This window comes from Gobio gobio (assembly GCF_949357685.1).
Source record: "Gobio gobio genome assembly, chromosome: 17".
Classification (NCBI taxonomy): Eukaryota; Metazoa; Chordata; class Actinopteri; order Cypriniformes; family Gobionidae; genus Gobio; species Gobio gobio.
Window position 1 is genome coordinate 18,478,688 of NC_137110.1, and position 69,130 is coordinate 18,547,817.

General features: G+C 40.0%; 3 protein-coding genes across 4 annotated transcripts; all 3 read left to right on the forward strand.

Annotated features, from left to right (window-relative positions):
- The first annotated feature begins 477 nt into the window (after nucleotides 1–477).
- On the forward strand, nucleotides 478–5,374 carry LOC307140455 (uncharacterized protein). The gene is made up of 7 exons (XM_079840013.1): nucleotides 478–662; nucleotides 2,968–3,167; nucleotides 3,251–3,359; nucleotides 3,606–3,877; nucleotides 4,020–4,228; nucleotides 4,361–4,520; nucleotides 4,728–5,374. Exons 2-7 carry the CDS (start codon nucleotides 2,981–2,983, stop codon nucleotides 4,865–4,867), a joined length of 1,077 nt encoding a protein of 358 aa, XP_079696139.1. The 5' UTR covers nucleotides 478–662; nucleotides 2,968–2,980; the 3' UTR covers nucleotides 4,868–5,374.
- A 12,231-nt stretch (nucleotides 5,375–17,605) lies between these two features.
- On the forward strand, nucleotides 17,606–36,969 carry rgs8 (regulator of G protein signaling 8). Its single transcript, XM_079841567.1, has 6 exons — nucleotides 17,606–17,896; nucleotides 27,150–27,220; nucleotides 28,638–28,742; nucleotides 28,837–28,898; nucleotides 33,670–33,836; nucleotides 36,088–36,969. Exons 3-6 carry the CDS (start codon nucleotides 28,642–28,644, stop codon nucleotides 36,280–36,282), a joined length of 525 nt encoding a protein of 174 aa, XP_079697693.1. The 5' UTR covers nucleotides 17,606–17,896; nucleotides 27,150–27,220; nucleotides 28,638–28,641; the 3' UTR covers nucleotides 36,283–36,969.
- Nucleotides 36,970–47,634: 10,665 nt separating this feature from the next.
- Nucleotides 47,635–50,996, forward strand: rgs16 (regulator of G protein signaling 16). 2 transcript variants are annotated; one of them, XR_013818348.1, is made up of 6 exons: nucleotides 47,638–47,752; nucleotides 47,927–48,007; nucleotides 48,126–48,187; nucleotides 48,455–48,621; nucleotides 48,948–49,608; nucleotides 49,820–50,196. XR_013818348.1 is itself a non-coding variant. In XM_079841565.1 (5 exons), exons 1-5 carry the CDS (start codon nucleotides 47,679–47,681, stop codon nucleotides 49,188–49,190), a joined length of 627 nt encoding a protein of 208 aa, XP_079697691.1. In that variant the 5' UTR covers nucleotides 47,635–47,678; the 3' UTR covers nucleotides 49,191–50,996. The 2 variants fall into 2 exon arrangements, 1 of the variants encoding a protein (XP_079697691.1); XM_079841565.1 differs by having other exon boundaries at nucleotides 47,635–47,752; nucleotides 48,948–50,996.
- Nucleotides 50,997–69,130: the final 18,134 nt, after the last annotated feature.

A 69,130-nucleotide genomic window follows, 5' to 3' on the forward strand; every position in this document is an offset into this window, starting at 1 on the left:
GCTGTACAAGTGCAGTTCATTATTAGTATACAGTAGAATTTTGACTCTGTGAATAAGGTTTTAAAATAGTAAGTCATAATGTTAAACAGTAACATTGTAATTTTCATTGTGTGTTGTACAGACTGTTTTAAATGGGTTCCAAACACTTATCCATTTTCATTTAGTTATAGTTTTACGTTGGTGTCAATTGGTTGGTTTATTGGCCTCTGTTAACAGTCCTGAAAATATCTGTAGAACAGATCCTGGTTTACGTATAAAAAGATGCAAATGTAGGTATAAAGAAAACAAAAGTACACATTTTGGGCAATTTACAGCACATCAGTTGATCTGCACAAAGACAAAAGAGTAATGTCAGTGTTTTATAATGAACATGTGAATAGGAATGATATTTTCTGAGGTGTTAATGGGCTATTGCAAGCCATGAACTGCTGGTACTGATCTTTCTTTCTTCTGGCTCTTGAAGTGTAAAAAGTGTAAGTCTGTAATGTATGTAAAGATGTAATTTAGTTGATTTCTGGTGTTTTCTGATCTCTATAAATGTATCTATGCAGTATATTGATTGTAACAAAATTAAACTTTGTTTGTGTGCTTTTTGCTTTTTTTGACAGACCACAACAAGATCAGTGAAGTTGCCAAGCTCAGCACAGAAGAGGCCATCCTGTGTAAGTCATGTCTGAAAACTATGAGTTTTATACTGTAAATTCTAACATTCAAAAAAAGGCGAGGGCAAGTGTTGCTCAGATTCTAAAGTCTTTGCAAACTCCTAACTCTAAGGCTAGTGATGACACTCCTCATAATCAACAGATGTACACTAGTAAAAATGAATCCTGAAGATAATGACTTTGACAATATTGATGTGGTGGTGTCAGAAGACTCTGTTAATTTAGATGATTATGATGCAGTGATGTCGGAAGACTCTGTAAGTGATTCTGAGAATAGTGATGACTATTTTGAGGAAAGTCCTGATGAAGCTTTTAGAAACGCTCTAACTGACTGGGCTATAGACTTCAGAATCACAATGGTTGCATTAACAGCTCTTCTGTCAGTCTTGCGTAGTATGCATCCCAGCCTTCCAAAAGATGCTCGAACACTGCTTAAGACTAACACAATATATAGGATAGAACAAGTAGCAGGAGGCTCTTTCTATTATTTTGGTATTCTTAATGCATTGTCTGGAATGCTTGAAAAAATATTGCCCCAGTTACCAAACAGACACACACTGAGATTGCAGTTGAATTTTGATGGCATTCCGTTGCACAAGAGTTCAAATATGCAACTGTGGCCTATTTTAGGCTTATTACAAGGCATAGCCAAAAAGCCTTTTCTAATAGCAATATTTGGTGGCATTTCAAAACCAAAAATACTGGCAGAGTATTTAAAAAGCTTAATTGACGAAGTTAAGGTCCTGCAGTCAGGCTTTATTTTCAGAGGAAAGGAACTACTCCTAAAAATTAGTTCTGTAGTTTGTGATGCACCTGCTCGTGCATATGTTAAGGGAGTTAAATCTCATACAGGTTATTCGTCATGTGGTAAATGTGTACAGTCTGGTGTGTACATACAAAAGCGCATGACTTTCCCTGAGACTAATGCTGCCCTAAGAACGAATGAAACGTTCAGAAGCATGTGTGATGAAGACCACCACATAACTAGATCTCCATTTACTGAACTTGATATAAACATGGTATCATGTTTCCCTCATGATTATATGCATTTAGTCTGTCTTGGTGTGATGCGAAGGTTATTAGATCTATGGACAAGTGGTCCTCTCAAGACTCGTTTGCCATCACAGAAAGTAGTCAAATTATCTCAGAACTTACTCTCCATTAAAAATTATGTCCCATCAGAATTTGCTCGTAAACCAAGGTCGAATGAAGAAAAAAACAGGTGGAAGGCAACTGAACTAAGACAGTTTTTACTCTACACAGGATCAGTAGTTCTTCATGATGTTGTATGCACTCCTGTTTACAATAACTTTATGCTTCTCTCAGTTGCGATTTCAATTCTTATTGATCCAACCCTGTGTTCTGTAATGTGTGAATATGCAAAGGTATTACTAGTGGCTTTTGTGGAGCACTTTGTGAAGCTGTATGGCAAGGAATATGTGGTGTATAATGTGCATGGCCTTGTTCACTTAGCTGATGATGTGAAATGCCATGGTCCACTTGACCACATTTCTGCATTTCCATTCGAGAATTATTTAGGGCAGTTAAAAAGATTGGTCCGACGTCCATGTCATCCTGTTGCCCAGATTGTACGCAGGATATCTGAAATATCTAGTGGTGGTTCTAAGATCGACCCTTCCAAAAGTTATGTGCGAAAAGAGCATTGTGATGGTCCTATTTTGCAGTTTGTTAATGGAGAAGTGAGACAGTATAAAGAAATATATTTCCCTGATTTTTGTCTAAAAATTTCAAAAGGCGATAACTGTGTCAGAATTGGTTCCAATATTGGGTTGGTACAGAACATCTATATTCAGAACAATGATGCTTACATCGTATATGCTGAGTTTGAGTCTGTTCGTAGATTTTATGACTACCCAATTGATTCTTGCAGGCTTGGAGCTTATCTCGTATCTGATCTTTCTAAAGAATTTAGATGTGCCAAAATTGATGAGACGCTTAAAAAATATGTCATACTTCCTTTTCAAACCAAGTTTGCCTGTCTACCTTTACTGCATTTAAATTGACAACAACAGCAGTTCAACTGTGTGTTGGTCTTAGGTTTTTTAATGTAGCATAGATATATTTAAACATAATTCACCAAAATCTCACATTCAGGTACAGGCTTGTGGAGTGTAACATAACAGTATTTTTGAAAATAGAAGGATTATTGTGCAATAATAAGCGGAATGACAGCTCAACTTGACTTGATTATTATTGTGTAAATTATTGTGTAATGTGAATAAAAATTGTGTAAAAATGTGTAAAATGCAACAAATTGCTCTTTTTTTTGTTTTGTTTTTTGAAGATTTTTTGGGAAAATGTTCCATATTGTGGAGTTCATCGAGTCATCTGAAGTGGAAGTTGTGCCATCTTCATGGGTGCAGAATGGTACCTGTGCTTGGCCGACTTACAAATCTGTGGCTAAGATCCAGAAGGCTGTAACACTCCATGAATCTCCTAATCGTACTTGGTCTGCCTTCAGGGTGCGAATTATTCACACCACAGGTACTAAAATATTAAGAAAACTGTGACAATATTTCATGATTGTTACATTTTTGGGGAGGTTAACCACCATGTATGTTTTATAGACACGTATCAGGAAGCTCGGCTCAAACTTCCGCAAGCAACTCTGATGTCTGATTTGCAGACAGAAGATGATGATGATGATCGTCCAGCATACACAAAAAGAAAGAACAGGTTTGTTTGTATTTTAAGCATGTTTTTTTACCACAGGTGTTTTTCATATAAACGGTGTAGTTAACCCCAAAATGAAAAGTCTGTTAGCGACAACAGAATGAGGGAATAGATGATTGCAGAACTTTCATTTTGGGTTAACTGTCTTATATGTAAATTGTACATATATTGCATTGATACATTATAATCTGCAAGTTTTGCTACGGCACTATTTTAACGTTGTTGTTTTTTCCTCATGTACACGATCAGGGGAAATAAAAGAAACCACTCTAGTGAGGATGATGACGATAATTACTTTGCAAGCAAGAGACTGGAAAAAACTGTCAGAATAGGGGACCGTTCAGAAGTTTTTGCAGCACCTCAAATACCGTCACCACCACGGACTATGGCAGAACCTCTGAGAACTCCATCCAGACACACAGATGGTATTGCAAGTCCTACCACCTCTAGGAATAATTTACGTCTATGTACCAGTGCAGCTGGAGATGGAGACAGAACATGTTGCAGTTCATCATGTGTTTGTAAGTATGAACTTCATTTTAAAGGCCTAATTCAACAAGGGATTTAAGATTTAACTGACTACCTACCAAAACACTATACAAAAAATATACAAAAAACAAGCTTCAAGTGCATGTACGCTTATTTATGTTTTTTTTTTTGCAGCCCTGCTGACTGAAGTTTTAAAAGCACAAGAGGTCATCAAGCAACAACTTGCCATCATTCTGAAGAATCAGCAGAAACAGAACAGTGCTCAGTCGCAGAGTGATGAACTTCCAGACATCACCACATTCAACCTTCCTTTGTCAGATTTACCTGATCTGGAAAGGCTTGAAAATCAAATAAAGGATCAGCCAGAACAAATGAAGAAGTTGGTAAGATGAAGTCCTTGAATTTTTCACACAATGTGTCTTGTCTTGTATGTATTATAATCACATTGATACTCCGTTACTGTTGTATATTTATTTTGCCTGTAATACCGTTTCATTTTTTTTTTTTCTTCAAAGGTAACCTATTTAGGAACAATTGGTGGGTTTTCCACTAAAGAAGCTGTGTGGCGTATCCTGGGAAAGCTTTTGGCGAACTCCTTTGCTAAAAGAATTAACTGGAGTGGTGCAAACCAAAAAGTGGCATTTCGTGCATTGGCCCTCAGGACTATTGTAGTCAGTAAGTTGATTTGATATACATTCCAGTACATATAGGCTGCTATACATCTGTCGTGTACGATTACTTTCATATAATTGTTAATGTATTGTTAGTGTATTTTTTGCTTGTTTTTTTGTTGTTGTTTTTTTTACCAATATCTGTTCTTTGTTGCGCAAAATTGTGTAACTGTATAACTAACTATTTGTGAATATTGTTTGCCATTTACAGATGCAGTGAGGACAAATGCCCATACCAAGAGCTCCACTGATAAAGAGGTGGAAAGGTATATAACAAGATGGCTACAACTTGCTCCTGACAGAGATGGAGGAAGGAAGGAAAGAGCGAAGGCTAACGTGTTTAATGTGTAAATTACTTTGATCAATTCTTTTCTTTTTTTATATTTGTAATGACAGGTATAAAAATAGGTGTTTAAGTATTTCTTTCTTTTTTCTTTTTCTTTTTTTTTTTGCACTATTTTATTTATATGCGTGTTTTTTTAATTAGTATTATTGTGGGGGTTTTTTTTTAGATTACATTTTCTTGACAAATAGGTGTTTAAAGATAGTTCTTGATACCATTTTAGTTTACCATTACCATATAACACATATACCTTTTTTTTATTTTTTCAATATAATCTAGTTTAAGTATTTATTTATTTACAATAGGTGTTTTAAGATGTTTCTTCATACTTGTATAATTTTAAATATATATATCCATTTTTTATTTTTTTATTTAAAATGTGTGCCTTTTTACAAAACTTTTGTATTCAAGTTTCTTTGAACTTATACTTGTGCACTTTAATATTTTTTTTTGGTTGTGTTTAAAGTTGTTTCTTGATAAATGTGCAATTTTCTAAATAAATATAGTTTCTTCATATTTCTGTCCTTTGTTTTTATATCATTTGCAACAATATTCGGATTAAAAATATGTTTTAAGTTATGTTTTCATTTTCTTCAAAAGTTTTATTATAGCCTAAATGTTTTGTATCACATTATCCATTTGCTGTCATATCAACACAAAAGTGGTATAAAGGTTATTCAATTAACATTAATAAAGGTAGACATTTCATAATAACATGGCAAGAATTAATCGGGCCAGCTTTGGCGGGCAGTACGCATTAGTGACGGCCCGATTCCGGCTTGATTGCGGCAGCGTCGGCAAGTTAACGGCTGCCGCATCTGGCCCGATTGATTCGGGCCGGAATCGGGCAGTGAGTAAACATGCATACGGCCCGAGTGCGGCAGACGGAAGCGGGCCGACGGGTAAGTCTCCGGCAGTCGAGAATCAAACCGGAACTGGCCCGAGTGTATTTTGCTATCTGGGATATATATATATATATATATATATATATATATATATATATATATATATATATATATATATATATATATATATATATATATATATATATATATATATATATATATAATCAACATGATGATGTATTTATTTATATATTTAGCTTCATTGCAAGGCAAGTTTATTTATATACCAAATTTCATATATGGTAATTGCTTGATATAAAGTGAGAAAGAAAATACAAGCTATTAAAAAAGTAAGAACTAGAAATAAAATGATTTAAATTAGAATTGATTACCAGGAGATTAAAAAGTTAAATAAATGTGATTGGGGTGTTGTCATTTATTCTGGATGGCAAGGGAAGTGATTGCATGTATTTTGCAGTATTAAACACGTATTTACATCGATTTTATCAGGCTCCGAAAATTCCTCAAAAAGAACACAAAGAATGGCCTTCTCGGCTGCCATAGTTACAACTCTTGCGTCAACAGAACAGGGTGTTCAACGCAGCACCGTTACCGTTTAAAAAACGTTTTGCAACGTTTTGTCGGGGCTGAACGCAGCCCTGGATTAATTATTCTGAAAATGTAGCTTTGCCATCACAGGAATAATACATTTAAAAAAGTATTCAAATAGAAAACAGTTCTTTCATTACTTTGTAATAATATTACTTTGTAATAATATAGCAATATATATATTTTTTTTTACTGTATTAAATAAAGGCAGACTTCTTAGCTTCATTATCACAGTTTGAAAACAGCTGTGCTGCTTAATATTTCAGTGGAAACCACATTCATTATTTGATGAATACAAAATTCATAAGAACAGTATTAATGTGAAAGAGAATTTTTGTAACAATGTAAATGTCTTTACTGTCACTTTTGAATGTAATGCATTCTTGAATAAAAGTATTGACTCCTTACTGACCCAAAGATAATGTATATTAACAAAAAAATGTTGTATAATGCTTAACTAATCATTATACCCTGAGGGACCCGGAAGAGCATTTGCTTGTTGTGTAATCTCATGATAATGTAATTTAGTGTATTTAAAAAATAGAATTTAATTTTGATAATGGTGATATAAGTGTTGTACTGTACTGTAAGTCAGTGCCCACTGACCGGAAAATATGACGTTTAACTAGGTAATGTAGTACATATTGTGTAATGTCTGAGCTGCATGTATGGGTTTAATCCTGATATAGTGGGTCAGCTAGCAACTAAGCACATCTTTACTGCTTACTTCTTTTTGTTGATTGATTTGAATAATCCTTGTATAATTAGAGAACTTGTTCGTTGATTTGAGGAGATGGGGGAGGGTTCCTGCAGCAATAAATATGTAATCTCAGGCCCTGTGTATTTGAAGGAGTAGTTCACTTTAAAATGAGAATTACCCCATGATTTACTCACCCTCAAGCCATCCTATGTGTATATGTCTTTCTTCTTTCTGATGAACACAATCAGAGTTATATTAATAAATATCCTGCCGCTTCCAAGCTTTATAATGGCAGTGACAGGGTCCATTGAGTTTGAAGCTCAAAAAAGTGCATCCATCCCTCATAAACATACTCCGCACAGCTCCGGGGGGTTTAATAAAGGCCTTCTGAAGAAAATCGATGAGGTTTTGTAGGAAAAATATTCATATTTAAAGCTTTATAAAGTAAAATATCTAGCTTCCGGCGAACCGCCTTCCGTATTCAACTTACGAAATTTCAATTTCTAACATACCTGCAGAGCTTATCAAACAGCTGCTTCACTTCGTCCTTGAGAACCCACACTGTGGCTCTCCACATCATGCATCTAGTGGGACCATTTCATCAAATAAAACATTATTTATTAATATAGATATTATTTCAAATGGAACATCCTCAACCCCATGGAGAATGACAGGATGTAGTTCTAGGTCTGTATTTGCTCTCAAGTTCTTTCAAAACAGTACGAGATAGGTCTTTCTCTAACACAGTAAATATTTGCGATCAGAAATCTTGTTGAGTGGTAGGTGGGGGGGGGGCAGAGGACAAACGCACACACGCTCTATAGATTTTCATGTGAAACAAAACGATACCAAATCATAAGGCGAGCTGAGGGAGGACAGAAGCAAGGCTTTATCCAAATCTTTTTCTTTTTTTCCCAGCTAATTTTCTATAAAATGCATTCCAAACATTATTATCGCCATTTCTTTGTGCCTGTCGTCTTCTATGTTTGCAGTGTTGGGGAAGCTACTGAAGCTGGTCTCTAATTGGTTCTTAAAGATCCTCCTCCGGACGCAGGTCGTTGCGTCCCTGGCGAATCAGAATACAGTCACAGTCACCCCGACTCCGCCAAAACCTTATTAGGATGATCACTTTCGTAGAGATGGCAGCAGTTAAACCAAATTCTTTCACAAGGTGTTCGTTGGAAGAAAAAAAAATATAAAGGATCCCGAACCGGACCAACACGATTTACAAATCCAGCAGCAGGCCAGTGACAGGACGCAGCTGCACTCGGAGTTTCACACGCTTGTTATGAGAAACGTAGGTGGCTGGCTGGATGTGTTGTTAGCAATGCCCTTTATTGCTTTCCCTGTCTTTTATTTCTAAGTGTCGGTACTGAAGTTTTGTGGACAACAACGGGGGTTAGAGACCTCAAATATCTAACAGAAAAATGCAAACGTCATGACACTACTGAGATGACTGACTTTAATCAGAGAGTCATTGAGAAATTTGCTGGCCAGAAAGAAAGGAGAGCAAAATGTATGTTCAAGTAGTCAACATGCTAGTCTGTTGTTGCTGTTTTCTTTTGTTTTGTTTTCCCTTTCCTCATTCAATTATACGTGCATGAATGTGTAAAAAGATAAAAGTGAAGACACTGTTTTCTCTTTAATGCTTGAATTTAGTCAACATGCATCTTGATACTACCCCCCCCCCCCCCTAGAAATAATTATCACCAGCCGCCACTGCATGCTGCCAGTAGATTCTTGGACTCAGATAGACATCCGTTTGTCCGGCGTCCCTCGTGCATGAAATCGCATGAAACATATTGAAGAACATATAAAATAGTTAACCGATCAAAGCCAGTTTTTATTAACCCTTAATCGTCCCTTGGGGTCCAGCTGACCCCACTGGACTTTTCCTCCATTTTTTAAAAATGTTCCCTTCTTCTCAGGGCCATGAGACTCTGTGACTTTTCCTAAATAATCTATCTAAACATGCACAAAAAATCTGGGCTTGATTTGGTTGTTCTAAAGGTGTGTAAAAAAAATTACCGTTTAAGTCCCTCAGGGTCAGATTGTCCCCACATTGAAAATGAATGGGAAAGTGTAAAAAATACATTTTTTTCATTTTTTTTGTCAAAACAAATTAACTAAATCCAGTATAAATCTGAAAATTTCCACATTTATATACAAGGTCTGGTCCTAGAGCATAAACACAAAGTAGAACGAACTTTCTATCTCATACACACACACGTACACACACACACAAACACACACATGTGTGTGACTGCAACAGAGAGTTCCCTTTCGAGGGAACTCGCACTGCATCGAGACGACACTTTGGGGATGCTCCCTTAGCATCAGCGAATCTGAAACCAGAATGCCAACTAGGCCAATCCGATTGGCGTGCGTGATGACGTAACCGTGACGGCATACCCGGAAGTATAAAAGGGGAGCTGGAACGTAATGTCGGCAGTTAATGCTCTTCAGCATAGCGCTCTGTGTCAAAACTGTCTATTTATTGTTGTACGTCAGTGAAAGTGTGTGAGAAAGTATGGAGTGTGAAAAAGTGAGAGAGTTTAAGCAGTGTGTGCATCCTTGCCCTCGCTACATGTCGGGCTCGGATACACACCTGCTGTGTGTGCACTGCCTGGGCGTTCAGCATGCTCGAGCGGCTCTTGAGGGAGCCGCTTGTGAGCATTGTGAGAAGCTGACGCTCAGGGTGCTCCGCTCTCGGCTGGCCGTGTTTGATGAGGCCGGCCAGCCTCGTGAGCCCCATGGTTCTGGACCCGCGGTCGCTGAGGCGGCTCGGTGTCGCAGATCATGGGGTTCACAGCGGGACTTGTCAGAGGGTTTCGGGACTGCTGCGGCACTTTCCCGATCCTCCTCTGACAGTTCCGAGGATCTTCCTCCCTGTGTGGAAGCCCGCTCTGCGGCTTCTTCCCCCGGGGTGGGAGGTCCGGTGCTCGTTCTCTCCGGTTCCGAGGAGCCGGAGGAAATGGGCACCGAGGCGGGGGATGAAGCAGAAATTGTTTCATTGCTTCATCCACCCGCCCAAGAGGAGCTGGTCGAGGTGTTGACCCGGGCGGTGGCGAAATTAAACATCAATTGGCCACAAGAGGCTCTGGAAATCCAGCCACCCAGTAGGCTGGATGACCGGTTCCTCTCGCACCGGGTCCAAACACCTCGCCGGGGCCTGCCTTTTTTCCCGGATCTACACACCGAGGTGTGGAGATCTTGGAAAAAGCCCTATTCCTCGCGTGTGTCAAATCCTCCGGTATTGGATTATACCAATGTTCTGGGGGCACGCGAGGCGGGCTATGGGGCGATGCCTCGGGTGGAGGAAGCTCTCGCGAGCTACCTTTCACCCGACTCTGCATCGTCCCTTAAGGCTCCGGTTTTGCCCACCAAACCCTGTCGGGACACCTGATCTTTGGTGGGCAAAGCTTATATGGCGGCTGGTCGGGCTGGTTTTTCCCTGCACACTCTCTCTATTCTGCAGGCCTACCAGGCCGATCTCCTTCAAGAGCTTGATGAGGGCGAGGGTCCCTCTCCGGAGGATATACTGGAGCTAAGGAAGGCTGCAGATTTGTCTCTCCGCGTCACCAAGGAGACGGCCCGCGCTATCGGCCGCTCCATGGCTTCTATGGTGACTGTGAAGAGACATCTCTGGCTGAATCTGTCGGGGATAAAGGAGAAGGATAGATCTTTCCTCCTGGACTCCCCGATCTCGCCTTCTGGTCTGTTTGGAGACGCGGTTAACACCAGGAGGCGAAGAGACAGTCAGCAGCCTTCCACCAGTACCTCCCTCGCCGCTCAAAGCCTGGGAAGGCTGGCCCTAGTGGGCAGCCTCAGCCGTCATCCAGTTCCTCGCATCGAAAGGTGCAAAAAGAGAGCGCTGCATCTAGAGCCCCTCCCCCGGGAGCCTGGCAACAGAGGCGACGCTCTCAGCAGCAGTCTTCCGCTCCTAAGGGCGATCTACGGAACGTCCTTCAGGCGCGGAAGGCTGCTGGGAAGAAGTCCTAGCTGCGGCAGGGCTTCTAAGAGCGGTCCCCCCCGCATAGGAACAACCGAGGTTGTTTCCTCTCAACTCAACTCAACTCAACTCAACTCAACTCAACTCAACTCAACTCAGCTTTATTTATATAGCACCATTAAAAACAACAATTGTTGACCAAGGTGCTGTACATTATATCGAATATTAGTAAAATATAGCACCATGTAGGCTAAAACATACATTAGGACACAAAACAGACCAGACACAGCACAAATCATCTACAATTAAAAGCCAGAGAAAAAAAATAAGTTTTGAGTTTTGCTTTAAACTCGTGCAATGTAGAGGCAGTTCTAATAGAGACAGGTAAACTATTCCAAAGTTTTGGTGCAGCAATGGCAAAGGCACGGTCTCCTCTCAGTTTCAGCCTAGACCGGGGAACATTTAACAGTCTCTGGTTGGTTAACCTAAGAGACCTTCCAGAATTTTGGATCGATAGTAAATCTGACATATATACCGGAGCTGATCCATTCAATGATTTAAAAACCAGCAGTAAAACTTTAAAATCAATTCTATAACGAATGGGGAGCCAATGCAGGGATCTCAGAACTGGAGTAATGTGCTCACGTTTACGAACACCGGTGAGAAGCCGGGCAGCTGTATTTTGTACCATCTGCAGACGGTTCAAAGATGCTTGATTGATACCCATATAGAGGGAATTACAGCAGTCCAGCCTTGTGGAAATAAAAGCATGAATCACCCGTTCAAAATCCTTGAACGAGAGAAATTATTTTACTTTAGACAGTACTCGAAGATGAAAAAAACTGGTTTTGACAATGTTATTAACCTGTTTGTCAAATTTAAGAGCACTATCAAAAAACACGCCCAGATTTTTTACTAGTGGTTTCACACATGAAGACAAATAACTAAAATTAGCACTAGGGGAGCTGGCAGCTTCTGAGGATTTAAAAACTATAATCTCTGTTTTTCCTTCGTTGAGGTGAAGAAAATTCAGGGACATCCAGGCCTTTACTTCCGCTAGACAAGCCAACAGGGTATCCAAACCAACGTTATTTGTTCTCAGGGGCAGATAGATTTGCATATCGTCTGCGTAGCAATGAAAGGAGATGCCATATTTCCTAAAAATCGCCCCCAGGGGGAGCATATACAAAGAGAATAAAACCGGAGCAAGAATAGAACCTTGAGGGACACCACACATGAGAGGAGACGCATTGGAAGTAGATTCACCAATCCTAACAGAGAATCTTCTACCAATCAAATACGATTGAAACCATTTAAGGGCATTTCCCCGAATGCCCACCCAGTGCTCCAAACGTGAGATGAGAACAGAGTGGTCAATTGTGTCAAACGCCGCACTCAAATCTAACAGCACTAACACTGTGGACCTGCCAGAGTCCAGAGTCAGTAACACATCATTTAAAACTTTTACCAGAGCGGTTTCTGTGGAGTGGTATTTCCTGAAACCTGATTGGAACACCTCAAAAATCTGGTGTTCATTCAGAAAGCTCTGTAGTTGGTGAAACACTATTTTCTCTAAAATTTTAGACATAAAAGTGAGATTTGAGACTGGCCTAAAATTTGACACAACTGTCGGATCTAAATTAGTTTTTTTGAGAAGTGGACGAACAATGGCATGCTTCATGTCATCTGGTACCATAGCTGTTTCAAGGCAGCCGTTCATAATCTTTAGAACAGTAGGTCCAATCACCTCAAAAATCTGTTTAAAAAACCGGCGGCGGCGGCGGCCTCGGCGGCGCACTCTGGGGAAATCGATGTGGTAATACCGCCATCTATGACGCTTCGGGCCACATCGATTTCCCGGGAACGCATGCTGCACCAGCCGCCTCTTTAAAGACCTGCGGCTGGGCAGCTCGTGCGTCCGCACACGGAGAACGGGAACCGTGTAACACCCGACGCCAGCCTCGAGATTTCTACATGGGTCCTGCGTACTGTAGAAAAGGGTTATAGACTGCAGTTCGGTCATCCTCCTCCAAGATTCAGGGGGTTGTACTGGACTACAGTGGTACCCGAGCGGGTTTGGGTAATGGAACTAGAAGTAAAAACCTTGTTAGCGAAGGAAGCCATAGAGCGTGTTCCTCCGCTGGAAAGGGAGTCCGGGTTCTACAGCCGGTACTTTATAGTTCCCAAAAAGGATGGAGGGTTGCGTCCGATTATAGATCTGAGGTTTTTGAATCTGTCTCTGAGGAGCTTCATATTCAAAATGCTCACCATTCCCATGATCGTGAGTCAGATCCAGTCTGAGGACTGGTTCGTCACGATAGATCTAAAGGACGCATACTTCCATATCTCCATCCTCCCTTGTCAGAGGAAGTATCTGAGGTTCGCTTTCGGGGGCGAAGTGTACCAATATCGAGTGCTTCCCTTCGGCCTAGCCCTCTCCCCACGCACGTTTACAAAGTGCATGGATGCAGCTCTGGCTCCAATGAGACTTCAGGGCATCCGTGTGCTGAATTATATCGACGACTGGCTCATACTGGCCCAGTCGCACGATATGGCGGTCCGGCATCAAGATGTTGTTCTGGCCCACATAAGGTGCTTGGGGCTGAGACTCAACACGAAAAAGAGCGTGTTGACGCCGTCCCAGAGGACAACGTTCCTCGGGGTCGTATGGGACTCGACGGGGCCCGTGGGAGGGCTGTCATTCCTCCTGGCACATAAATTGCCTGGAGATGATGGCGGTCTACAAAGCTCTCAGGAGCTTTTTCCCGGACCTCCGCAGCCAACATGTCCTGGTACGGACAGATAATATGTCTGTCGTAGCGTACATCAACCGCCAGGGGGGTTTGAGGTTGCGCCCTCTTTGCAGACTGGCGCATCAAATCCTCCTGTGGTCCCAAGGGAAACTGTTGTCCATCAGGGCAATGTATGTCCCGGGGGTCCAAAATCAGGGAGCAGACATCCTGTCGAGGCAGGGGCTGAGGCCCGGGGAGTGGAGACTCCACCCAGAGGTGGTGGAGGCCATATGCAAGAGGTTCGGCCCAGTGGAAGTGGATTTGTTTGCGTCTCGAGAGACGTCCCACTGCCCACTGTGGTTTTCCCTCACGCGTCCAGCCCTGCTGCTGCATTTCCCCCGATTGCTCTGCTCCCGGGAGTCCTAGAGAAGGTCCGGCGACAGGGGGTCAGCCTACTTCTAGTAGCACCCCGTTGGCCGACTCGAGTTTGGTTCTCGGATATCATAGCTCTGCTAGCAGGTCAGCCGTGGGATTTTCCTCTGAGGAGGGATCTCCTGTCTCAGGCGGCGGGTACAATATTTTACCCCTGCCCGGATATTTGGAACCTGTGGGTCTAGCCCCTGAGGGGACCAGGTACCTGGAGGCTGGCCTATCGGCAGAGGTGATAGAGACCTTACTCAGTTCTAGGGCTCCGTCTACGAGGAGACTGTACAGCCTCAAGTGAAATGTATTTTCCACTTGGTGCAGGGAGCGTGAGGTGGACCCAGTTAACTGCCCAGTGGCTTCAGTGCTGGAGTTCCTCCAAGATCGCTTCTCTGCAGGGCTTACCCCGTCCACACTCAAGGTGTACGTGGCTGCCATTGCAGCTTTCCACACTCCTATGGGTGATGGGCCTTTGGGTAGGCACCAGCTGGTTGTACAATTCCTCCATGGGGCCCGGAGGATGAGGCCTGCGGCTCATTCCAGAGTTCCAACCTGGGACCTGGCAGTGGTTCTCGAAGGCTTGGCTGAGGCACCAAGGAACCTGACCCTTAAGGTGGCTTTTCTCCTCGCCATTACCTCTCTCAGGAGAGTGGGAGATCTTCAGGCCTTGGCGGTAACGCCAACCTGCCTGGAGTTTGCCCCGGGAGGAGTAAAGGCCATCTTACACCCTAGGCCGGGCTACGTGCCTAAGGTGCCATCAAGGGTGGTCAGGTCATTGGTTCTGCAGGTATTTCATCCTCCGCCTCACGTGACGGCGGAAGAGGGGAGGCTTCACCTACTCTGCCCGGTTAGGGCTCTTAGAGTTTATTTGGCGAAGTCTGCACAGTGGAGGAGATCGCGATAACTGTTGGTGTGTTTTGGCTCACCTAAGAAGGGATTGCCTGCGTCTACTCAGACAATCAGTAATTGGATTGTCCAGGCAATTACCATGGCCTACCAGGTGCACAGTTTGCCTTCACCTGTGGCCGTGAGGGCTCATTCCACCAGAGGCATGGCCTCTTCGGTGGCCCTTCTTTCTGGGGTCCCCTTGCAGGATATCTGCGAGGCGGCCGGGTGGGCTACCCCACACACCTTTATCAGGTTTTATAGCCTGGATCTCCCTGCAACGCCTGGTGCGAGGGTGCTCCAGTCCTAGCTGTGCCCGGTCTCCGGCTTCACACTAGGGCAGGCGCTACCCTTCGGTGTGGCCTAGTTGGGATTCGTTCCCCAAAGTGTCGTCTCGATGCAGTGCGAGTTCCCTCGAAAGGGAACTGCTCGGGTTATGTATATAACCCTTGTTCCCTGAGAAGGGGAACGAGCACTGCATCCTGACGCCACACCTCGGCGCACCTGGAGCGCATGCTTCAGAGCAATTACTGCCGACATTACGTTCCAGCTCCCGTTTTATAATAAATAAAATCAACAAAACTGGCATAAATCTGAAAAAATGTCATACATAAATGAAGGACAATTACTAGAGCACAAATGCAACATGGAACAATCATGAGAAAGAGAGGGAAAAGGGCAAATAAAAGAAAGATGAAAGGCAGCTTAACTTTTGCATAACTTCCCTATGGACCTCTAGTGGATAATGTGGTCATTGCACTCTCTTTCTCTTTAACTATAATTCCTAAAGTTTTTCCACAAACCTACATATATTTATATATACTATATCAGGATAATCAATTTTAAAAGGCTATGATTCACCTGTATGTGCTTGAAGTCTTCGACGCAGACAGCGTTTTAATCTTTTGTTTGTATAAATCAAGTGTAACCTTTACTAGTCGATTCGTGTGAAGTTATCAACCCACTCTTGTACGTCCTTTACATAATCATCAGTCGATCTCTTCTCTGTGAACCGTAAAGCCGCAAGATGCGCGATGAAACAATAGATGGCGGTAATGTGCGATTTTAGTATGTGATCAAATAAGAAAAAAACTATGTGCTGCTTCAATGCATTGCTTTTGGTCGTGCTACACCGCTACTTGCTGGAAAAAGTAGTAAGCTACTGGAAAAGCTACATTGTTTTAAAAGCAACTGAGCTACTGACAAGCTACTGAAAATGTAGTTAAGTTACTAGCTTAGCTACTTGTAGTTAACTACTCCCCAACACTGTATGTTTGTTTACTGTAAAGTCACATTTGACCACGACTCCACGAGAGATTTTGCAATATTTCTCGTGTTCAAAGTCGGGACTCTGGTTGTCTGTGAATGGAATCTGTTAGTGTGTGGTTTGCTGTCATGTTGTGGCACTCCACACACTACAGGAACAAAACAAAATCTATGTTTTTTTTATCGTCTTGTTTGTGGTCTCTCACATTTTGAAAATTTTATACGATTTTGAAAAATATTTTAGTGTGAGCTAGCCTTAAGGCAACTGCCTTTAAAAGAGTGAAATTTTAGGTCTTTCTTAGTGGCAGTGAATAGCATCGGTAAAACTTTACACAATATGCAGCAAGTTTTGGGATGCCTGGCTTTAAATGCACATGAACTTTAACGTCATCCCATTCTTAATCCGTAGGGTTTAATATGGAGTTGCAGCTATAACAGCTTCAACTCTTCTGGGAAGGCTTTCCACAAGGTCTTCATGGTATACCTGTCGCCATGGAAGTGATTGGAACACCTGAATTCAATGATTTGGTAGGGTGCCCCAATACTTTTGGCAATATAGTGTTTGTTAGGGTTCAATTCTTGCTATTAACTAGTTTATTAGCATGCATATTACTAGGATATAGGCTGTTTATTAGTATTTATAAAGCACATATTAATGCCTTATTCTGCATAAACTTATTCTACATACCTTAATCCTATACCCAAAACCAAAGCTACCTTACTAAATATTATTAAGCAGCAAATTAGGAGTTTATTGAGGCAAAAGTCGTAGTCATGAATATGTGTCCCCCATACTAAAGTGTTACCATAGCATCCGCTGAAAATGCTCTAATGAAGGCTTTGAACAATTCGACTGCAACCTCCAGTTCATGCGGCATGGCCGCTGTGCATTATTCACTTGTGCCTGTGTGCGTTCATATGAGTGTCTAAGATGATACAACACTATTTTGAGGACATAATATGCCTCCAGTGGAGAACTAAGAATATTGAGTACTCAAGTAGTCAGTCTACAGCTCATACTCAGATTAGAGCTATCAAATGAGTCCAGCATGTCCCCATTTTAAACCCAGCAAGGATTTGCCACTGTGAGTGTGGGATAAAAAGGCAGCTTTGATGTCTACGCCGGCTTGATTTAGTCTCCTTGTTCCTCTCCTCAAAGGAACCTATTACCTCGGCCAAAACCTGCATGCTAGACCTCAAATTTCCCTCTTGTCTTTGACAAACATCCACGCAGAATAACAGTTTGACAGCGTGAGACCTCGCAAAACAAACATGTCACTAAAAAGCCTAGACGGAGCAAAACAAAATGGCATAGTAATGCCCTTTGAATCTCCACAGAGACCAGTGTGTTGACAAAGCCTCTCCCTCTGCTTATTTTTCTCCCCTCTCGTCTCATCTCTCTCCCTCCTCTCTCTCTCTCTCTCTCTCTCTCTCTCTCTCTCTCTCCCCCGTTCCTCGCTCCCTCACGCTTTCACACCGATGAACACGCTGTGTGATGATTGCTACATGTGGGCAACAGTAGATATCTCTACACAAGAACAGAGCCACGCTAAACCCATCGGATAAAGCAGCTTCTCCAGCCTAAAACAAAGAGCTGTCATTTACAACGGCAGTGAACTGTAAAGGTAAAGGCTTCATATTCATATCCCTGATCAATTGTTGCATAAGTTGCTGCTCACACTGGCTTTGTGTGTCTAGGGTATTTGTCATTGTGCACAGCTCTCACCATCTGTCCTTCTGTCATGTCTTCTCTTGTGTAGGGAATTGGGTGCAACTAAGAAAAACAGATCATCTATTTGGCTTTCACACTGTAACATTTATAAATGATGGAAACTGCAGTTTGTGATATTTTGTTGCCAGTGTTCTTTTGTGGATGTTGTTTAAACGTGTTTCCATGAATGCTGGATTTTTCTTTCTTTTCTTTTTTCTTAGTTACTGAATATGCAAATAATACCAAGTTTATGTAATATCAATTACTCAGTTAGCTTAAACTACACAGTTTCTTATTCTCTGATATGCACAATGACAATTGTGTTTGTTGAAGGGATTGGGCAGCTAATCCATCTCTCTAGAAGTAACTGTGAGGGCTTTGTAGGTTTGTAAATGTCAGCAAGGGGAAGTGACAGAGATGAGGAGAGACTTTGAAACACCCACACTCACCACCCACTGCTCTTTTTGAGACACACTAGAGATATGTTTCATTCTGATGTACAGACTCACCAACAGCATCCATTTTCTGCATGGATGTTATAATCAGTCTTTGAAATGGTGAATAATACACAGCATCTTAATATTTGTTCAAATGAAATCAGAAGCACAATGCACATAAATATGTAAGAGGCTCATAACTTTTTGTTTATGTGATGTTTATTAATTCCAACGGGAATGTTCTTAGCTCAAACACTTGAGGTGGATCTAACTAAACTAATGCATGTTATTATAATACATTATAACAGCATGCATCAATTACATTTTCACATTTATTTATTAACATATTTTATAGAATGCTCAAAATATTTTAGTTAATGCACATAGCTTAAAAAAAATCAAATGAATTTATTTTTTAATAAATTATTTTTAGCAATTATTTTTAATGGATTTTTAGTTTTATTTATGTTAATAATAATTTTTGCTCAAACTATGATCTGTAGTCCTAGGTTGATTTGCATGCATGTTATTATAACAGCATGCATCAATTACATTTTCACATTTGTTTATTAACAATTATTATTTTATAGAATGCTCAACACATTTTTAGTTAATGCACATAGCTTAAAAATAAAATTAATTTATTTTTTAATAAATTATTTTAGTCATTCTTTTTAATGGATTTTTTGTGTTATTTATGTTAATAATCGATTATGCAAAAACTACTTATCTATAGTCCCACGTTGATCTGCATGCACAAAATACTTTCGAGATTTTCACAGAATTTAAACACCCGTCACTGACAAAGTTCAACATATATATATATACAGTGGGGAGAACAAGTATTTGATACACTGCCGATTTAGCAGGTTTGCCCACTTACAAAGCATGTAGAAGTCTTTCATTTTTATCATAGGTACTCTTCAACTGTGGGTGACTGAATCTAAAACAAAAATCCAGAAAATCTCATTGTATGATTTTTAAGTAATTAATTTGCATTTTATTGCATGACATAAGTATTTGATACATCAGAAAAGCAGAACTTAATATTTGGTACAGAAACCTTTGTTTGCAATTACAGAGATCATACGTTTCCTTTAGTTCTTGACCAGGTTTGCACACACTGCAGCAGGGATTTTGGCCCACTCCTCCATACAGACCTTCTCCAGATCCTTCAGGTTTCGGGGCTGTCGCTGGGCAATACAGACTTTCAGCTCCCTCCAAAGATTTTCTATTGGGTTCAGGTCTGGAGACTGACTAGGCCACTCCAGGACCTTGAGATGCTTCTTACGGAGCCACTCCTTAGTTGCCCGGGCTGTGTGTTTTGGGTCGTTGTCATGCTGGAAGACCCAGCCCTGACCTATCTTCAATGCTCTTACTGAGGGAAGGAGGTTGTTGAGGCAGGGGCCATCCATCCATCCTCCATCCACCATCCATCCTCCCCTCAATACGGTGCAGTTGTCCGTCCCCTTTGCAGAAAAACATCCCCCAAAGAATGATGTTTCCACCTCCATACTTCACGGTTGGGATGGTGTTCTTGGGGTTGTACTCATCCTTCTTCTTCCTTCAAACACGGCGAGTGGAGTTTAGACCAAAACGCTCTATTTTTGTCTCATCAGACCACATGGCATTCTCCCATTCCTCCTCTGGATCATCCAGATGGTCATTGGCAAACTTCAGATGGGCCTGGACATGCGCTGGCTTGAGCAGGGGGACCTTGCATGCGCTGCAAAATTTTAATCCATGACGGCATAGTGTGTTACTAATGGTTTTCTTTGAGACTGTGGTCCCAGCTCTCTTCAGGTCATTGACCAGGTCCTGCCATGTAGTTCTGAGCTGATCCCTCACCTTCCTCATGATCATAGATGCCCCACGAGGTGAGATCTTGCATGGTGCGCCAGACCGAGGGAGACTGACCGTTATCTTGAACTTCTTCAATTTTCGAATAATTGCGCCAACAGTTGTTGCCTTCTCACCAAGCTGCTTGCCTATTGTCCTGTAGCCCATCCCAGCCTTGTGCAGGTCTACAATTTTATCCCTGATGTCCTTACACAGCTCTCTGGTCTTAGCCATTGTGGAGAGGTTGGAGTCTGTTTGATTGAGTGTGTGGACAGGTGTCTTTTATACAGGTAAGGAGTTTCAACAGGTGCAGTTAATACAGGTAATGAGTGGAGAACATGAGGGCTTTTTGAAGAAAAACTAACAGGTCTGTGAGAGCCGGAATTCTTACTGGTTGGTAGGTGATCAAATACTTATGTCATGCAATAAAATGCTAATTAATTATTTAAAAATCATACAAAGTGATTTTTCTGGATTTTTTATTTAGATATTTAGATATTTATTTAGATTCTGTCTCTCACAGTTGAAGTGTACCTTTGATAAAAATAACAGAACTCTACATGCTTTGTAAGTTTGAAAGTAGGAAAACCTGCAAAATCGGCAGTGCATCAAATACTTGTTCTCCCCACTGTAAATATATTCAACAGGAGTGTAGAATCCTCATTTTATCATGCTTATATCAATCACACACATTTCCTTCAAAATACATGTAGAAAAAGCATTTTATATAATGTTTTTAATGACTTAGTATCATTATTTATTTTAAAGTGTTACCTAGGTATGTTGAATTAAACTCTTTCCCTTGAGCTAAATGTTGGTGTGCTTGGATTGGGCCTGTTAGCAAAGAGAGTATGAATATATTCAAACCAGAAAAAAAAGTGTTCCTCGTACTGTGCGTAACTGTGCTAATGCGTATTGTTCCTACCACATTCACACAATTGCAGTTCTGTCCAATTTGTCTGAATTATGGCCCATTTGGCAGAATAGCCACTATGTGCTAACCTTTTTCAAACAGATGCCTCTCTGTCCCAGATTTAATGAGACCTCACACAGTTAAGGAGCACTTATTCTCATCTTTCAGCATAATGTACAACCAACATCAAATCACATGAAATAATTTATCATAGAAAATTGAAACAGGCCTTGCTGCTCTGAGGATATCTAAATAAAGTAACAGTGACCTTAACTTCAGAGTTTTGATGGACCGAATGTGATTTGAGGAGACAGAAGCAATCACGTTACATAGGTGTGTGTCTCAAAGAGGAAAGGGCATTGACAAAAATAGAAGAAGAAAAAAATGTCAGTGGGCTGTAGCCTGGCATTACCCTGCAACTGTCATGGTAAAGTGTGAAGCAGGGTGTAAATGAAGGTAGTGTCTCTGGGGCACAGATGCACCTGGCTAAAACAGGAGCTAAACCCTTACTTCCACAACCCCGTAGGAGACATGTTCTTTTAGTGGATTATAACATGCTGAAAAAAACTGCTTCATTTGCCTTCTAGCCTGGTCTGTGTTTATGTTTTTTTTTTAGCACTTTTAAGATAATTGGTCTTGGAAACCAGCTTGGCTAAAACCAGTACAGGCTGGGAGACCATAGTTTAAACCGTGGACCCAGCAAACTGGGGGTTTTATCACAGCAACATTTACGTTTAATCATTCAGCAGATGCTTTCATCCTAAGTGACTTGCAATTTATTGCAATTTATTATACATGAGTCAACATATGTTGTCTATAAGCATTTCTGTAGAACTTTGATGGTTAAATATTTAAAACCTTAGGCACTCTAAAGGTTAAATATTTACCTTGTTTATTCCAGAACATGGAAAGCTAAACTAATTTAAGGTTGGTAAAAGCAACTACATTATTTTTTTAACATGGACGACCAAAGAGCTCGGAATTTAAAAATAGCGAGGGTAGAAGATCAGAAGGCATAGCACATTGATAGTGGGCAGAGAAACCTCAGCGGGAAACCTGACATCTCGCTGAGCTCCATCAGACAGTAACACTACAGGGAACTTCACATGTTCTACTGAGCATGAGGGCGTGGTGCACTTTTCAAGAGATGAGTTATCTGTGAGGGAACCCTAAAAATCAATGTGCCCATTTTCATGTTACCAATTTATCACTGATTACCACAAAACATTTTGAAACATATATTATATAAATATATATTATATTATATCATATTAAATGAACAATATCACACTTGTAGCCGTGCAATATCGCTCTATATCAGCACGGCTGTGATTCAGCCGTAGGTAATCACAATGTAGGTAATCACTGATATACAGCCATATCGCATGGCTACGAGTGTGAAGACATAGAAGCTCTTATTGAGAATTAACAGAGGTTTAGATGTCGGTTTTATTGAAAATGTCACAATTATGGTGATCAGTGTTCCTTTAGTTGGAGCACATAATCTGTTCAAATTAAAAGAAGCCATAAACAAAAATTGTCAAGAAGAAAATAGTTTGACTAAACTCATCACTGACTAAAACTATTAATAAATAATATTCACCAACAATTCTTTCTTGCCACAGATCAAACATTCTGAATTCTTAATTTAAATACATTCTAGGGGGGTGGGGGTGGAGTTTAGACGCACACAAATATCAAGAATCAGCATATGAATCTTAAAAATGGTGACATACTTAATGCTGCAATGCATGCTGGGAGCCATGAGTTTTATACTGTGTTAGCTTGGTAGGGTTGGAGCTAAACTCTGCAGGACATCAGCTCTCTAGAACCGAACTTGCCTACACCTGACTTAGAGGTACAAAAATGTACCCTTAAGGGTACCAACCCAGTGACGGCCACTTGTATCTTAAAAGATACAAATTTGTACTCTTATATTTGAGAGTGTACTTACTTCCGCCATGTATTCAAATTTCAAGTTGACAGTTTAACTGTTGAGCCCAGGCCTCCATTGCTAATTCTATAACGTCACTTTAAAAACTAGTAATGAAGGAACATTGAGTCGCTTCATTGAAGCTTATTGTATTATGTAGAGTAGAGTATTATGAGAGATATAGCGACTAAGTGAGTGCGTTACCTGCATCTAGCTGATATTCTTCAGGTCAATCTTATATTCATAATCACATAATCAGTTTGAATGTCCACTGAGGAAATCTTTGTCTTTGTCCTTTTAACAGTTAAAGGGATTTCCCATGGCAGCGCCAGTCAATGCATTTGTAAGTTGCATCTTGTTTACAACCTTGTTTCAATCCCTTTCAATATAAAAGTCTTTGCTACTGACTTACTCATAAAGACAGTCTTTGCATCCATCTAATGGTGTAATAATGTAGCTAATTTTCACTGAAGTCGAAATCACAATCACTAACGGACCCTCTCCCTATACCAAATATAGCATGTTAATTATATAAAATAATATTTATTGAAAAATAACATTTAATTAAACAATATTAGCCACTATAAAAGTATAAGAAGTGTGTTCAATAGGAAATAAAAAGGCAAACACTATGAAAGTCAAAAGTACAAAAGCAGTGCTAGTAGTACAGAACATTTTTTCAGTTAAATAAAAGATTAATAAGACCAAATATTTCCCATTTGATATACCCAAAATTAATTATACTTCATGTTTAAACACTATCTACATAAGAGCCAGCGGCACATTCCCGAAGGACTGGCCAAGATAAAGCTGTTCGAAGGTGGGTACATGAGCACTGGCCTCCGAAAACGTCTAAGCAAATTATCAAATAGGTGCTATGCTTATATATAAGGTGCGTATTTGACGTCTAAATAACTACATTCTTGACAACAACAAAAAAAAACTCTTAAAACTACATTCCTTGACACAACAACAGTAGTATTTCTAAAATAATTTGCTTGTCCGCCATGACACTCGCTGTGAGAGAAATGCTGTAAGCGGAGTGATACAACGGACGGTGAAACGGTGGGGATATTGGTAGAATCAGTCCCTTCAAGTCATTTCATTCGGCGGCCATCTTTGAAATGCCTCTCGGGCATGCAAGTGCAGCAACGGTGTTTTGGGAGCCTGAAATCGCAAACTTATGAAAGTACAAGATGTTGAAAACAACACCGTTTTTCGTGTACATTATGAAAATGCTAATTTGTAAATGCACTAATAGGCGCATAGTGTTTCTTTACAAAGTGACATCACCAACTACTGGCCTGGCATGCATAGAAACCATAGTAACAAATGAAAACTCAACAGAACTAAACAGAACTAAATAATTAAACTAAACAATACATGATCGGGACAATTATATAAGCCTATATTATAGTGGTTTAGCCTATATTATATTATATCATATTATAATAGCCTATACAGTGGTTTAGCCTATATTATATTATATTATATTATAATAGCCTATATTATTTTACATTATTATGCTGCCCTGCTAACTGCATTTCTAGCAGCTTAACAAAACAGACTGAAATTCAGCATTTGGGAGTTTCATTGCAAACCATTAGCATATTCCATTTGAAGTGAGACAGGAACTATGAAATTGCTCAGCACATAAACACAGATTCCTACATCAAAGAGAAATTGAGAATATTAAATTCCGAACACTCACAAAAACAGAAGAAGAATGTTAGCTATGTTTTTTATTTCTTTGGGCATCTCATGATGATTTTATGAGGATGAGACATCAGAGTATCTTTTATTTAGCAAACTCCCTGTAGCTCCATTTGTGCTGCATGAATGCATAGAACATGAACTGGCTTCTCCCTGCCTAGATAGATTTGTCAGTGCATTTTATAAATAGCATGGCACGTGTTCTCCTCCAGTACAAGGAAATGAAGAATAAGACTCAAGCATCCGGCAAATCACTAAAATGTTCCCATCTTGAGAGAATTCGAATATTTTGATAAACTGCAATTAGAAATACTGTATGTATATAAATTCTGCGATGCTTCAGAAGGGACATATGGTTAAAATGCAGGGGGGCTTGTTTTATTTATTTCTCCCAGTTTGAAAAATTCAGTCATGGGAGCACTGTAAAATAATTCACTTCACTTTAGCACATTTCGATTTGATCGTTAAGCTTTTTAACCTTTCAGTTGTAATTAGTCAAATGAAAAAAGATACAAAAACAGGGTTGAGAAATAATACTAATAAATTATGTCATCATTTCCTTTAACTTGCACCTCAGAAAAAGGAAAATATTCAATAAAATACCACAAAACAGAAATGTTATACACAAATGAAACTGCCTTTTATGTAAATAACTATAAAAAAAATAACTTTGAGATGCAAGCACAAAAATTAAAATATACCTTGGAATATACCTCCTCTTTAATAACATCCATGGTAGTCATACAAGTGGCTTTTCTGATTACCATCAATGTGTACAATGACACAAAGTCCTGTTCTCATGGGTTTTTTATTGCCAAAAGTATTGGGACACCCCTGCAAAACATTGAATTCAGGTGTTCGAATCACTTCCAAGGCCACAGGTGTATCTAGGCATGCAGACTGCTTCTACAAACATTTGTGAAAGAATGGGTCGCTCTCAGGAGCTCCATGAATTCAAGTGTGGTACCGTGATAGGTTTCCACCTGTGCAATAAGTCCATTCGTGAAATTTCCTCACTACTAAATATTCCACAGTCAACTGTTAGTGGTAGGCTATTATAACAAAGTGGAAGCAATTGGGAACAACAGCAACTCAGCCACGAAGTGGTAGGCCACGTAAAATCACAGAGCGAGGTGAGCGCATGCTGAGGCACACAGTGTGCAGAAGTCAACAACTTTCTGCAGCGTCAATAGCTACAGACTTCCAAACTTTGTGTGGCCTTCAGATTAGCTCAAGAACAGTGCATAGAGAGCTTCATGGAATGGGTTTCCATGGCTGAGCAGCTGCATCCAAGCCTTACATCACAAAGTGCAAAGCAAATCATTGGATGCAGTGGTGTAAAGCACGCCGCCACTAGACTCCAGAGCAGTGGAGACATGTTCTCTGGAGTGACGAATCAAGCTTCTCTGTCTGACAATTCGATGGGCGAGTCTGGGTTTAGCGGTTGCCAGGAGAACGATACTTGCTTGACTGCATTGTGCCAAGTATAACGTTTGGTGGAGGGGGGATAATGGTGTGGGGTTGTTTTTCATGGGTTGGGCTTGGGGATGGCGCCTTCCTGTTCCAACATGACTGAGCATCAGTGCACAAAGCAAGGTCCATAAAGACATGGATGAGCGAGTTTGGTGTGGAGGAACTTGATTGGCTTGCACAGAGAGTCCTGATCTCAACCCAATAGAACACCTTTGGGATGAATTAGAGCAGAGACTGTGAGCCAGGCCTTCTCATCCAACATCAGTTTCTGACTTCACATGTGCTTCTAGAAGAATGGTCAAAAATTCCCATAAACACACTCCTAAAACTTGTGGAAAGCCTTCCCAGAAGAGTTGAAGCTGTTATGACTGCAAAGGGTAGGCCAACTCCATATTAAACCATACGGATTAAGATTGGGATTTCATTCAAGTTCATGTGCATGTGCACTTTTGGCAATATAGTGTATGTTGAGAGGAATTACTAATTTCTGTGGGATAACTTACAATCCTTCAGAAAAAGAATGGTCAATTTCAAGCAGTGTTACCATATAAAAATGACTACATGTGAAAGCAATAGGTTGCATCAGCTTCATGGATTAAAATGATAAGAGAGTGGAAATTTTATTTATTTATTTTTTTGGGAATGTTCCTTTAGAAGAACTGAACGTGCCTGGAACTGCAGGTGCAATAACAAAAGCAAAATAACGTGAGTCTTATGTTGGTCCAAATGTATTATATTGCATCAAGGGAAAGGGGAGCATCTGGCATTCTAGTAATTATCAGCCTTGGGAATAGTGATTAACAAAATATGCTCACTGGTGAGTAGTATATATACATGTAAATCTTTATCATTTTCACAGGCAAATCAACTCACTTGACTGGAAGAAAATCGCTCACTTGACTGGAAGAAATTGCATTGCAAGGACATTCAGTGAGTGTCCATTTTTCTTGTATTTTATGTAAACATGTGTTCTGCCCTTAAATATAGGGCAGAACACATGTTGGGTTAATTTTACCCAGCAAATTGTGCTTTTATTTAATCCAGCATAATGGGTTGATTCATTTTTACTATAATACGAGCTAATTTTTTTTTACGTCATACAATAATGAATGTTTACGGATTAACTTAAATCCTCTAAATTAAAAAAATAAATAAATATACTCCACAACCACTGGTTTGTATGATAATTCCTTTATTTTCTATCATATTTTACAGTTTAGCATATTTTATATCATTTTAATACATATTGCTAACATTTAGAAGTAATTCAAGTGTAATCCACCAATCTCTGTTATCCTGTTTCCATCATAACGGCGCTGGATCTCGTGCCGGAGCTTGTATCATGTTCAGCAGGGGAACTAACTTCCGACCGCTGCCCTGCGTTTCACTAGTAGCCGGAATATGCTGTGACTGGCTCCATAACCGGTCGATAAACAATCAGTGTACAGTTCTGGGAACATCCTAACTATTTATATTCTGTATCTTTTTGAATAAAATCATAAAATGTTATGCAAGGGCAAGGCATCAGGCGTTTCCATCACGTGAAAAGACAGATGCAACCCTAGTTTGGGTGACTCACATCGCGCCCCTTGCTTTGCATAAAATGAAACAATATACAGCACTATAATGAATTTATAGATAAAATGCTATCTTTATTTTACCGAAGACATGCACCAATTTGACGACGCAAAAAAGCCTGTGAATGCCGTGATAAATAACTCAACCCCTGGGTTGTCATGTCTGACCCAGGATGGCTAACACAAAAACTACCCAAACACGGGGTTGTTACGTCGGACCCAGAAACTGGATAACACAAAACTACCCAAACACTGAAAAACAAACAAAAAAACAAACAAAAAAACTGGATTTGGGTAGCCTTTTTTTTTTGTTGAGTGTAAGAGTTGTTGAATGTGAGTATCTCTCTTTCTCTCGCTCTGCCGCTCTCTCACTCTCGGCCCTGATTGATTCTTCTATGATGTAAATATACATGCAGAATTCATGATAATGCCTTTTTTAGGGCCAGGTGCGCTGTTGCATTTCAATGATTCCCATTTTGAAAGAATATTCATGTTTACAATATGGTGAATCCACATCTCCAGATAATTAGTGAACATTGCAATGGTGTGCTGTATAATGCAGGTTTATGATAACATCTGTGAGCATCATTGCAATCTAATCAGAAAGGCTATTATGCACACCTGAGCTGTTGTTATTATTATCAGTAATTTGTTATGTTCTAAAAATAAATCATCACCGGTCTCTTATGAATACACTAATGTCATTGACAGCTGCTAATCTCTTGTTTTGTAAGATTGCTTTTGTCTTTTTTCTCTTTCCTTTTTTTCAGGGCCATGAAAACTAGACTAGGGTGCCTGTCTAACAAATCAGACTCATGCAGCGATTTTTCAGAATTCCTGCCTCCTGCTCAGGAAAGGTCCACAAGATACTTGAAGTGAGTACTATGTTGTTCCCTCAAGAAAAAAAAGGATAATAGTTCATTGGCTGTCTCATAACTGTACCTGTTCATGTATCTTTGGCCATCTCAGGTTGTCCAATGATGAAGTGACCAGATGGGCAGATTCATTTGATGCTCTGCTGTCCAATAAATGTAAGTCACATTAATCATGATAAATATGGGTCTGAATTATTAAGCTTATTTGCGTTATTCTTCAATTGAGGCACTTTTCATTACTTGAATCGTAAAAAAGAATTTCTTCTAACCACGTTCCATCTATGTTGAAATATTAAGCACAACACAAAAATGAAACAAATTATAAAATTGTAATTGTCTGATAAATACCTCTTAAATCTTAAAATGAATTACAATTTAAAATTCAAAACTTTTTGGAAAAGCTATTTTTATAAAGTTGGATATATACAGTATAACTTCTTGATTGTTTGTACTGTCGCAAAATGTAAAAAAAAAAAAAATGTTACTCTACAAAAACTATACTATACTATACTATACTATACTATACTATACTATACTATACTATACTATACTATACTATACTATACTATACTATAAAGTAGCTTTACTCTATTAAATACAATTATAACGCATTAAGATAATTATAGACATTAACTTCACGATTTTCTGTAAAGCAGCTTTGGTTGAAAAAAAAAATTGGTTGTGAAAACTGTAGAAATTCTACTGACTGCTGAGAATGATTTGGAGAAGTGTGGCTGACACTTCTCCAAATCATTCTCATCAGTCAGTTGAATTTCTACAGGGATGTACTGTAGTTCAACCATGATATAGTTCACCAGCAAGTTATGTAAGAAGCTTTCCATATTAAGTGAAGGATGCCATTTTCCAGTGAGTCACGCATTTGGCTGTGAGTTCTCTCGTCGATTGCTCACAAAATGACAGGCCTTATTTCCTCAGGCTTAATTCCAGCATCAATTAGAGAGGTAGTGTGTGTGTGTGTGTGTGTTCTCCTGAATCTCACAGCATTGACACCCCAGGCATGTCACAAATAGCCCCTCTCAGTGCTGTTTATAGGACATTTGTTCATGCTAAAGACTTCTAAAATCTGTCAACAGTAGTACTCAGAAACGATAGTGAGCAAACCATTCAGAAATCCTTTATTAGCGGAGCTCACTAAAGCTAAGGAAACCCCTAATGCAGGTATTCAAATTCAGAACTCATCCCACACGCACGGTTATAGGCTATCCTGAACATTGAGATGTGTGAAATATTTAAAACTAACATGCAGATATAAGAATTTCGGTAGGCTATAAAATGTCTACCAAACACAAACGTTTAAGTAGCTTTACTCACCAGTTACTGTTTCTCATCCTCTGCGAAACAAGAGAAAATGACGTCTGGTAAATTCTTCAGTGACAGCGCTGCGTAAATTCCTGGATAATGGATAAAACACTGGCAGTTTAAAAATGAACATGAGTATATGAAGCAATGTCAATCGCCAGTTTTATTAATTGTAACAATGCAATGTTGTGAGAACATGAACGTGAACAAACAGTTGACAGACCAGGGCTGCATCGTCGCGAAAGTTTAAGCCTTGCCAATTAAAATATTTAAGATGTAAAAGGGAATTAAATTCATTACTTACACACTGTGAGAAGTTGTCTGTGAGCAAACATCTTAAGCGGGTACCAAGAAAGCCATGTCTCAGCAGCGAGATCTCATGAAAGCGCACATATATATATCGTCGCTGCCCGATGAAACTCACGTATGTCCAAAACGGTTACTTTTCAGGAAGTGAAAAAAACACTGTATTTCAAAAGCAGTTGAATGTAGCTGTAGTTGAATACTTGGTACAGCATCTTTACATGTAACCATATTCTTGCCAGTGTAATGATATAATCCACGTTTGACCAAAATTGAGTTTAAATGGACATACGTGCATATTTTACAGTAACGGTGGTCGATACGCGTTCTTCCGATCATTAATTAGAATGGCCAAGTCGCGTTTTATATTTAAAGAGGAATACGTGCTGGACATTCTCAGCCTCTGGCAAGCAGTGATAGCAGTATGAGTGAGGCATGTTCTAGTGACAATCATGACAGTAGCATTACAGGCTATAATTTGATCAGTTTGACTAAGAAAAATAAAGTTTGAATCTTATCAATGAGACCGAGTTTATTTACATACTAGCAAGCAAACTAATCTGTGAAGAACTAGATTAGAACTAAACTGTGGAGAGCTTCAATGTCGTACTTTCGGCTATCCAGTGCTGAGCTTCGATGAAACTTCACGAGACCGGCGAGACACCAAATGGATATACGTGAAAATCAGATGACATGATTTCACAACTTTTCATTGGCCATTTAGATATGTGAAGCATACTGTATACGGAAATTAACCTGGACATTCAATCCGTCGAAAAATCTCAAAATCGGCAAAATGGACATACGTGGATTTAATCGGACAGGGACGATGTATATATATGTATATATATATGAGAGAGAGAGAGAGAGAGAGAGAGAGAGAGAGAGAGAGAGAGAGAGAGAGAGAGAGAGAGAGAGAGAGAGAGAGAGAGAGAGGAGAGAGAGAGAGAGAGAGAGGAGAGAGAGAGAGAGAGAGAGAGAGAGAGAGAGAGAGAGAGAGAGAGAGAGAGAGAGAGAGAGAGAGAGAGCAAAAATTTTATGGTGCAATTTAGAAGAAATTTGTTTTTTCGTGCATGATACGCAGGTTACAGTGTGTATCAAATGCACGTAAAAAGTAACTTATTCATTTCATGAGATCGTGTTGGTCTCAGACAGCGTACAAATACTGAATTGAGCTATATTTCATGTCTTCTTGCGTTTGAAAGGACAAATTCACTCCTAAATGTAGATAGTTGAGAAAGAAATGTGTACAGTATCAGTATTTTGGACCTGTGCAGGTCTTAAAGTGACAGCATCCTAACAATCCTGTTGTCGTTGTTAGAACAACAAAAGACAAAGAGAAAATCACTCGCTGATCTTGTCTGAATATTTTTTTTTAAACTTTAATTAAGGATTAATCATGTATAATTTATACAGTGTGTTATTTTACATTTGATTACTTTATTAAATGTCTGTATATTAGTTTTTTTGTCATTAATACCTGTTTTTGCATGGCCGGTAAAAGACACCGGCCATTGGATGGTGCGGCAAAAAATTAGTTTTAGGCCCTGCCTGTGTAAGGGATGTAGGCCAATAAAAGCTGTGTGTGTAAACCTCCCTTTTCTGGCCTCAAGAGGTGAGCTAGCGACTGATGCTAGAGGCTGCAGTGCAGTCTTTAACGTCTTTGTTAGAACGCCCGCCTCCCACGCTGGAGACGCCAGTTCGAATCCCGCTTGGAGCGGGTCGAGTTGGAGGTTTAGGAGGGTGTGCGTAACGAACGTAGGACAATAAGGCCAGGAGAGTTTTACATGCACAGCTCTTAAGATGTGCTCTAGCAACTGATGCTATAGGCTGCGGTCTAACGTCTTTGTTAGCACGTCCGACTCCTACTCCGGAAACCCCGGTTCAAATCCCACTATGACCATTTATACCTATAACTCTGAACCGTCCAGAACACCCCAGCGACTACTTAGCAACCACTCAGAACACTTTAGCAATCACATAGCAACGCCATGGCAACCTCCAACAATACTGTCATTGTAGCATATATGAATATGACTGTATATGACTTTGAATGCAGCACAACAAATCAGAAATTAGAGATTAAATGATCAGTTTTTATAAACTTATTTAGTTCTGTTTGACATTTTATCTCAGAATGTGGTTAAAATTCTGTGACACTCTTAATTTATAAGCACAAAAATTCAAGATCCTACTGAATCACAAAACTCTGTTAATATAGTAATGATGACTGTATAACGATAATATGGATGTTATGTATTTCATTGAACGTTATGGCTGTCTTTCACTTGCTTTCAATGAATTATCAGGGTATGCTGGATAAAAATTCCCTTTCAGGTAGCATGATCTGTAAAAAGCATTTCAGATATAAGTGACTTCCTGTGTCTAGTACAGGATACCTGATCAGCAGAAAATCACTTTAAAAAAAACAAACAATGAATACACTAAAGGAGAACATTTTGTTCGCTAGCGAGCAGGAAAACATTTAGCCTCTGTACTGCCTCTTGATTGTCCTTCCATTGAATTTCCTGAGAACCACTATTGTCTCATTTACCCACCCTGCTGTTTGTATGGACTTTAACTGAGAATTCTACCTTACACAAAAAGGATACAGAGAAAAAGTGCCTTAGAGCACCAAAGACCATATGCTGATCATAAAATCATTAACATACATTTTTAGTCCAACTAGGCTCATTGGAAAAACATCCCTGTGGCGATATTTCTGCAAAATTATATCATGTTGCTTCTTGCACATTTCGCAACCCTTTCAAATTGAAATGTCCAATGATTTAGTTTCATCTGAAACAGATTAATGTTGGTGTAATCTCTCATTTAAAGCACATCAAAAAATAGTTTGATGAATGAATGCAAGCTTGGTGGCACATCATGATTTTGCAGAGTTAAATGTGTTGAACATTCCTGTCTAAAAATGTTATCCTTTCCCTATCCCTAAACCATAAAATCAGAGGGAGATGATAGGTGAATAATACTGATGTAGAAGCACCTAAGCCTAAGATGATAGGTGAATAATACTGATGTAGAAGCACCTAAGCCTAAGCTTGACATAAACTGTTAACTTGCCCCTCAAATCTGATTGGTTGATTGTAATGTTCGAGGATCAACAAAGATCTTGATCCAGGAACATGTTGCACTTGCTGAAATCAGGTTCTGCAGCTTGGTGTCCTTGAGAAGAATTTCCTGTAGGCAGTGTGGCCTAGATATGGCATATTAGACATGACAAAGACATATTGGTTTTAATATAGTAAGATGTTTATCTGTAATCTTATTCATCTTTATTTCATAGATGGTTTGGCAGCTTTCAGAACCTTCCTCAAAACAGAGTTCAGTGATGAAAACATCGAGTTCTGGTTGGCTTGTGAGGACTATAAAAAGATCAAATCCCCTGCTAAGATGATGTCTAAGGCCAGTAAGATCTTCAAGGAATATATTGACACTCATGCACCCAGAGAGGTATGTTGACTCCTTATAAAACCATAGTAACTTCACCTAAACAAACAGTATTTATTTGAATTCCAAAGCTGGGACCGAGATGGGTCTTGTGCATGTTGCCCACTTGGGTCCCACCTAGTGGCAAGTGCCATCCTATATGAAATCCACGTGGGCAATTGACCTATCGGTAAGCCCCGCCCCCCTTAGTTACTGTTGCTAACTCGGAAAAAAAACAGAGTTGCTATATCTTACAATGTACAGCTGTCAGTGTGAAAACCTTATCCCAAGATGTTTTTGGACACAGAATGTAGCGTATACCCCATCCGAATGATGGCCAAACTTTACTGATGGTTTATGAAGTTTATTACATCGTTTTTCACTCAAAAAAAATAATTGTAAGAGCTGAACAAACAAACAAAGCTTAAGTGCGCATTAACATCTCATTCACAAACTCTTTCGCTCTAGCCCTCTCTCCATGGCATTACTATTAACATACACAGCAAATTACACACAAACACTCACAGTAAACAAACATATACACAGACCTTATGCCTTTTTGGGGGTGCAGTTAATAACTGGTGAACTTTGTTTCTGCAAAACAACTGCGTGCGAGCTCTCCCTTTCGCTAACCGTAGACTATAATACCCATCAAAATAGGAGTCCTCCTTATAAGACAGATAATGCCGACCTTTAAACATATCTAAACTCACAGAAATAAAATGGGAATAAAATAAATATGGTGAGAGATTAATTTGGAAGCGATGGTTTACAGATCTCAATGCAAACGGGAGAAGCCTCTTGTTACGATCGCAGATGATAACATCCAGGATCAACACTGTTCATGTACTGCAGGCGCAGGGTAAGATTACATAAATTCACATTTAATCAGTTTAATATGGAGAGATGCACTGAAATGTAGATCTTCGTGTTTCTGACCTAACGTTACACCGTTGCATGAGAACAGTTATAGTTAGTCGGTTTGTACGTTAGCGGGGAATTACTAACTTTAATAGTAACTTAATGAGAGTATGACAACCAGAAAATCCTCTCAGGATCCCTGGAATCAGTGTTGCAGTACCTCAGGCACGACGTTTACCATTTTGTAGCATAAACACCATCAAACCGATGAGAGCTTCGGATTTTCCAATGTTTCTCATTGGTTCCGGTCCCAGCGCAACTGATACTCAACTGCCATTGGCTCATCTGCGTTCGATGGGAGGGGCTTACCAATAGGTCAATTGGCATGGGGCCATTATGGAACCCATGGACAATCCCATAGAGCCCATGTTTCAGCCCATTTCAAACCCACATGGGCCCCACATATAAATGTTGTCTGGGTTAAAGCTGGGACCAAGATGGGTCTTGTGCATGTTGCCCACTTGGGTCCCACCTAGTGGCAAGTGCCATCCTATACGAAATCCATGTGGGCAATTGGCATGGGGCCATTATGGAACCCTCGGACAATCCTATATGGGGCCCATTTTTCAGCCCATTTCATACCCGTATGGGCCCCACATATAAATGTTGGCTGGGAAATAACATAATTGCAAAGTATTAAAAAAAAAAAAACATGTATATAAGCATTGTTTCCAGATATAACAGGCAAAGAACAAAGAACCCTCAATAATATTAAACAGCACAACTGTTTTCAACACTGATATTAAATTGAATGATTTAAGAAGGATCATGTGCCACTGAAGACTGGAGTAATGGCTGCTGAAAGTTTTCATATATAATAAAGATGTACAGTTTTTAATTGCATATACAATGCACTTCCAAGTTTGAGACCTGGGCTATAAAGGTTTTTCCTCCTTCTGAGTTTGTTCTTTAGCACCACCTACGCTTCCTTTAGTTCTTCCCTGGCTTCAAACCTGAAGATCATCTTCTTGTTCAGCGTGACCTTCAGTTACTTTGTGAATCACTGCTTGTTATTCTGGACAGCACTGTCCTTAAGCATCCTAACTATGTGGGTCACAGAAAACAGAAATAGCTCCAGTTTGGCTCCTTCAAGACGAGACATATCTATCAAATGCAATAACCCTGCTCTTTTGGCTCAGACAGTGCACAAACTGAATACAATTTGTGACGGTGGAGAAGCATGAAACATTATCATCAGAGATAGTGATAGATGTTTTCTGTGTGAACTTTGGTGACCACACCATTTATAGTCTCTCCAATTTGGCTGTGCTGGGAAATGATTTGTTTGATTCTATACTGTTGTCAAGAGCAATTGTACCGAATTTAATATTCTCTAACTCTTATATCTCTGAAGGTTAACATTGACCACAGGACCAGAGAGGAAACCAAACAGAGGCTTCTGGAGCCAACTCCCAACAGTCTCAATGAAGCCCAAGCTAAAGTGTACAGCCTCATGGAGAAAGACTCCTTTCCTCGGTTTATAAGATCAAAGATCTATCAGGACTTACTGAACAGGACACAGATATACTGTCAGAGGAAATCTGTTTAAAAGTGAATGCCTACGAAAGATGTCTATTTGCTTGTCTGGTCAGATGACATTGAGATAATAAAGCAGACTTTAACTGTAATATAGAGCATAGTCTGTGTGTTTACAAAATAATTAGATGAGAGTAATCAAATAAAAAGTTAAAACAAACTAGTTCCTTTCTAGTTTGTGCATCTAAAGTAAAACATGACCCTGTACTGTACTTCTTTGCCCAGCTCTATTTGAACTATATTCTCACCCTCTCAACTGTGATAGAATGGTCAATATTTCTTCTGAATGCTAGCAAGCATGTAAATGTTAATCAGTCTCTACATGGGTAATATGTAAGAGTAGAGTATGATCATTTATTTATTTTTTCTTCAATGTAACTTGTGTACACATTAACACTGATACTGTGTGTTTCGATAAGACATGCTATGTTACTGCATGCAGCCTTGGCCTGCGGACATCTCTCATTGAAACTTTTCTCTTAAAATCTAAATCTAAAAATAATTACACACACACATAAGCACACCAAATATATTTTTCAATTTCAGAATGTATGGCATAATGTATTGTTTATCTTTGTTTACTTTGCTGTTTATAAATTTATTTAAGCTTATTCTTTCAGATGTTGATGTTCTGATGGTTTACAATGACATGTTCTCCAGTGATGATACTAGATCAAGTAAAGCATGTCACTTCAATCACAGTGTTGGCGTGTTTTTTGGTTTGTTTGTTTTTTAAACTCCTGGGGGGTATTAAGCAAGGTTAACCTACCACCAAATATACCTTGAACTCGCGGTTGATTAACCCAAACCTGGCCTACTCGAGTTATGCTGGTTCCAAAAAAGCGTCCGTGAGTAAGTTCCAGACAACTAGGGAATGTTAACCGTGAACAGAAAATATATTCTCAACGGAGCAACGAATCGAAGATTCACCATGGAAACAGACGCTAAGAAAAAACGCGTCATTCTACTTCTTTTGTTTAATGGCGATTTACATGACCTACTTAGTGCACATCGCCACCTATTTGGTGGATGTGCAATCATTTTTTCGACCTTTTTGTTTAATAATTATTCTTTATTCACTGAGAATAAGAATTATATTGTTTGTTTGATGCTAATTAATTGAATACAGATCCATGTGTGAGATGACAATAAAATAAATAATAAATATATTTTAATTGAATTAACATTTAAACATTACCTTGTTGTAATAGTGCTTTAGAATTAATATATAATATTGTATAGTATATAACTGGAACTATATAACAAATTTAGTTACATGAATATTACTACATCTGAATACCTCTTAAGCACACTAACCCTGGAACAACCTGCTCTGGAGCAGGTTTTGTTCACAGAGTGAGTTGCTATGGTTACTTACATACCCTGAAAGTTACCTCTGTTTTTGGATCCCTTAAACATACCTAGGTATGTCACATAACCTGCTTTCTGGAATACCCCCCTGGCCTAAAACACTGTGTTTGTAGTCATTCAGTTTGAAATGGAGACTACAAACAAAATGGAGACTCCAAAGAATCTTCCAGTTTGAAATGGGAACTACAGACACTGAAGGTTCATCCCAACTTGCGTACTTATGCACTATTCTAATAGTGTTTACACTATAAATTCCAGAAAGAAAAATTGCACTTTAAATACCTGGATGGTGCACTTAATTAACCCTTGTGTTAAGTTGCGGTCAATTTGGGGGTTATGATGTCTTGTGACTTTTTCTCATTTAGGGTCATGAACATGCGTGGAAAGTTTCAACACGCTGATGTGTTTTGACACATACACTAGAGGTTTAACGATACCCTCATGTCACGTTTCGATATCACAATACAATATTATTGAGATACACCAAGACATAAAAGGTTAACAAAAAATGTACTGCTGATTAAAATGCTGAATTTGGTATTACATCAAGTAGTGCTCGCTGCAGATCATCTGGAGCTCAAGGGTGGAGCTTAACCTGTTTAATGGGTGGAGAGATAGGGTTATGGGTAGGGTTAGGATGTTATTGGAGGATGCAGCTCCACCCATCATGCCCACAGTAGGTCGAGAGAGAGAGAGGGGGGGGGGGGGGTTCTGGAAGTAATGGTTCTGCAGTGAGTTGCCTCTCTATAACATTGGGCGTGGAAATTAATAGGCTTGGACTTGGTGCTGGTAAACCAAGGCACAGGACATTGCAAGGGTTCCGCTAGTAGTGTGCACTCTTGCAACACAAGCAATTACAAACATCAGATTGAGCTAAACGGAGGGAAGTTAGTGAGGGAAGAGCATAAAAAAAGTGGACTTAAATGCAGCCTAAAATTTTGCTAAGAAGTTTTTCCTACCTAAGCAAGGCAGTATTTGACTCTGGTCAGGCCTAATCAATAGGAGCAGATTGGGAATGGCAACATGCCCAGGGGTGTGTTTCCCGTCCAACGGCGTAACTCACTGATTAACTACCATAGTACGATGCATCATTGAGGAAATCAACTAGCTAGTCACGACTGTTTCCCAAAACCGTATTGTCGCAAATCTGTCGTTCAACCACGTTGGTTAATGATGTCACGCAGGTGGTGGAGTAATAACTTCTTTTAATGAATCCGTTTAAGGTTGAATTAATGCTAGATTTTTTGCTATAAATTATGAACATGGCATCTGAGGACTAATTCTAATTTGCTCAGTTATTTTGCTTTATTTCCATATTCAATCATTGCCTCGCCCTTACGTACTAGAGGACGTACACACATGCGCACTCTTTAAAAACCGTGCTTTAAATCTCTTGACAAACTTAAAGACGTAAATTACATTTGTATGTATTCTAAATAAAAGATATAGATTGCACTGAATGTCAGCTTGCTTATTTTGCTCAAGATAAGGATTTATTAAGTCCACATGTCATGCAAACAAGAAACTCTGCTTCTAACCACAGGTTGAGAGCTGCCGTTCCAACCACACAAGTTTGCGATGCTGTTTGCGAACGTTCGTTGGAACTATAGTTTCGGGAAACACCGACTCATGGAACTATGCTTATAACGACGGAACTTGCGACCATAGTCGGCTAAAGATGCTTTCGGGAAACGCACCCCAGGGCATTATATTTGGCAAAAGGAAAGACAAGAGGCCTTTTTTTCTAGTCAGGTAGCACAGACTTCAAACATTTACTACATAGGCAGACAGTTTTATTTAGAGTCGATTTTTCCAGCAGTGAATTACCCCTAGCAAAAGTTGCTACTTTTTACGGTATGCCATAATAGAATACTCTAGAATAAATAGGTAGGCAAAACATGACCGCAGACGGATTGCAAATGTTATAAAAGCTCTTCAGCACACAGATGTGAAGCCCTTGGCTCATTTGGTTTCTTCCGAGGGCTATGTAGCCCAGATGGAATAATTAGATCTTCCACCCCTTCAGATCAGTGTTCCCTGAACACTGTTTAAAACAGAGAGAACATCTGCTGGCCTGGGGCAAAGTTCTCCCTGGAGGCATCGCGAATATTTTCACGAGCCTCAGACACACGCCTCCCTATCAAAGCTATGTGAAGTCCCTGTTACCATGAGAGAAGGCAGGGAAGCATTCAGGTGGGAGTTCAGGTTAATTGCAGTCTCAACTCTTTCTTTAAGAATTCCATTGTTCAAATTGGCAAAATTATCTTTCTAAAACTCACCATTACAGCTGAATGTGGTGCTGCTTATTTAGAGGTGATGAAGAGAAGTGATGGCGTGTGCTTTCGCATGCAACCTAGTATGGCAATATTTTGGTCCTTATTGGTATGCATAACCTGATTCAACATCTTTGTTGATCCTGGAACAACATTCCAATCAACCAATCAGATTTGAAGGACATAAATTATTATTAATTTATGTGAAGTTTAGACTAACAAACAGGATTAGGTGCTTCTACATCAGTGTTATTTCACCTATCATTTCCCTCTGGTTTTAGGGATAACTTGTGGTTAGGGTTAGGTTTAGGGGCAGGAATATGGTTAGGATTACATTTTCAGACAGGAATGTTGTTCCAGGAACAACAAAATATGTTGACCCAGAAACACATTTACCTCTGCAAATTCAGCATGTGCTTCTCACCACATGAGCATCTGCTTGCATTGTCGAAAAAAATGTGAAGCACTGTGATAGACTCAGCCAAATATCAGTGCATTTCCTGCAGACCATACCCTTGTTGTTAACAAGAATTGTACAAGAACATGAACATATAAAAACAATAACAATAACAATACTTTATGACCTACAGGGGGGTATTCCAGAAAGCAAGGTTAACTTACCGTCACGATTGATTAACTCAAACCCTGTTTACTCAAGGTATGTTAGTTCCAAAAACAAGTCCCGGAGTAAGTTCAGACAACTCAGAGTATGTTCCCGGTTAACACTCAAGACATTCTCAACAGAGCAACGAATTGATGATTCACCATGGAAACTAAGCCAAGATAAAAGCGTGCCATTCTACTTCCTTCTTCTTTTGTTTAATGGCGATTTACATAATCTACTTAGTGCACATCGCCACCTATTTGGTGGTTGTGCAATTGTTTTTTCGACCTTTTCGTTTAATAAGTATTCTTTATTCACTGAGAATAAGGATTCTATTGTTTGTTTGATGCTAATTAATTGAATGCAGATCCATGTGTGAGATGACAATAAAATAAATAATAAATACATTTTAATTGAATTAACATTTAAACATTACCTTGTTGTAATAGTGCTTTAGAATTAATATATAATATTGTATAGTATATAACTGTAACTATATAACAAATTTAGTTACATTAATATTACTATATTCATTATATAATATGCATCTGAATACCTCTTAAGCAAACTAACCCTGGAGTGAGTTGCTATGGCTGAAGCACCAAGATTTGGCGCTATACAGCACTTATAGTGGTTCCCCTGATTACGAGCCAAATAACCACTTTTAGTGCCATATATCACAATTTTTTAGAGTGTATTTTTTTTTTAAGATTAAGATTAAAAAGATGAAGGCTATCATTCATTGTTGAGCTGTTACTGTTAAATCTTTCAATATAAAACTATCAATATGACATTTTGCGAAAGATAACCTGCAATTTTATATTAAAAACTGTTACATTTAACAAAGGTCTAAAATCTGAACTGGATCTTTTTATGACCCATAAAATGTGTATGTACCTAGACTAACAGCTGGCATTTTCTGGTAATATCATATATATTTGAAATGAGGATCAACTGAGCATAGCATGTAAGACATGGTTTCATTATTAAACTGTTCTAATACTATAAGTGTACTGTAAGCGTTTTGTGAATGTTAACTAATACTCAAGGTTTTCAAAACAGTAATGCCAGGAATCATCGCAGTCCTGCATGGCCTGATGTAGGTGGATTCCCAAACAAAATCCCCACTCATTGAGTCTCAGGGCTAATTTATAACACCTTTGGAGCATTACAGCTGACAGGAACCTCGAGCGAGAGATTTGCACTGTGCTGTGAGTGTGTTGTTTTTTCCCCCACGTACTGCCAGGAAACTAAACGTGGCATAACAAGTGAGCTAGAAATATGGGCTTTTATTCAAGGTTTTGAGTGGTCATAATGGCAAATACATTATATACATTATACTCTTTGTCTATTGTATATAATTACCTTCTGATCTTGTCATCAAAAATAGTAGACTTATAATAAATCATGTGACGATTGGACATATCTATTTCAAATAAAACAAATATATTTTTTTGTCACACTTTATTTTACAGTGTCCTGTATGTAAGTACTGTATGTTACATGTACTTACCATAGTAATAACAGTAAATTATGCATAATTACCTGCAACTAACCCTCAACCAAACCCTAATCCTACCCTAACCCTATGGTACATGTTGTTAATTAATATTAGTACTTAAATATATAATTACACTGTAACAATGACACCTTAAAATAAAGTGTAACCACATTTTTTAGCTGTTTTGTTTTTAAATAGTTTTAAGAGTATGGAATATGAACATGAGAGATGGAAAAATACATACTACGACTAAAATGTGCAACATTCCAAAAAACAAGTATCCTTTGTTCAAGGTTGTATCGTTCTTATCATGATAATTCTGTCATTTGGAGGACACAGAAGTCATGGTCTGAAGAAGAAGGCTTATAAGTAAAAAATTTAGTTGCAGCTGCCTTTATGAACTAGTTTCCCAGTGTGTTTCTGTAATTCTTATGTTAAAATAAAGACGATTGTTTCAAAATCAAAAAGAAATATGTGAAGAATGTACTTTGATCATTGTGTAGTGTGAAGACCTATTTCTTCATTAAAGGTGCAGTAAGCGATTTTTGAAAAATGCTGTTGAAAGTGGTTTGGGCTGAGCACCACAACAACTTTGTAGCCAATAAGCAGTACACACACACAAAAAAAGTTGTTTAAAAGGTTATATAACTCTCTCTTAGTTTAGATGGGGAAAGGATAAAAAAAAAAAAAACATTAAAATACTGTGTTCTTCAGGAAAGAACCCGCACCCCCCCCCCCCCACCTTTAAGGAAATATTAGGGCCCCCAGATGACACTTTTTGACCTCAAAAAGCATAATAGTGATTCAAAATAGCTTTTGCCATTGTAGTAAATTCCCATTCATAGCAAACATATGAGAGTGGAGTAACATATCTAAAATCTAAGGAGGTTTTTGCCAAAGGTGCTGTATATACCTTTAAAGGTGCTACATAGCACTTAAAGTGGTTTGCCTATGATTACAAGCCAATGAACCACTTTTAGTGCTATTTAGCACCAACATTTTTGTTTAGAATGTAGGGGGAGGAAAGAGGGGAGTTGAAGAAAGACTGTAGAAAGAGAGATGGCTGAGAGACATTACAAAAGAGGAAAGGTCAGAGGAATATCACTGGATAAAGAAGGGTTATGATCAGACAAGAGCTGTAGGACCCTTGTTAATATTAGAGAAGCTTTCCAGCGTTGGAGAGACCTTAGCATGAAGGCCTGAAAACGGATGCAGAGGTTGCGTTTTTTCTCCTCCATACGTGAGTAACATTGGTTTTGAGTGTCTGCTGCTGGTGACTAACAACGAATTCTTGCTTGTATATACTCTTGTGTATTGTATGTTCAGTTTTTGTTCTTTCTGCTCTTCATTTGCTCATCATCTTTGCTTTATTTTGCTTTGCTTCTGCTATGATAATGAGACATCCACTCTTAAATTGCGTGTTTGTGCATTTTTGGGGCGGAGCAATGAAGGGAGGGGTGTGTTTGTTTGGATTTCAAATATCAACAGTGTTAAACTGTTGTTTTCTGTAATCGCTTACTGCACCATTAACATGGAAAAGTTAGCTGCACCCTGAGGTAAGATGGGTTGACTGTGTCATATAAGGTGCTTCCTCTCAATTGCACCTTCTCAATTTCCTGTACTCATGGTGTAGCAGTAGGACACCCACTAACATCTCTATGAAGAGACCTAGCAAAAGGGTTTTATCCTGCTCTACCCATGGGAACTTCTCTGTGGTGGTATAATTGCCCTTCTGCGAGGCATATTATCTGTAAGAAAGAAAAAGAAGATGTGAACAACAAGCTTATTTTCCCCTCTGCATGTGTTCCATGTCTCTGAAAAATTGCTTCCAGGCATTGGGGTGAAAGTGAATGTCTTCTATCAGAGCAGACACAGAGATCTCAAGGCCAACTGGTGCGGAAGTTCCCTTGTCCTCATTCAACCAGATTTTGGGTCTTTTATATCCAGAGGGTCATGTTGGGCGAGAGAAAGACCATGACGTCTTAAGTTATTGATCCAATGAGGGATTCCCTCAGGTACTATATCATTCTAGGATATTAAACCTAATCAAATGTTCCTCGTTCTGAGCACAGCTTGATCAAGTTAGGTATGGCTGTCCTTATTCAGCTTGCGGATCAATGAAGTGAGACGTTTAACTTTATTAGGCTTAGAAATATTATGTTTATAAACAACAAATATGTTTCGATAGTGATTGTGTCACTTCATATAGCAGTTTAGGACATGAGGTACATACAGAACTGGCTTACAAATGCTAGTTTAATCAGCAAGTTATGGTAATAAGGTAAGGCCATTAAATTAGACGAATTTTCAATTAGCATCCCAAGAGTAGCCCTTCATTGGACACCCGAAGGTAGAAGAAAGAGAGGACATCCAAGATCACCTGGCGTCGCACAGTAGAGGAAGAAATTAAATCTGTGAACCTGACATGGGAAGATGTCCAGAAAAAAGCTCAGAATCGACCAGAGTGGAGAACTTCCGTTGCTGCCCTACATGTCAGAGGCATAATGGGCAGTAAGTAAGTAAATTCAATTAGACAGTTTACCCACCTGTAGTGTAATAAACATCACAATGCCCTCATAAAAGCCTTTGTATTTTGAGAACATTTGAAATGTCATGCCAAGTTCAGTGAGGTTCACGCTTGAGGCAGAGATAGTTGTTAGTTTTTTGTCGTGTAGTTCAGAGCTCATCTTTTTACTATATTAATCTGAAGAATTTTCATGTATAATCGCTTTTTGTATTGCAAATGTGTGAACAGCAACAGAACACAACAATCAAGACTTCCCAGACTTATACGTTGTCTATTACCCCTTTTCCACCAAGGCATTTTGAGTGCTGGTTCAGAGTCAGAGCCTAGTTTCAAAACGGTTCTTTGTCTTTCGACACCCAAAGCACCAGCTCTGAACCAGGAAAAGTGGTTCTTAAGTAACAACAAAACATTGCTGGTCTAGAAGTAAGAACCGATTGCGTCAGGGGCTGGGGGTTACCGTGACCAACAAGATGAACACAAACTTGTGACCATTTTTGATAATAGCTAATCGAGCTAATAGTTGCTCGGTTGTTATCTCCGTCTATACAAGATGCACAAATGTGTTATATTTACTGTTTTAATGCCAATGTAGATTCGCAATGAGCATCAATAGTAATACAACATTCACCATTGTTGATGGAAGGCTTGTTTAAGATGCATCGGCGCTGTGCAGACCAATCGCTGTATGACATCAAAGTAACTTACAGCGAGATCATACGACTCCTTATGCTTTTGAATCGCTCTTGCAACACTTTGATATCATACGCGGATCAGTCTGCGCAGTGGCGATGCATCTCGAACAAGCCTGGTGTGTTTGTGCTTCCCGTTGCCTCACTAGCGTTGCTGAGAAAGATGAGACGTATACAGTGACATAAGACCTGGCTCTGTGCTGGCTCTCTAGCCTGTGGAAAGGCAAACTAGCTCAAGCTCTGAACTAGCACCCGGTTCATGCTGGTAGAAAAGGGGTAGGATATGAGATTTTTTATGTGAAGCACTCTGGCCGGTTTCACCTGGAAAATTCAAAGGATGTGACAGATAGGTGCTCTCCCGAGAACATCTCTTCCCCTCAATGAAACTTGAAATGAATGCTTATACAATATTCAGGATAATGCCGAAAGAGCTATTCTGTACTTGTAAAGTCAATGTGTCTTATTTCAAACTATAATCTCACATAGCCAGATCTATAGTTCCAAATATACTTTATAATCAAGCAGTCATAAATGTGTAATTTTAATTACGCCATCTGTCGACATGATGCAAACATATCCACATCGCTATGATCAGATGCTTTCTTAACTGCCTCTTTCTCACCGCTGTCATTTTTGTTGTGTGTTTATTAAGCTATTGAGCAGAAAGCGTGCAACACATATTTACATATTCATCTACACATCGCTCTTAGCAGCGCGGACAGCATTGAAATGTTCTCTGCAAAGGTATTTTCAACTTTTTACTTATAAGCGAAGAACGAAAAATAACTTCGCTGTTAGTATATTTGGGTCTTGAATCATGTTCTGTCTTTTATAGCCTATGTTACGTGTGCACGAGTGTAAACATGATCTCAGAGGCCACTGGTGTCACTAATAACAAGCCTTTCTGAATTCTACATATAGTCTATTTAAAGGTATAGTTCACCCAAAAATTTAAATTAGCCCATGATTTACTCACCCTCAAGCCATCCTAGGTGTATATGACATTCAACAACGGGAGTTGTCCTGGCTCTTTCAAGCTTTAAAATGGCAGTGAATGGCAGCCCAAAATTTGAAGCCCAAAAAAGTGCATCCATCCATTATAAAAATTAATCCACATGGTTCCAGGGATTAATAAAGGCCTTCTGAAGCTAATCGATGGGTTTTTGTGAGAAACAATATCCATAATTAATATGTTAAGTAAAATATCTAGCTTCCCGTGGACCGCCTTCCGTATAATAATATAACTCCAATTGTATTCGCCTGAAAGAAGAATGTCATTTACACCTAGGAAGGCTTGAGGGTGAGTAAATAATGGGGTAATTTTAATTTTTGGGTGAACTATCCCTTTAACTCTTTCCCCACCATTGACAGAAATATCAGTCATTTGTCTTTTTTTTTTTTTTTTTTACTTCCCTGCCATTGACGAAATTTTCTGGCTTCCTGTGCTTTCACTGTTATATGGTAGGGGACTCTATTGCACATCTTCTGAAAGAGCACTGAATCTTCTGATCAAAACACATGAGAAGAAGATGCAAAAACAAGCAATATCATATGTAATCATATGCATATGTAAAATAACGCGATCATCAACATGAAACAGCATATAAATCAAAACTGCCTAATGTTGCTGAATGAAATGTTGACCCAGGATGAGCTATAGGACTGTGCAAGCATTAGGGGTGTTAATTGACTTAATCTATTCCATGTTTTGATCATCATTCTGAATAGATGTAGGAGAGACTAGATGTAGTCTTTGACAAAAACTTGATTATCTCAGCTTTTTTTTGTGTGAAAATTATCAAAAGTGCTGGCGGTGGCTGGCTTTTTTCTTTTTTTTTTTAAACATGTGGCGGAGAAAGAGTTAAGTATACAAAATATATAAAAAAATTAAAAACATCTTTATGTTTGATTATTCTTTAATCAAGCAGTCATTTACAACCGTGCATGATAAAAGAAGTCAAACATTGTGTTGCAAGATATTTGTAGCTGGTTTATTAAGCCAACCGTGTAATGTTTTCCTGTTTTGTCTATGTGATGAACATTATTGGAGACCACCAAGATTACATACAGGAAAATATTTCTGTTGATTTCTCACCTTTTACCAACATCCCTGCAAAGATTCAGAGGGAACATTGTTTTTATTTTGCTTTTCAAATAATTATATTTCTGGAACAGCTTGTGAGTGCAAAAGGACACTAAAACGACCTAAATTGAAGCACTTACATTAATCCACACTGAACATTACCATCACTGTGGACTTTCCTGACTTTTCACATACACATAAATGCACAGTACACAGAACATTAGTGTAGAGTGGACTGGATTATGATTGGCCGAGAGGAGAGATGATGCTCTGCTTCCTGCACTATATAAGCTCCCTGCTCCCTCTCTGCCGACACACTGCTGATGAATTTTTGCTGATAAAGACCGCACTGCACTGCGCAATGGATGTTTATTTTCCCTCTGGCTTTACAATGTACAGAGGAATAACAGGGCTGTCAAATACTTGCCTGGAAAGGTATGATTTCATGTGTTTTTTGTCTTAATAATTTATGCATGCCAAATCATCTGAATGCTTAAACATAAACCTCTATCTTGTATATAATATCAGTAAGAATCCTGTTGTAAGAATCACATAAATTACAAAAGTGTACGTATGCTGTGTATTAAATAAATGCTTTTTTATCATCAGGGCCAAAAGATTAAAGGCATGCGTAGGTGGATTTCTGCAGAGGCAAGACTTGAGCAGCCTATGCAGATATAGAAAACCGAGGTAGGTACAGTTATTGAATGCATCGGCTCCTGCTTATTTCATAACGTGTTCCTTTTTGCATGATAAAGAGTCTATAGTCTCCTACTGTTTCTCTTCTGACTGGCTGACATCTTTACAGGTTGACCTTGGAGGAATGTATGATGTGGAAAGAGTCTTTTGAGAAGCTCCTGTCCAGCAAACGTAAGTCCACCATTTTACAATTAAAATGTTTCGGTAAAGCAATTTACTATGGTTAAATGGCACAACTATGATTTAGTAAAAAGCAGCCTTGTGACATATGACAATATAACAAAACAAAAGACTGTTTCCATTAGGCTATGGTTTATATTTAGAAGCTAGAAATGGGACTGCAGTGCGCAGATGTGTTTGGTCTGCGTGGGGGGCTTTAATCTGATGAGACACGTTACACAACTAATCCTTTTTTCTTTAACCCAATTTTTCTATCAGATGGACTATATGCCTTCAGATCTTTCCTGGTGTCTGAGTTTAGTGAAGAAAACATTGCTTTCTACCTTGCCTGTGAGGACTTCAAAAGCACAAAGTCTGTGGCTAAGATGCCATCCAAAGCAAAGAGGATCTACGAGGAGTTTATCGGAAGTGAAGCTCCTAGAGAGGTAAATTAATCACGGTATTCTGCAGTATAATTTCTACGCTAAAACAAATTTGGCGTAGAAACAATTTTCATTCAGAAATTACTAGTAAATTTCACAATTAATTAAAAAGAAAGTAACACTTCAAGACTGAAATGGCATTTTCTTGTCAAACATATTCTTTTTATATATATATATATATATATATATATATATATATATATATATATATATATATATATATATATATATATATATATATATATATATATATATATATATATATATATATATAGTGAACAGTGTATATTGTTGATGCTTAAATTAACTAACTTCCCTTTCACTTTCAGGTTAACATCGACTACGAGACTCGAGACATCACTCAAGACAACTTGAAAAGCCCCACAGCATCCTGCTTCGAAATGGCCCAGTACCGCATCTATATTCTCATGGAAAAGGACTGTTACCCACGATTCCTCCGTTCCGCTGCCTACCGAAATCTAGTCAACCAGCTCAAGGTGAAGAGTGCCAAGGCGAAATCCAAAAAGGCCATTGCGATCAAACCACCACATGAAGAAGAAGAACCGAAATGAAAAACATAGATGCATTTTGTCTCTACAAAAGATGGAAGCCCGGCAAGAAGTGGAAGGGACCGGTGTGGATCCTAAAAAAGGCTGCTTTAGGCAGTCGGAGTGCCACGAGATGAAGAGAACCGATCACTGCATTCACAGACCCCTTTAATATTGTCCAAAAGAGGGAACAGCAGAGCTACTGGTGGAGAGAGTTGCATCTGCACATATACTCGGCACAAGATGCTGATGGACTCTACTGAAGTATGCATGGACTACATAACATACTTTCAGCAAATTATGTAGTTTGTAACGTTTATAGAATGGAGAAAGGTGTTTGATTATTTAATACATTCATTTACTTTATTTATTTATTTATCCTTTTTTAAATATTTATTTTGATAGTCCACTTTAAACATTCTATAAGTAGCTTATACTGTATGTCAACTAACTCTCAGTATTGGTAGACTGTCTGCTTAATATCACTTAATAACATATCAATTATTACATAATTATTAACAATATCAATTAATAACACTTTATTTTGATGCTCCCCAACAGACATTCCACTATAAGGAACTTTTCAAGTACATGAAACCCGAAACATAACACCTAACCCTAATCCATAACATTCTACTAATCGTCTACAACAGTCTACTAATACTGTTATTAGAGTTAGCTGACATGCAGTTGCAAATTAATGAGAGTTAGTGGACATGTAGTTGCAAAGTCACTTATAGATAGTACAGTAGAATGTCTAAAGGTACCATGATACATTGATGGTGTCTTAATTTAAAGAATAAAATAATATAATGAAAACCATCCTGAAAAAAATATGTTTTTTAAAATGGTACAACATTTTTTGGTGAAACCAGGGTACCACCACGTAAGTGACAATCTGCATCAGTTGCTATGATGCACAGCTTAACAATGTTAAAAGTTGGTGTGCAACTATTTATTTTAAATTGTTTTAGTTTTATAAATGTTTTTGTTACATAAATGTTCAATTCATATGAATAAAATTTTGACTAAAGAAATAATGTGCTTTCACATCTTCACACGTGATTTTTTTTTTTTCTTTCTTAGACTTATAGGCCAAACTGAAACAAAAACAAGCTGATATGAAGAGTTCAGATGCAAAAGCCTCTAAAAGCCACTTCGGTCAAAAATGAGATAACGATACTGAGTGAATGCTCTCCGCATATAGTATACGTTCATCAAATACTTTCACTTCAAACCCACTAAATCCCAGCCTCAGCCCATTCAGAAATACCGGTACTTAGGTAGAAACCTATATATAGAAGCCTGACAAAAATACTTATTTTAAAGAAAAACGTCAGACGAACTTAAAGGCTTTTGCATCTGAAGGTTATGGTTCATATTAGACACAAATCTTAATAGCATGTTTGTTCTGACAAAAGACAGAGTGAAAATGTAAGGCCCCAGTGCGTAGATAAATCACAGATGCTTCACTATGAGGAAAACAGGCTTGTTATGCACATGACTGGACAGACTGAGCTTGTGTTTCATATTTAACCATCAATGCCCACAAGCAACCGGCAGCCTAAAGTGTAGATTTACACAGTTGCCAAGGCAACTGTTTGAGCCCGGTTGCAAAAGCTGTCCACATGATTCTCTCAGCTCAAGATTAAGCCACATCGCTCCTGCTGACAGTAATGAGAAAGTTCATCACCCAGTTAGAAAATCAAATACTGGAGTTCAGAAAGAGGTAATACATATGATAAAATCTCTGTATGAGCAGCTATAAAGATTTGTTAGCCTTTGAGTGTTTGCTAACACATGTAATGAAATAAAGGAAGGTTGTCTGAGAGCCATCGTTTGATAAGTATTTGTAAATGATGTTTGCTTTCACAAGACTATGCATTGAACTACATTACATCTCCTAGACAGTAATCGCATGAATATTTTTATTGATCCACAAAAGCAATCACAATTTGTAGACAAAATATGATTGTACACTGAAACATTTGCAATGGCTGAATATTTTAATTTCATCAGCCAAATGGGGGCTAGATGATGGTCCAGTAGATATACACCATATATTCAACACAACATTGGAACCAAGCTCATTGGATGGATGGTCCTGTTGATTAAAGAGGGGCTACATGTACTTGAGTTTTGTGTTCCCGTAGTAATTTGATCTCAAACAGGGTGAATTTGATTATAAAAAAAGATCAATTGCAAGGGCTAAAATGTTATGCAAGAGCATCAGTGGGCTATTAGTGTTTACATTCCACAAACACCCAATTAAAAACACAGAAATCAATTTTAACAAAGAAACTAAGAAATAAATCGCCTAATTTAAATGTATTACATTATATCACTGTATATTAATTATATTATATTATATATCCGGGTTGTTATCATTGCTAAACACTAAAACCATTAAAAAAAAGTATTTGAAATAAAATAAATATTAACAAACTTATTTTATTTCAGCTATTTTACCAAGGAAACTTTTCTCATGTTTGTTTAGTTTAAGTTGAAGAACTAAAATTAGTAAAACTAAATAAACTAATTCTAAAAAACAAAATTGAATTACTATATAGAAATTATCTAGAAATATAAAACAATTGTAAAAATGTGCTTTAATTTAAGCTTTAAATCAATTCTAAGGCACAAAATGTAACTTTTCACCACTAGAGGTTGCTTATTCAAAAAGGCGTAGTTTGATGACGCCTTGATTTCACGGAATCATGAGAGTTGTTGTCTTCACCTCTACAGCCGGTGGAAAATAATCAGACGGGACTCGGGTAGAAATCATATTCATTAATGAGCTAATGTATTAAAGATTTATTAATATTACTGTAGTATGAAGCAGGGTGGGGCTGAAAGCCGCTGGAGCGTAACGAGGCCGCTGGAGTGATGTAATGAGAGACAAGCGCGACAAACTGCTTGAGAGTAGTGGAGCTTTTACTAGACAACCGCTTCCACTTCTTCTGGTCATGTGTATGTGGGGAAACGCAGTGCTGTTTTATCGTATTAGACACATTTTTTGAGTGTGTTGAAAGTTATGTTATATGCTACTTGTTCGCTCGGCAGCAACTATGATACACTTGTTGCACACTGCAGTAAGCTAAATAGATATTAGGCATGTTAAAACATGGTACTCGCTGTAAATCATGAAAACGTCTCAGGTTACTTGTGTAACCTATGTTCTCTGAGTAGGGAACGAGATGCTGCGTCACTTTATGACGCAATGGGAACGCCCTCTGGGTGTGCCGATTGTCTGAAGCCCTTATAGAATCATGCCAATTCATCGGCTGATGGCGCGTGCGCCGCCCCGACATTCTTACGTCGCCACATTATACTGGCGCGCGCGCCATCTGCTCCTCAGATTTCTCTGCCGAAAAGGAAGGCCTGTCAGCAGCACGAGGAGCTTGGGAGTGGACGCCGCTTCTCGTACCCTACTCAGAGAACATAGGTTACACAAGTAACCTGAGACGTTCTCTTTCACAGGTTCACCCGACGCTGCACCACTTTATGACGCAATGACAATGATATACCACACACGCCAAGCTAAAGCGCTGCCATATCTGGCTCAAAGAATACCAGATAACCTGCATGGCCGGATTAGGCAGATAGAACATGCGACCCCGGAGCCATGTCGAGATCCAAACTATAGAACCTCACAAAAGTGTGCGGGGAGGACGAACCTGCCGCTACACAAATATCCTCCAGAAGAGCCCCGCTAAAAAACGCTTGAGAGGAAGCCACACTTCTGGTAGAGTGTGCCCTAATGCTAAGGGGTGAAGGTATACCACGCACCTCATATGCCAGCGAGATAGCCTCCATCACCCAATGGGAAATCCTCTGCTTCGATGCGGCAAGCCCGTGGTGGCCAGCACCGAAGCACACCAAGAGTTGGTTAGATTTCCTCCAACCGTCAGACCGGTCTACATAACACTTCAATGCACGGACAGGACAGCGCAAGTGAAGCTTCTCGTCCTCCTCCGAGTCAAAAGGAGGAGGGTGAAAAGAGTGAAGGGTGATAACCTGAGAATGGAACGAAGTGGACAAAACTTTGGGCACATAACCTGGCCTAGGTCTTAAGGTTACTTTGACTAGACCAGGAGCAAAATCCATACAGGTCCCACTAACAGAGAGGGCATGTAGGTCGCCCACACACTTCAAGGAGGATAATGCTACCCTCGCATAAAAGATGAAACTAACCTATGCTTACCTAGATGGACTTCATCCAACTCCCTACGAGCAGCGATGGCAGCTACGTAAACCCTAAGGGTGGTAGCTGCTGCTCCAGCGGCAAACTTTTCTTGCAGGAACTCCAGTACTGAACCGACCAGGCAGTTAACTGGAACCACCGCATGGGACGAGCACCATGACTCAAAGACCCTCCACTTGGAAGAGTAGAGCCTCCTAGTGGAAGGAGCTCTCGCACTCGCAATGGTCTCCTGAACATCAGCAGGAAGACCAGTGTCTAGAGCTACTGATACTTGATGGGCCAAACCCACAACTTCCAAATTTCCGGGGTGAGGAATGCCAAATCCTGCCCTGAAGCTGGGACAGTAGATCCTCTCTGATCAGGATCTCCCAGGGGGGAGAATCAAGAAGGAGAACCATCTCCGAGAACCAAGTCTGGGATGGCCAGAGTGGAGCCACAAGCAGGAGGCTGACCCCGCTCTCTCTCACCCTGCACAGAACCGCTGGAATCAGTTTGATGGGCGGGAATGCATAGAGTTTCAGATTGGGCCATGGATGCGCGAACGCATCTATCCCCAATGGAGCTGGGGAGCTCAGAGAAAACCAGAGCCGGCACTGGGACGACTCTTTTGAGGCAAAGAGGTCCACCTCCGCTTTGCCAAACACTTCCCAAATCTGAGATACAGTTTGAGGGTTCAGCATCCATTCCCCCGACCTGAGCTTCTGCCTCGACAGGTAATCTGCTGCGAGGTTCAAGACTCCGGGTACATGGACTGCTCTCAGGGACAGAAGTTTGTCCTGAGCCAACAGCAGGAGACAGCGCACATGCCTGTCCAGGGTGCGTGACCGGGATCACCTTGGCGCCAGACACCACCGCCATGTTTTCCGTCCTGACGATGACATGATGTCCCATTAGAGAGGGGAGAAAGTGCCGAAGGGCCAGGGACACAGCTCTCAGCAGTTTATGCGCCAAGAGAGAACTTCCCCTTCCCAGACCCCGCATGCTGGTCTGCCCTCGAATACCGCACCCCAGCCGGTTTGAAAGGCGTCCGTCGTGATCATTTGGCGACGGAAAACAGCCCCCATATTGACCCCCCTCCGAAGAAAGAGAGGGTCCCGCCATACTGATAGGGCGCGGAAGCAGCCGCGCAACACCTTCAATAGGCGAAGGGGCGATCCTGTTGATCGAGGACCTGAGCGTTTCATCCACCAGAGGAAAGGCCTCATGTGGAGCAGTCCCAGGGGAAGCACCGGGGAAGCTGCGGCCATGAGACCCAGGAGCCTGCGACTCGTACCCACAGAAACATGATGGCCGAGCCTGAAGTGGGCCAAGCATGTTACAATACTGGAAATCCGAGCAGGGGCCAAGCGGGCCTGCATCAGAACGGAATCCAGGTGAACTCCTAAGAAGGTGGTCTGCTGAGCTGGGGTGAGAACACTCTTGTTGGTGTTCACTCTCAAACCAAGAGACTGAATGTGCTGAAGAGCGACATCTCTGTGGTGAGTCACCAACTCCCTGGAGTGGGCCAGGATGAGCCAATTGTCCAGGTTATTGAGTATACGGATGCCCTGGAGCCTCAACGGGGCCAGAGCAGCATCCATACACTTTGTGAACGTCCTTGGCGCCAGGGCGAGGCCGAAGGGAAGAACTTTGTATTGATAAGCCCTCCCCTCGAAGGCGAATCTGAGAAATTTCCTGTGTTGTCGGACGACCTGAATATGGAAGTATGCATCTTTCAGGTCTATCGTAACGAACCAGTCCTCGGCACGTATCTGTGACAAAATAGTCTTGAATGTTAGCATCTTGAACTTCCCTCTATAGAGGGCAAAGTTCAGAAGGTGAAGGTCCAGAATGTGACGCAGTCCGCCGTCCTTCTTCGGAACCAGAAAATAACGGCTGAAGAAGCCACATTTTGCTTCTGCTAACGGGACCTCCTCTATCGCCCCTTTGAGGAGGAGAGAAGTAAGTTCCTGTTGTAGAACAAAAGCCTCTGAGGTGCTGTCTACTACAGTTTGAATGACCCCGTCGAAGCAAGGGGGGTTGCGACAGAACTGGAGTGTATAACCGGACTGAATTGTGCGAAGGACCCAGGATGATACCCCTGGCAGAAGCTTCCACTCGTGGGAGAAATGTGACAGAGAAAGTGGGGTGTTGAGGTGCAGTGGACATACCTGAGACAGGGTGTTGAGCTGAACCTTGAAGGGAGGCGTGGCCATCCGCGAAGGAGAGCACGTGGCGTCCTGGCGCGGAGTGGGAGAGTGGGCCCCGCTGGTTCCCAGAGAAGACCGAATATGTCTCCATCTGAATGAGCGGTTGATGGTGAGCCAATCAGACGTGAGGAGAGAAAGCAAAAAGCATCTCTTTCCTTCAGCGCCGCAAGAGGCGTGGGTTGGGCCAGTTCTGCATTTCGAAGCGCGCTGGGCGGCGAAAGTAACAGAGCTGGATAAGGAGAGCTGGTGAGAGGCGGGCAGAAATGCTTGCGCGGTCTGACCCAGCCTCGGACGTGAGCCGGAGCTCTCCTTTTTCTGACCGGAGGGTCAGAGGCGACTCAAAGTGGCCGGAGCAGAGGGTTTGCCGGGCTGCTTCGGGTCAATGCGCCTGTGAGGTGCGACCACGAGCTATGGCGCGAGCTGTATGCCAAATCTGTGGCCTTGCGCAGCTCCTTAACTGCTTCCGCCCTTTCAAAACGTCGCCCTCGTCCATCTCCTTTAGCACATCCACCTGATAGGCTTGGAGGATGGCCATGGTATGAAGGGCCATGCCAGCCTGACCAGCTGCCGTGTAGGATTTTCCGATTTCCAGCTTAGTGGGAAGTAGGGGGCGGGACTTCAACGAGGGAGCTGAAGATGGAGCGAGATGAGTGGCCAGTGTATCCTCAACCGCAGGAATGGCGGAATAGCCATGCTCCACAGAACCAACGAGGTTGGTGAAGTCAGCGGCTGCCGCGTTAGTCAAGCGGGCTGAGAAAGGCTGCTTCCATTATCTGGATATCTTGCTGTGCAGATCGCTGAAGATTGGCAGCTTCCTCCGTGCTGGCCAGGAATTAGGGCCACTCAGAAACCTCTCGTCGAGCCGAGAGGATTGTGCTTCTGCGTATGCGGCTGAGGGCCGCTCTTTCTAGCCGCTAGGCGGGAGAGCGGCGTCGTTAAAGGCAGGCCCGAAATCCTCCGAGTCGGACGCTGCGGTGAACACAACATCATCCAGTCCGAAGGAAACCGCCTCGCGTGCCTCCGGGTTGGGACACAGGTAGTCGTGCGAAAATTCGACGGACGGAGTCCCGCGTACGTGCTCGAGGGAGAGAAAGGGCGAGGCCCGTCTGCTCGCACTCCACATCCTCGAGCTCTATACCCGAACCCCAGGTCGCGGATCCAAGAGAGGCCTGCGCGGCTTTGGGAGCGCCACGGGGAAAAAGGGATGACTCCCTCTCAAAAACAGCGAGCCTCGAGCGGAGGGTTTTGAGAAGGAGGTTATCGCAAAATTTACATTTTGAAGAGCTTGCGCACGTGTGAAAACCCCAAACATTTGACACACTTACTGTTGGGGTCGTAATTCGCGATGAAGCGAGTGCAAGACGGCAGGCAACGATTAAATTCCATGGCACTTCACCGCAAGGAGAACAATGTTCCACTATCCGCAGTCGCTGAAGTGCTGGTGATAAAAGTTGAACGAAATCCAAGATATTTGGGCCAGAAAAAATGAAACCGAAGGGCATGAAATGGCCGCCTCGTGAAGGCAGAGAAATCTGAGGAGCAGATTGCGCGCGCGCCAGTATAATGTGGCAACGTAAGAGCGTCGGGGCGGCGCCCGCGCCATCAGCCAATGAATCGGCGTAATTCTATAAGGGCTTCAGACAATCGGCACACCCAGAGGGCGTTCCCATTGCGTCATAAAGTGACGCAGCGTCGAGTGAACCTATGAAAGAGAACGAGATTTAAACAATAAGACTAACTGTGGCGAGCTATATAACAATGATTCGTTTTCTGTCGATGAATGTATCCAAATGAGCCCGATCTCATGAAAATGCATATAAATAATACGAGTGTGCAATGTCGTGGAATGTATACGCCAAAATGAGTTTTCGCGTGATACGTACTTTATTATACGTACAAACCCCTCACCCCCCACCCCCATCTTACCCAAGAGCTTGTTATATACATGCCATAAAGTGCGTATCATATGCACTTGAAAAACTACGTTTTTACATTTTGCCGCGCATATGCTGGCCTACGTAGTTTTTCGCGTACATTCCACGTATACATTCCCCGACATTGCACAGTCGTACTATTGATACGCATTGTCATGAGATCGTGTAGATCCAAACAGTTGCTCACCTGTCTAATAAAACACAATATATTAAAGCATCTTTGGTGTTTCCATGGTTTCTACAAAATAAAATGAGGGTAATACTGATATGATGTCATTGATAGGTGATGCACGAACATGGTCCGTGTCTGGTTAAAAATGCTTATTTCTCTAGATTTAAACATTCTTGGAAATGTTAGGGATTATGTAAGTAGGCTACACAAGTCAACAAAATATATAACATTGTTCTAGTGGTTTTTGGATATTTTATAAAAAAAATCATACATATTGTACCTTTAAAATTAAAAACGATAATATTAATGTAAAGTGTAAAATATTAACTTTATCTACACAGCAAATTCTGGTTTTTGGAATAAACTCCCTGTTAGTTAAAATCAACTCAATCTGAGTGTACATGCGTGACCATCAAATAAACTCCAGCGCAGAGTTAAAATAACTCTGCTCTTGGAGTTGAATTTTTAACACTTTTTCAGAGTTAAAATTTAACTCTTTCTGGAGTTAAAATACTAATCCTACGGAGAGTAACTGTAACTCTGAAATGTAGTTAATTATAATATAAACTCCTTACCAGTGTTAAAAATTAACACTTGAAACACATTTTATTTAACACTTCTTAGAGTTAACATTTATTTAACACAATATGTTTTATTTGGAAATGACTACACTGAACACCATACTCTTGATTTACTGCCTTTATTTGAGCAAATTCATACATTTGGTTCAGAAATTCATTGCATGGACACACTTTGAAAACAATTGCTGTCATACTGTAAAATCTAACAGCAAAACATATAGGCAGCTAACAGAGTGAATTACGTTACCTCGTCGGCATTAAAGTTAGTGTGGAAGCTGAACAGGTTTCTTGAGCTGAGTCGCCACTTCAATTTGACGGCGTTGCCGTTTGAAAGTGTTGCAAACTAACGTTACCCCATGTGTGCACGGGAGTGGCGCTGTTAATAAACCCCATGTGAAACGTCAGATAGCCTGCCTACTTGAGTTTTGCTTGCACTTGGCTGAAGCCATTCTATCCGGTTTCTCTGCAAAGCAAATGGAAAGACGGTTAGCTGGTTTACATCGACAAAAAGTCCGCGCAAATAGGCAATTAAAATTTTGAAACAAGTTATCGGCTACGTTCATACGTTGCCATGGTCGTTGACGTTAGTACACAGTATAACGTAACAGCTATGACAAAACGTGTTTGTCAGAAAATATAGAACATGTTGAAATAGTTTTTTTGTTGTTGTATATATACACTTTTACCTACCTCAGTCACGACGAAGCCGAAAGTCCATTATTTGTGCTGCAGTCTGCAGAACCAGGGTCGTGTCGTGACGCACTTCTCAAAATGTAACTCCAGATGTAGTGTTAAAACACGCTCCTGAACACCAATGAATGAACGCCAAAATACAACACAGCCAGGGAGTATCCAATAACACACACGGTAGTCAAAATTAAAAAAAATAACTCAACAAATTTAACTCATTCACACTTTTTTGTTTAACTCATGATTTTTCAACTCCTGAAATTTGCTGTGTATTTATTAATGACATAACACAAAAACACACACACACATACACATACATACTGGCTGTGTCCGAAAACCTAGGCAGCTGACTCGTTGCCTCGCTGCCTTATCAGACTATGGCTTGTAAAGCAGCGTTTGTGCATGAAGGCACCTCACAAAACTAATTTCGGACAGACTTCTTAGGCAGTGTAACCGTTTAATGATCTACAGCAAAATAGAGAGAGCTTTCGTGAGAACTAAACAAATATTTAATTACTACATTAGTAATTTCTCGCTAGAAATGACATCAGAACTGGAAAAAAACTTACATTTACACACAAACTGACCAGCAAACGCAACTTTCGAACGCCATCTTTTTTCCCCAGCTCAACTGTCACAGAATGGAAAGTTCTGTGGGATATCAAAGGCAGCTGCCTATATATGCTGCCTTCAAAAATCGATCAGATGAAGGTATCTCAGGAGACAGGAAATGAAGCTAACCTTAGATTCTGACATGCCTTGATGCCTTCCTACCTTGAAATGTGTCCTCCGAAGGCAGCATTTTCCAGGTTTCGGACGCAGCCTTTGTCACAATCCCGGTTCTGTGCTTTGTGAGTATTTTTATGTTACGTCCTTTGATTACTTTTTTAGTTCCAATGGTTACCATCATCAGCCACACCTGAAGTTTATCATCCCTGATTTCTCTGTGTATTTAAAGGGATAGTTCACCCAAAAATGAAAATTCTGTCATCATTTACACAAAAGAAGATATTTTGAAGAATGTTTGTAACCAAGCAGATAGAGCAACCATTGACTACCATAGTCATTTTTTCCCTACTATGGTAGTCAATGGTTGCTCTATCTGCTTGGTTACAAACATTCTTCAAAATATCTTCTTTTGTATTCAGCAGAACAAAGAAACTCATACAGGTTTGGAACAACTTGAGGGTGAGTAAATGATGACAGAATTTTCATTTTTGGGTGAACTATTCCTTTAATACCTTGTGCTTCAGTCATATTTTGTTAGTCGATGTTTGCTTTCATGCTGTTCAGTTGGTGGTGCCAGGACATTCTTGATTTTTGCCCTTCATGTTCACGTGGACTGTTTCCCGATCTGTATTATCTGTGTTTTTGTCTTTTCGCGAGTTCACAATTACAAATAATCAGATAGTAAATAGCATGTGAAATAGTATGCGTATTTGGCGTGCTGTCCGAGGAGAGGGCTCCGAGCTCGGTATTTGGCCCGAACCCAGAGTACTCCCCCTGTATCTCTGGTTAGGAGGGATGCTGAAAAACTGTCAATGAACATTGGTGAGTTGACTGGGTATTTATATAGTTGGGTATTTATATAGCTTGGTATTTATTTAGTTATACAGCTGGTTAGAATGACATGATGATTGGATAGATAATTTGAATGTATTCCTCCCGAACTTTGTTAATAAGACATCATTTGTCATTAAAGTTGTTCTTGCACTTAGATTCTTTCTCTCTATATCCATTCAGATATGGGCATTTCCTCCTTTGACTTTTACATCTGTACTTTTCATTGTTTTGTCTTTTACAAGCAATACTGAATGTGTGATAGTCAGATCTACAAACGTAAGAACCAAACATTGATTATGAATGACTGTTCGCCTGTGTGTTTAATTGAATCCATAAACCTACCACCTTGTTCGTCAGCGTTAACAGGCCCATTCACAGACTTACAGTGCATCCAACCTCAAAGCACATTTTGTGTTGTTTGTTGGCCCACGTCTTCAGAAATCTTTAATAAAACTGTGCGCGTGATGAGTCAGACAGCAGCATCAAGGTCAGCAGCATCCCCCACAGCCATCACACTACAGACAGATGCAGTGATGCCTCAATGCTGAAGGCCTCATGTAAAGACAACTCTGACGCACAAGCAGCAGCAAGTGACAATATACAGTATTTCACCTTTGTTACATCCCAGAGCATTCTGATATCAGCTGTTTTGAGAAAATGCTTGTGTGCCCTGTGTTGTGCTCTGTTTCTCTCCCTCACTCTTTCACTCAGGCTAATTACCATTAGCTGCAACCGGTTGTGAGCATGCCTGAGACTGAGCAGAGGCGTATCAGTGGTGCACTCAGAAAATCCTACGCTGAGGAACACTTCTAGAAACTGTCCTTTTGAGGGTAATTAAAAGGAATGTGTAGCTACAACTGGGCTAAACGCACACCTTAAGAAAAATATGTTTATAGTTTATGGTTGTAGAAAAAATATATACAGTTAGGTTCATGTACAGCTCTGGAAAAAATTAAGAGACCACTTAACATGGATTTTTTCCAGAGCTGTATATTTGGACACAGGCATAGTTTTCATACTCTTGGCTCTGTATGCCACCAGAATAAAAATAAAATGAAACAACCAAGATGAATTTGAAGTGCAGACTTTGAAGTGCAGACAGAGGGTTGAACAAAAATATAAAGTTACAGTTTTAGGAACTGCAACCATTTTTATACACAGTCCCCCCATTTTCAGGGGCTCAAATGTAATTAGACAAATTAATATAATCATAAATAAAATGTTCATTTTTAATATTTTGTTGAGAATCCTTTGCAGGCAATGACTCTCAGAATCTGGGACCCATGGACATTACCAAAGACTGGGTTTACTCCTTTCTGATGCTTTGCCAGGCTCTAACTGCAGCTGACTTCAGTTGTTGTTTGTTCTTAGGTCTTTCTGCCTTTAGTTTTGCCTTCAGCAAGTGAAATGCATGCTCGATCAGGTCAAGATCAGGTGATTGACTTGGCCATTGCAGAATATTCAATTTCTTTTCCTTAAAAAAACTCCTGGGTTGCTTTTGCAGTGTGTTTTGTATCATTGTCCATCTGTACTGTGAAGAGCCGTCCAATCAGCTTTGCTGCACTTGGCTTAATCTGGGCAGACAGTATATTACAACTGTACGTCCGACTAATTGCATCTTATCTTATGCATTTACTCAATGTGCTCTGTGCTTTGTCCGAACGGCTTGCACTTTAATTATGTTTCATTTCAACCCTGTTTTATTTTTAGTTTTTAATTATACTTTTATTTTTAATTATTTTTTATTTTGTTAAGGCTGTCTGGGTGGAAGAGGTTGAGAGACGGGGGAGCTTAAACAGTTATTGTGGTTCGAGTCCACATAGTTATCCTCAATTTAGACCCCGACGTGATGTCTCTGATCAGGTAAGACATGAATTTGGTTTTGACTACCTGATTAGTGGCATCACTGAATAAATGTTATTGTGGTTCGAGTCCACATAGGTGCGAGGACGATCCGTTTAGATCTGCTCTGACGGATAGATCTGTATAGCCTTGGTGGTAAGAAGAAGGACCGTGTAGATCCGCTATGACGGTCGAACAAAGTAGAGATAGCCCTGGTGTTCCGGTCCAGGAAGATTTGTCTGTAAGGGTAATGTTTAAATGCACAGTTACCTGACAAATATTTTTGGAGTACTCGCTCTGGTGCGAGGAAGACCCGTTTAGATCTGCTCTGGCGGGTAAAACATCTAGAGAACACCCTCAAGTTAGGCCAAGAAGATTTGTCTGTAAGGGTACTGTCTAAACGCACAGTTACCTGACAAATATTTTTTAAGTAAACCTGACTCTCCATTTTCTTCCACCCCAGATAGGATTTCATCTTTATTTTTATTTCCTTTTAATTTCCTTTTATTTCCTTTTATAACTATTATACTATATGTATTTTTATTTTATTCACTTATAACTATTTTAACTTCATTTCTGTGTAAAGCACTTTGAATTGCCACTGTGTATGAAATGTGCTATACAAATAAACTTGCCTTGCCTTGCCTATTCCTATACACTTCAGAATTCATCCGGCTGCTTCTGTCTTCAGTCACATCATCAATAAACACCAGTGATCCAGTGCCACTGGAAGCCATGCATGCCCATGCAATCACACTGCCTCCACCATGTTTTACAGATGACTTTGTGTTCTTTGGATCATGAGCTGTTCCAAGCCTTCTCCATACTTTATTCTTCCTGTCATTCTGGTATAGGTTGATCTTAGTTTCATCCATCCAAAGAATGCTTTTCCAGATCTGGGCTTTTTCCGTTTTGGGCTAAAGTCTAACATGGCCTTTCTATTCTTGAGGCTTATGAATGGTTTGCACCTTGTGGTGAACCATCTGTATTTGCTCTCGTGAAGTCTTCTCCTGATTGTAGACTTTGACAATGACACATCTACCTCCTGGAGAGTGTCCTTAATTTGGCTGGATGTTCTGAATGGTTTTTTCTTTACCATGGAGAGGATCCTGCGATCATCTACCACTGTTGTCTTCCGTGGACGTCCTGGGCTTTTGTCCAAGCTCACCAGTGCATTCTTTTTTTCTTAGAATGTACCAAACTGTTGATTTGGCCACTATTCCTGCTATCGCTTTGTTTTGTTTTTTGGGGGGGGGTTAAGCCTAATGATTACCTGTTTGACTTGCATGGAGAGCTCCTTTGAACGCATGATGTGGGTTCACAGCAGTAGATTCCAAATGCAAATACCATGCTTAGAATCAACGCCAGACCTTTTACCTGCTTAATTGATGAAGAAATAATGAAGGAATAGCCCACACCTGTCTATGAAACAGCTTTTGATTCAGTTGTCCAATTACTTTTGGTACCTTGAAAAAGGCTACTCTCAAGAGCTGTAAGTCCTAAACCCTTCCTTGAATGTAAATACCCTCAAATTAAACCTGAGAGCAGGGCTCTGAACCGGTTCAAGGAACGAAAACGAAAACCAGAAACGAACAAAATTTTAAGAGGACCAAAAACGGAAACAAAATCAAAATCAATTTGAATCGTTCTGAACAGAAACGTTAATTTGAAATGACCTTTAACCGGTTAATAACGCTATTTTATCGTTCTCTTTAATATTTTAATTTGGCAGTGACCAATCATGAATTGAGTAGCTACAGCGTGTGACGTTGACTTATCAAGCGTGAGTGAAATGCCCGCGCACAGTCATCTATGAATCTACCGGTAACGCAAGTCAGTGTAGAGCGCGCATTTTCATGCCTCAAGTACATTTCTTTCCCCGCTGAGGTCTACAATGAATGCACAGGTATTAGAGGACATTCTTTTCGTACGTTTAAATAAGCAGTACGGACTAAGCTCAAATAGACTGATTTAGGCTAGTTTGTGGATTTTGGCTGTCCAAGGCTGTCCAAGCAGGCTACTAGCATCTATCAAACATTTTTCCAATAGTCTTTCAGATTGCCAATACAGGACAATGTTTTCTATATAGACGGTTGATGCTTTGTATTAAATGGTATGTTATATTGCATGAAATGATCAAGCTTTATTAGCTGACTGAATTTGATTATGTGATGCAAGGACGTGTTGCGCAGTGTTTGCTTTGAAATTACCAGTTGACGGTGCATTAAAAGAGCAATGGTTATCCAGTTTATTTATTCTTTATTCATGCAATTTTTAAAACAAGTCGTGTTGAAAAAAAGTTATGTACAAAGAATGTTATCACTCTTCTGAAAATAATTCGGCATTAGAGGGCCACTTTAGATTGTCTAACGAAAAATAGGTCCGCTGTTTATGCTTTGTAATTAATGCATGTATTTCTGGTTTTAAAAATGTTATGAAATAAATATTCAAGTTTAATTACCATGCGTTATATTATTACTGAGTGAAAATAAGTCTATTTATACATATTTGTTTAAAGTATAGGCTAAATTAAAATAACGTTATTAACCGGTATTTTTTCATATCAAACCGTTTTCGGAACAGTAATGTTTATTGAGGAACGCAAAAACGGAAACGCTATAATATCGATTCTGCTCTGAGTGAACCGATTGATATTTTTTTCAGTTTTTAAGCCCTGCCTGAGAGTGTGCAATAGCTAAAGTATTTTAGCTAAAATAATGTTTTTAATAATGTTCAAGTTACTTGTTCAAATCAATCAAGAGGGCTCCAGCACAGAGTCCAGAGAGGGCTCTGGTCCCTCCACAGAGTCCAGAGAGGGCTCCGGCCCGTCCACAGAGTCCAGAGAGGGCTCCGGCCCCTGCACAGAGTCCAGAGAGGGCTCTGGCCCCTGCACAGAGTCCAGAGAGGGCTCAGTCCCCTACACCGAGCCCAGAGAGGGCTCCATACCAGTCTGTATCCAAGCCCGGTGACCTGCTGTCAGCACAAGCCAACTACCAGTCTTTGTCCCAGCCCAGTGTCCTGCTCTCTGCACAGACCCCTGACCCATCTGAGTCAGACTGGCCACCTGAACAGCCTGTTCCACCCAGGCCACCTAACCCGTCTGAGTCAGACTGGCCACCTGACCTGCCTGTGCCATTTTTAAATCTTCTTGGGTAATTAAAAGGTATGGTGTAGGTATGACGCCACTTTATAGGCCAGCCGGCAGTTATCATCACACTGGTTCCCTCAACAAAAACCCAGTAGGATTTTTCCATAGGCTTTTGGATTATCGCAAAAAAAATCTGTGATCAACAAAAGTTTATGATACTTACACATTTTGTCCATCAAGATAATTTTCACAGATGAACACAACTTTTATGAAGTTTGAAGCCTAAATGCAGTTCCCAGAAGTAAAAAGCTAAAGGTAGGCTATAAACAGACTACACCACGGTCCCTCGACATCAACGTCAACACAACTACGCTTCTGAAAACCCTTTCAGTTTTTATCTCAAAATATTTTCCAAGAAAGTTGGAGTTAGAATAGTTTATAAGAGCACAATTATAAGCTTTACCTGTTCGGCGTGACATTTAGCCTCTTGTTAGCAACTGCATTTTTCAAGACATGTAACAGCTTTTTAAAAAAAATCACAAGTGGGGTAATACTGATGCATTTTATGTCATAGAATAAAATGTGAAAGTGTCTTGAGCTTGTGTTCACCACAGACATTATTTAAGCCATTTAACTGAAATCCCATTAAAAAAAACATTGATTTTGGAACAATGGAACTGGAAGTGCTAAAATGCTAACTTGTTTCCATGTTTTGGCCTACAAAGTGATGTCATACCTGCACCACTCTATTGTATCACTCCTTATTACTGCTATTTATTAGCTAATGGTGTTGCCTGGATGGGAAGTTGCCTGGAAGTTTGTTGGTACCATGACGCTGATCATCAACTCTTCTCAGTCAACTCTTTAATCCTCGCTAATAACTCGTTACAGTTTAGGAGTTTAGGTGTGACATCAGTAGCGAACAACCAATCACATGCTGTGGAATTGAAACACAGCATATCTATCTATCTATCTGTAACGGAGGCCAGCTAGTAGTTGCTGTGCGAGTAAACCTCACTCCTCTGATCTCAAGAGACGCTCTAGCAACTGACGCTAGAGGTTGCAGCCTTTAGCCTCCTTGTTAAAGAGTCCAACTCTCATGCCGGCGGACCCGGGTTTGAGTCCCGCTTGGAGCGGCGGTTCGAACAGGAGGGGTTACATTGGTGCCATGACCCGGATGGGAGTGAGGTTTAGGGGGGTGAGTGTATGGAGGCCAGCTAGTAGTTGCTGTGCGAGTAAACCTCACTCCTCTGATCTCAAGAGACGCTCTAGCGACAGACGCTAGAGGTTGCAGCCTTTAGCCTCCTTGTTAGAACGTCCAACTCTCATGCCGGCGGACCTGTGTTCGAGTCCCGCTTGGGGCGGTTTGAACAGGAAGGGTTACATTGGTGCCGTGACCCGGATGGGAGTGAGGTTTAGGGGGGTGAGTGTAACCGAGGCCAGCTAGAAGTTGCTGTGCGAGTAAACCTCACTCCTCTGATCTCAAGAGACGCTCTAGCAACTGACGCTAGAGGTTGCAGCCTTTAGCCTCCTTGTTAAAGCGTCCGACTCTCATGCCGGCAGACCCGGGTTCGAGTCCCGCTTGGAGCAGCGGTTCGAACAGGAGGGGTTACATATCTATCTATCTATCTCTATCTATAGTGCAAGTAAAGGTTGTGAAGTTAGTTTGTGTAGTTGAAACAGGTATAGAGAGAATTGAACATTTAAGCTCACATGTAGTACTTTTTATAGCTTTATCTATTGATTCTAAAGCTTATTTATATTATCTTTATATATGTATATTCAGTTTAACTATAAGTGCTGAATAATAAATGATAAACTAAAATAAGGGTATAATAATTACATACATATTATACAACTCATACAAAATTATTATAAATAAGCATTGCTAAAAGCCAGACAATTTTGCAATGTATATAGTGACCTTTAATTTGGAGTAGAAACAGGGAGAGTGACTTTCATTAGAGTTCTATAATTTGCTCACAGCTGATTGGTTCAATTTTGGTTTGAGATCTCTTACACAGAACATAACCTGCCATTATATGGTGATGAACACGGTGCCTAAAACCCAGGCTGACCCTCGGACTGGGAGGGGAACGTAATACCTTGGTGTAGTTTTTCCCACATTTATCAAGATCACATTGCATGGTAGTGCAATGAATATGACAAACCTTAATTAGCATTTGGCTTAAATATACATATTTTACTTTTAGCATTTGGCTTAAATATGTCCATTTTACTTTATGTAGAAGTAGAGGAATTTCATCCTGCTTTATTTCCTACTTGTTATTATTTATGCAACATTGCCTCCTAGTGGGAGATCAGCATCAACACGGCAGCAGGGGCCTGTACCAGTGGTAGCTGAACAAACTCAGGGTTACAGGATTAGATTCGAGTTTACAAAACCAAACCAATCCAATCCGGCTTTGTTGGTCCCATGACGCTGATCATAAGCTTTCTCTGTCAACTCAGGCTTTGATCCTGAGTTCCTGGAGCGTGTGTACATGAAAGTGTGACATTAGCAGTGAACAGCCAATCACATGCCTTTCAACACAGAGAAAGTGTGATTAATTTCTAACGAGAGAGCCAATGTGATTCAAAACTCTTTTGCTGAAGATTAAGAGATTTAAATATATAAATAATTTAAATGCATTTACACAGAAGAAAATGCTTTTCCATGAAAGAGGATACATAAAGAAAATATCTTGCTATTAGTGCAAGTGACAGTTGTGAAATCAGTTTATATGGTTGATTATATGTGTATGTATATACACTACTGGTCAAAAGTTTTAGAAAGGTAAGAACGGTTTTAAAGAAGTCTCTTCTGCTCACCAAGGCGGCATTTATGTTATTAAAAATAAAATAAAAACCTGTAATATTGTGAAATTATTATTATATTTTCAATTTGAATATATTTTAAAATGTTGTTTATTCCTGTGATGCAAAGCTGAATTTTCCGCATCATTACTCCAGTATTCTGTGTGACTTAAAGAAATTAATACATTTATTCAGCAAGGATGCATTAAATCGATCTAGTGACAGTATAGACATTTATAATGTTGCAAAAGCTTTATATTTCAGATACATGCTGTTCTATATAATATATATTTGTAAAGTTCACATTTTTAAAGCTTTATTTATTGTACAGTTTATTACATATTATATGTATATATTAATATTCATTTAAACTAAATGCTTAATAATTTAGAAACTAAAATTGCTTGTGTGTAATCATCCAGTGACCTTTAATTCGGAGCAAGAGAAACTGGAGGAGTGACTTTACTGCATCAGACATTTGACTTTGCTCACAGCTTATTGGTCCAAATTCAGTTTGAGATCTCTTATCTAGAACATAACCTGCTCCGGAGCAGGTTAGCTGTGGAGCTTACGTTACTATGACGAAGAACACAGCTAAAAGCCAAGCCACTTGCATGGTACCTAAAACCCCAGGATTGGCGCAATCTAAACTGAAACACCTGGCTAGCCAGTAAAACTGGCTTTATGGTACAGGCCCCAGGATTGTTGTGTCACAAGATAAATTACCACTGCATAAATACGAATGAAAAACACTCACCAACAAGTGGGTTACAACAACAATAACAGACCAAGACACACGGCAAACATGAGGGCTTAAATACACAGACTAATGACAATACAGTGACACCTGTGAACAGTGATGAGACAATTAACCAATGACATGA

Coding starts and splice junctions, on each gene's coding strand:
- rgs16 (XM_079841565.1), top strand. CDS start 47,679: ATGGATGTTTATTTTCCCTCTGGCTTTACAATGTACAGAGGAATAACA. Junction 48,008..48,125: donor TGCAGATATAGAAAACCGAG/GTAGGTACAGTT, acceptor ACATCTTTACAG/GTTGACCTTGGAGGAATGTA. Junction 48,188..48,454: donor GAAGCTCCTGTCCAGCAAAC/GTAAGTCCACCA, acceptor TTTTTCTATCAG/ATGGACTATATGCCTTCAGA.
- rgs8 (XM_079841567.1), top strand. CDS start 28,642: ATGAAAACTAGACTAGGGTGCCTGTCTAACAAATCAGACTCATGCAGC. Junction 28,743..28,836: donor AGGTCCACAAGATACTTGAA/GTGAGTACTATG, acceptor TGGCCATCTCAG/GTTGTCCAATGATGAAGTGA. Junction 28,899..33,669: donor TGCTCTGCTGTCCAATAAAT/GTAAGTCACATT, acceptor TTTATTTCATAG/ATGGTTTGGCAGCTTTCAGA.
- LOC307140455 (XM_079840013.1), top strand. CDS start 2,981: ATGTTCCATATTGTGGAGTTCATCGAGTCATCTGAAGTGGAAGTTGTG. Junction 3,168..3,250: donor GCGAATTATTCACACCACAG/GTACTAAAATAT, acceptor TATGTTTTATAG/ACACGTATCAGGAAGCTCGG. Junction 4,229..4,360: donor CAGAACAAATGAAGAAGTTG/GTAAGATGAAGT, acceptor TTTTCTTCAAAG/GTAACCTATTTAGGAACAAT.